Source organism: Pagrus major, chromosome 23, assembly GCF_040436345.1.
Source record: "Pagrus major chromosome 23, Pma_NU_1.0".
Lineage (NCBI taxonomy): Eukaryota > Metazoa > Chordata > Actinopteri > Spariformes > Sparidae > Pagrus > Pagrus major.
The window spans coordinates 28,955,279-29,026,416 of NC_133237.1; the positions used below are offsets into that span (position 1 = coordinate 28,955,279).

The 71,138-nt window shown below is 44.2% G+C and overlaps 5 protein-coding genes across 7 annotated transcripts in view; 3 read left to right on the forward strand and 2 right to left on the reverse strand.

The window, feature by feature from the left end:
• scn4ab (sodium channel, voltage-gated, type IV, alpha, b) overlaps positions 1-4,606 on the forward strand; it is a 33,902-nt gene extending 29,296 nt beyond the window's left edge. For both annotated transcript variants that reach the window (XM_073495286.1, XM_073495287.1), the window contains exons 29-36: positions 60-113; positions 487-624; positions 744-848; positions 950-1,220; positions 1,408-2,029; positions 2,105-2,249; positions 3,505-3,582; positions 3,743-4,606. In XM_073495286.1, coding sequence (XP_073351387.1) covers positions 60-113; positions 487-624; positions 744-848; positions 950-1,220; positions 1,408-2,029; positions 2,105-2,249; positions 3,505-3,582; positions 3,743-4,111 — 1,782 coding nt within the window. In that variant the 3' untranslated portion in view covers positions 4,112-4,606. The remainder of the gene's footprint in view (positions 1-59; positions 114-486; positions 625-743; positions 849-949; positions 1,221-1,407; positions 2,030-2,104; positions 2,250-3,504; positions 3,583-3,742) is intronic.
• Positions 4,607-19,435: 14,829 nt separating this feature from the next.
• gh1 (growth hormone 1) lies at positions 19,436-23,027 on the forward strand. Its single transcript, XM_073494048.1, has 6 exons — positions 19,436-19,507; positions 20,153-20,286; positions 20,988-21,101; positions 22,277-22,420; positions 22,506-22,652; positions 22,732-23,027. The coding sequence occupies exons 1-6, from the start codon at positions 19,498-19,500 to the stop codon at positions 22,792-22,794; spliced, it is 612 nt and encodes a 203-aa protein (XP_073350149.1). The 5' UTR covers positions 19,436-19,497; the 3' UTR covers positions 22,795-23,027.
• Positions 23,028-23,989: 962 nt separating this feature from the next.
• Positions 23,990-44,127, forward strand: cdc27 (cell division cycle 27). Of its 2 annotated transcripts, none has more exons than XM_073494437.1 (20): positions 23,990-24,153; positions 29,522-29,597; positions 29,709-29,856; positions 31,548-31,673; positions 31,784-31,881; positions 32,007-32,152; positions 32,295-32,515; positions 32,680-32,779; positions 34,014-34,123; positions 34,200-34,299; positions 34,398-34,578; positions 34,841-35,013; positions 36,179-36,331; positions 40,217-40,297; positions 40,493-40,620; positions 40,954-41,071; positions 41,264-41,392; positions 42,125-42,199; positions 42,287-42,416; positions 43,737-44,127. In XM_073494437.1, the coding sequence occupies exons 1-20, from the start codon at positions 24,127-24,129 to the stop codon at positions 43,826-43,828; spliced, it is 2,412 nt and encodes an 803-aa protein (XP_073350538.1). In that variant the 5' UTR covers positions 23,990-24,126; the 3' UTR covers positions 43,829-44,127. The 2 variants fall into 2 exon arrangements, with proteins under 2 accessions (XP_073350538.1, XP_073350537.1); XM_073494436.1 differs by having other exon boundaries at positions 24,027-24,153; positions 42,287-42,425; positions 43,737-43,984.
• Positions 44,128-47,907: 3,780 nt separating this feature from the next.
• maptb (microtubule-associated protein tau b) lies at positions 47,908-56,489 on the reverse strand. The gene is made up of 10 exons (XM_073494900.1): positions 56,461-56,489; positions 55,895-55,966; positions 51,712-51,743; positions 51,470-51,527; positions 51,296-51,375; positions 51,041-51,190; positions 50,281-50,362; positions 49,969-50,078; positions 49,722-49,889; positions 47,908-49,308 (listed from the first exon to the last, which is right to left on the reverse strand). The coding sequence occupies exons 2-10, from the start codon at positions 55,959-55,961 to the stop codon at positions 49,276-49,278; spliced, it is 780 nt and encodes a 259-aa protein (XP_073351001.1). The 5' UTR covers positions 55,962-55,966; positions 56,461-56,489; the 3' UTR covers positions 47,908-49,275.
• Positions 56,490-59,790: 3,301 nt separating this feature from the next.
• crhr1 (corticotropin releasing hormone receptor 1) overlaps positions 59,791-71,138 on the reverse strand; it is an 18,434-nt gene continuing 7,086 nt past the window's right edge. The window contains exons 2-10 of the mRNA XM_073495087.1: positions 68,542-68,648; positions 65,713-65,833; positions 64,976-65,129; positions 64,803-64,863; positions 64,577-64,649; positions 63,824-63,909; positions 63,426-63,564; positions 60,051-60,092; positions 59,791-59,931 (exon numbers count right to left, since the gene is read on the reverse strand). Coding sequence (XP_073351188.1) covers positions 59,791-59,931; positions 60,051-60,092; positions 63,426-63,564; positions 63,824-63,909; positions 64,577-64,649; positions 64,803-64,863; positions 64,976-65,129; positions 65,713-65,833; positions 68,542-68,648 — 924 coding nt within the window. The remainder of the gene's footprint in view (positions 59,932-60,050; positions 60,093-63,425; positions 63,565-63,823; positions 63,910-64,576; positions 64,650-64,802; positions 64,864-64,975; positions 65,130-65,712; positions 65,834-68,541; positions 68,649-71,138) is intronic.

A 71,138-nucleotide genomic window follows, 5' to 3' on the forward strand; every position in this document is an offset into this window, starting at 1 on the left:
TGCAGACGACTCGACTGTTTATTCAGAATACTGGTGTTAATGAGTTTCGTCTCTTTCAGGCCACATTTAAAGGCTGGATGGACATCATGTATGCAGCAGTGGACTCCAGAGATGTCAGTACAGTCATCAATATTTTTATCATGACTGGTACTAATACTGATACTGGTTATAATACTAGTACTGGTACTACTAACATTACAGATACTGATAGTGGTGCACACCAGATGCTAGTACGACTGTAGTGGTACAATCATATCATCGTTCAGCCATTTCATCATGAAAAGATGAGACGTGCTGTTAAACTAGTGACGCTGACAGAAAGCCAACAAGTCAAACACGTTTTATTTCAAAAATACATGCAAGGAAACTTAAGAGGGGCAAGTTTGTAATTTTGGTCCCAAATAAAATGGACTTGACTCTGGTTACCATGGTTACTGTGTGTGTGTGTTTGTGTGTGTGTCTGTGTGTGTGTGTGTGTGTGTGTAGGTGGAGTCCCAGCCGATGTATGAAGCCAATCTGTACATGTACCTTTATTTTGTCTGCTTCATCATCTTCGGCTCCTTCTTCACCCTCAACCTCTTCATCGGAGTCATCATCGACAACTTCAACCAGCAGAAAGCAAAGATATGTTTCTACTCAGTGACAGACAGGAGGACGCCTCTGTTCAGATTTTATCAGATGAAACTGAGATGAGAATGATTCTGTGTCTGTCTATCAGTGAGTTAATGGTGTTTTGTCTTTACATGGGAGGAACAGACATTTTCATGACGGAGGAGCAGAAGAAATATTACAATGCCATGAAGAAACTGGGCTCCAAGAAACCTCAGAAACCTGTTCCACGACCTGAGGTCAGCTCACTTCCTGTCTGCCGTTATTAAAACCTGTGAACCAGACGACAGGACGTACAGGTGTGAAGAGTTTAAACAGTTTCTTCTCTCTGTCTGACCAGAACAAGTTCCAGGGTCTGGTCTTTGACCTGGTCACACAGCAGTTCTTCGATATCTTCATCATGGTGCTGATCTGCCTCAACATGGTGACCATGATGGTGGAGACAGACGAGCAGAGTGCAGAGAAAGAAATGATCCTGTACTGGGTCAACCTCACCTTCATCGTCGTCTTCACCACAGAGTGCTCTCTGAAGGTCATCGCACTGCGGCAGCATTATTTCGCCGTCGGCTGGAACATCTTTGACTTCGTGGTCGTCATTCTGTCCATCGTAGGTGAGTCAGCAAAGTGTCTGGTTATGTCATCGTCTCATCTGGTGATGTCATCGTCTCGTCAGTCTTTCTCATGTGTCTGAATGTCTTACATGTCTTAAACTTTAGGAGTGATTTTTCGTCAACGACAACAACAATAACTTTGTTTATCACAGGAGAAGAAATGTGTTTCTGTGTCTCGTCCCTGCAGGCCTCCTCCTTGCTGACATCATAGAGAAGTATTTTGTCTCGCCCACACTCTTCCGTGTGATCCGATTGGCTCGTATCGGCCGAGTACTCCGCCTTATTCGTGGAGCCAAAGGGATCCGGACGCTGCTATTTGCCCTGATGATGTCACTTCCTGCCCTCTTCAACATCGGCCTGCTCCTCTTCCTCATCATGTTCATCTTCTCCATCTTTGGCATGTCGAATTTTGCCTACGTGAAGAAGGAGGGCATGATCGATGACATGTTTAACTTCGAGACGTTTGGGAACAGCATGATCTGTCTGTTTATGATCACCACGTCGGCCGGCTGGGACGGTCTGCTGAGTCCCATCATGAACACGCCGCCAGACTGCGAACCCAATGTGGAGAACCCGGGGACAATGGTCAGAGGGAACTGTGGCAGCCCGGGGATCGGCATTGTCTTCTTCACCACCTACATCATCATGTCCTTCCTGGTGGTGGTCAACATGTACATCGCCATCATCCTGGAGAACTTCAACGTGGCCACGGAGGAGAGCGCCGACCCGCTGTGTGAGGACGACTTTGAGATGTTTTATGAAACCTGGGAGAAGTTCGACCCCGACGCATCACAATTTATACAGTACAGGTGAGTCTGACCTGAAGAACATGATCACATTTCATTGTGTTATTGATCCTAATCTGACTCTAATGTGTTTCACAGTAAACTGTCAGATTTCTGCAACACTCTGAAGGATCCTCTGAGGATCTCCAAACCAAACACCATCAAACTGATCCACATGGATCTGCCTCTGGTCCCTGGAGACAAGATCCACTGTCTGGACATCCTGCTGGCCCTCACTGCACAGGTAACACCACCTGCTGTCAGCTTGTCTGTTCTCATGTGTTTCACCAACATGACATTCAGCAGGCTCACATATCGTGTCCAGACTTACAGCTGAGCCTCTCGGACCTCATTTATGAACCCAAGAGGAAGTCGGCCATTTGGAATTTCTTTAGTTCTGGTGTATTCTTTGCCTTTCACAGGTCATACTTCACAAAACCCCTCCTCAAAGGTTCATCTGATCCATCTCAAACTTGGTCAGCTTGTAAAAGATCTTAAAGGAATAGTTCACTCTAGAAGGAAATTCAGTCATTATGGACTCACCCTCATGCTGATGAGAAGTCCGGTGTAGTTTCTTATTCCTCAAAGTGCAGCTGGAGACCCGCGGGGTTCCCTCCTGCAGCAATAATCCATGTAACGGGCATCAATGGTGCCCGAGACAAAAAGGTCCATAACACTACACAAAAACTTTGTACTATTCCTCCATACTGCTCGTCCGCTGCAATCCAAGTGTCCTGAAGTGGCGACATCCAGAGTTTACTGGAAACGACGTCATTTAGTACATTTTACAGCCTAAACAGTCACTATGCTGTATCTGCCTGGAGGCACGCGAGTCTCCCTCACAGCGTTTGCACTACGGAAGCCGCGAGACTCGCGATAGATACACACCGGTATTTACTTCCTGCTGTGACTTTCAAAGTTTCAAATCACCGGTGCAGCAGATCCCTCTTGTGTTTGTGTGTCGCTCGGTCGCTCACAGCAGGAAGTAAATACCGGTGTGTATCTATCACGAGTCTCGTTGATCTTGTCGAGGAAACTCTGGATGTTGCCACTTCAGGACACAGTGGACGAGCAGTATGGAGGAATATTACAAAGTTTTTGTGCAGTTTTATGGACCTTTTTGTCTCGGGCACCATTGACGCCCGTTATATGGATTATTGGTGCAGGAGGGAACCCCGCGGGTCTCCAGCTGCACTTTGAGGAATAAGAAACTACACCGGACTCTCATCAGCATGAGGGTGAGTCCATAATGACTGAATTTCCTTCTAGAGTGAACTATTCCTTTAATGACAACAGGTTGTCAAAGTGTTTAATGTCAAACAGTGTGGTGAGGAGGTCAGAAAACACAAGGTGGTTTATAACTCAAACATACATTACCCAATCTGAGTGTCAGCCCGAAGACAACTACAGGCTAATAACAGCGCCACCTACTGAAAACTGGATGTAAGGCTTGTGTGACCATCATCATTTGATTTACATGATACATTATATGTGTGCAGGTGTTGGGTGATTCAGGTGAGATGGATGCTCTCAAAGCCAGCATGGAGGAGAAGTTCATGGCCAACAACCCATCGAAGGTTTTTCTCCATTCTTTTCTTTTCTTTTCTGTAGTGCTACGTTGTAGTGTGAATACAAAAATAAAGTTTCTACTCCGACCTGTCTGTCACAGGTGGAGGTCATTCATTGAGCCTGATGTTGTTTATCATCCATCAACACATCCATCATTGTTCCCTGCAGGTGTCGTATGAACCAATCAGCAGCACCCTGCGGAGGAAACAAGAAGAGGTGGCGGCGACAGTGATCCAGAAAGCGTACAGGAAGCACCTCCTGCAGCGGACGGTCAAACTGGCGTCTTACAAATACCGAGAGAAGACGGACGGACGGCGAGACAATGCGCCCCCGCCGGAGACAGAAGGACTGCTCTGTAAACGGATTAGTCAGCTGTATGGACACGATGGGGACACAGACCAACCTGTCTCAGGTGTCTCAGGTGAGGACGGCCCTGCCCGGGTGGAGCTGCAGACTGAGTTTCTCCTCCACGCTGCTCCACCCTTCAACGCCTGCGACTTCCTGCGAGATGAGAACCTGAGGGAGTCTAGCGTGTGATGACAGCTGATGATGAACTCACCTGTGGCGTTACCTGTCGGAGGATCAGTGACTTCTGTAAAGACTCAGCAGAGCGTCAGATTGCAGCAGAGACAACTTCCAGTTCGTCAGACTGACGACCTGAACGCTGCAGAAACTCTTGAACTGCTCTTCTTCTTCTTCTTCTTCTGGCTTTTTATTACTGCGTGTGTCTTCTGGGAGTTTTAATCTTGGAACAGAGCTCAGTGTTTGCAGGTGAACCAGGTGATTTAAATACTCACACTGTCTGTAAATCCACCACTATAGCTGTTGTTGACAGAAATAGAATAACATAGAAAAGACGTTTTTAATTATACAGGTACTCAATCATCATCCAGGTGATTCCTACCTGTCCACAGGTGTGTATGAGTCACACTGACTGTGTTCTTTAACATGTCCAGGAGTCACCTGCTCCGAGATGACCAATCACGTGGCATTATTCACCTGCTCAAACCATCATTAAACTCTTTAATCAAAGCTCGGGTTTGTTATTGACTTCTAGAAGCATTTTCTGTTAAATTTGTAGAAAATCTCAGAACATCGTGACAGAAGTCAAAAAATCAAATTATCTGACAAAAACAATCAAATAGTTGATTCACAAGTTGGTGCACAAAGCACCCAGCCCCTGAACCCAACAAGAGGAGGGAGGAGGGTGGAGGTGGAGGCCCCGCCCACAGCTCTAAATGTTAATGGATGTTTCATGAACTGTCTCGTCTACTCTGTAATACCTCTCGTGTCGTTTCAGATCCTGTCCTGCAGTAACCTCCCATCATTCCCATCAGCTGACCTCCCCCGCCTGCCTGCACACCTGTTCCTCTCCTCCATCAACTCCACCTGCAGCATACCGTCTCATTCACCCTTCGCTCTCTGTCTAAACTTTCCCTCAGCCTGCTTCCTTCTGTCGCCTGCGTCTGGCTTCTAGGACCACAAACAAACAAACAAACAAACAAACAAACAAAGTAACTAACTTGATTTTTAACATCTCGTCTCTGAGACGTCGATCTGTTCAAACCTGTCAGCACAGACACGAACGAGCAGACAGCCAATGAGAGAGCAGCATTTGAACAGATGAGACGTGATTTAAAGATCTGATGTTCAGACTGAATTAAACATGTCCTGTGTTTATGAGCAGATATGATGTCACTATGATATCACTTGAAATGTCATCATCAATCAGCTGCTGAGGTGAACCAGCCAATAGCAGCTTAGAATGGAGCGGTTAACAGCCAATCAGAACTGAAGCTAAAACCCATCACACTGACTGAGTTTTCAGGTCCTGAACCGTCTTGTCAAAGCTTCAACAGCCGACCAATCAGAATGAGCCGTTAGCAGAGTGGAGGTGAGGTCATCTGTTCTTTAATCTTCTGATTCTCTTTAGAACCAATCAGATGATTGTTTACAGAATGTGAAGAACCCCCCCATCACATCACACACACTATTTCATTTTTGTTATTCATGATGTTTTTTCAGTCACAGATTTTTAATCAATTACCTGATGGAGGCCAGTGAGACGTCATATATTAGTGTGAACGAGCAGTGACTCTGTTTCTCTGGCAACACCTGAGGGTCCGACTAACAGCTGGAACAGTCATACAGTCAGGTTCTTATGTAATGGAAACGTTCACTGCTCCAGGAAATAGGACGGACCTTCAGCAGGAGATAAACTAGTCCTCTCAGCTGTTAGCCAGAAAGCTAACATTAAGCTAACAAGATTCAGAGTCGGTAACAGTGTGTACGGCTGATCAACAGGAAGTGTAATCTGACATGTGACCGTCCTCGGATCAATATGATGATCAGAACAGGTGATCGTACAGGTGTCCTGTCAGCTCAGACTGAAGCGGAGCTGAACAGCCAATAAGATGTGAGATGAGTGGTCATGCTCAGAGGAACGGTGCAGGCTACTTCCTGCAGCTGGTGTGTGAAAGCGCCATCCTGTGGTCTTCAGAGGAGCTGACGGAGGAGACGCACTGATGGAGGCGACTCATCAGACAGGTTCAGCCACTCAGGTGTCTGTGTGTCAGCAGCTAATTGACACCTTGCAGCCAATCAGAATCGAGTATTCACCCAGATCACACCTCCGTCATCTATAATGTGTGTTTGATGCTTTCCGTCAGGTGGAGGTGTGGCTGCACCAATCATCATTCAGCTGTAGGGGGAATGTGTTTGTTTGAACCAATCACAGTCCTCTGGGGCGGGGCCACTCCCAGGACGCAGCGTTGGTGCTCGTGTCACGAGAAGAAGTGCTTAATTAATAAAACTGATCATTATTGATTGAATTGATCAGCAGCTCTTCTTCCCGGAGTAGATCTCTGATCACTCTCTCTCTCTCTCATGTCATGTTGTCATGATGTATTGATCCTGTCATGATGTATTGATCCTGTTATTTTGGTATATCAGTGCTGTTGATGAGTTTATTGATCTGTGCTTTCATCTTGTTGCTGTTGTTTTTTCACTCAGAGAAATGAAATTTGTCAAACTCAGGCGCTTCGTGTGATTGGTGGAAGGATGGTTGTCAGAGTCAGCAGTCTGCTGATTGCTCAGTTTAAAGTGTTGGAGGATGATGATTGGCAGATGTGACCTGCAGTGAACACAAAATGATTAAAGTTACAAACTCTCCTGAAAATGTATCTGCTGTTGTTCTTTAGGCTCACCTGACCTGCACACCTGTAGACCTGTTCCCCTGTTCACCTTTAGTTCCACTTCCTGCCTGGCTCCGAGGCAACGCTGCAGCAGCTGTTGTCAGATCTTAACGGCCAAAGTTCAAAGAGAAAGACAAGAAGAGCAACAGCTGCCAGCAGAGCTGACATTACTGAGGATTACAGCACACACACACACACACACACACACACACACACACACACACACACACACACAGTGAGTTTCTTGTTTCAAACAGCTCGACTGTGAATCAGTTTTCAGCTGCAGACGTCTTGTTTCTGTTTAACACAAAGTGAAAGCTGGACTCGTTGTGAGGTTCTACGGATCATCAGAACAAACTCCACCGAAACCTTCTGTTGTGTGAAGAGTTTCTGAACCATCTACAGCAGAACGAGGTGGAAACATTACAGTTTTTCTCAATTGCTAAAACACTAAAACCCATTGGCTGAACAAAGTTCGCAGTTGCCTGAACTCATTTAGCTAATTGTAATTGTCTGTTGTCAATACCTTAAGCCATTTCACATGGTAAAACACAATTTGCAGATCTCACTTAGACTTTTCAGCAGAACTCTAAACATATTCTCATTCTCAAAACACATTCTGCACTCTAATGCACATGTCATCCATACTGGTAAACACAAGTGGCAACAATCAAATACAAATAGAGAACACATGTCATTGATTAAACACAACCACTCAAAATTGATTTCACTTGTTTCAAATCATGTGACACAACCAATATAAGCCAGTTCAGAGAGCACACAGGTTGTTGAAGGTGGGATGGAGAAAGTCTAAGAATGGATGGAAGAAACAATGTGAGAGGACGAGTGCGTATGCGAGGTGGGCGACGAGGAGGAAGAGGAGGAGGGCAAGAAACATGATTGGACGGCAGGCCATTGTTGATGTCCCTGGTCAACGAGGTGGCAGTGTCACAATCTGTGCTGCTATCAGCAACCGTGGTGTTCTACATCACCATGTTACACTCGGGCCATATAACACCCAGCACCTTCTACGATTTCTTGCCAATCTAAGAGATATTTTATTTGAGCAGCAGGTTCAAGAGCAGCAGGGTCAAGAGCTAAATGAGAATCCCATTCCCACCTATGTGATAGTGTGGGACAATGTCAGTTTCCACCGAGCTGCTCAGGTAAGGGAATGGTTTAACATCAATGGGCAGTTTATGAACTTGTACCTCCCTCCATACTCGCCTTTCCTGAGCCCGATTGAGGAGTTTTTCTCCTCTTGGAGATAGAAAATATATGATAGACAACCCTACACCAGAGTAAATCTGCTGCAAGCCATGGATTTAACCTGTGGTGATATAGGTGAGGAACCATGTCAGGGCTGAATACGGCATACAAGAGGCTTCGATGATGTCGACGAAGTGCTCTGGCCTGACCCAGCCCAAAGACAAGAAGAAGCACACTGATCACATGTTTACTCCTTTGATTTATTGTAGTATTGTATACTGTAGTACAGTGCATTGTAGGCTGTATACTGTACAATAAACAAATTGTCTGGCCCTGAACATTGTGCTTTCCATTTGTTTACAGTACTGACTGCTCAATAGATTTTGACTGGTTGCAGGTTCATATCAACAAAGAACAAGAATTACAGTATCACAGAAACAAAGGACAAGTTTGTGAGATGCAGGGTACACTACTGTAAAAATAGGGTTACAAGGAGGAGGAAGAACAAAAAAAAATGCAAAGAGCAAAGCAGAGTATCATTTCTGATCAATTTTGAGCTACTATGATAGAACATGTTTTCATTCATCAAAAGACAATGATGGAAAAATATGAAATTTGTTTTGAGATTAAAAATGTACTTCTCCCTGAGAACTATTTATTTATTTATTTAATGTTTATTTAACAGGGACAATACAGACAACATTGCCACAGAAAATGGGAAAATGTGATGCATAGAAGACGTCTAGCTTCAGCTAATGTGCAGTCTTTGTCCCTGGTCAGGCTTTAGAATAGAATAAAATATACTGAATACAATAAATGCAATGATACAAATCCAGTGGATAATACAGTGAGTAGGTACCATGAATAAATAAACACAGTTGCAGTTATAAATTTCAGATTAGAACAAAAAAGTTAAATTTAGCATTAAACATTAGTAAAGTGCTGTATTGACAATGAGTTGAGAGAAGTTAATGTTCATATTTCTGCTGCTGCTTAAGCCAATGTTTAACTTTCACACTAAACCTCTTTAGTTCTGTTTGGGATTTAATTTCTGATGGTAAAGAATTGTGTACCTCGCACTGAGAGAGATGATTGGCCAAATGTTGTCCTGCATCTTCGAATTTTACAGTTTTGCTTGGTTATGCTCCTTGTCATTGTCTTACAGTTGTCTGTCTTTTTAAAGATCTGAGACATCGCTTGTGGGGCCAGTCCATTTACGCACTTAAAAACAACTTTCAGAAAAGAGAATTTTATAAAATTGGAAAAAGTCAACAAATTTTTAAAGCCTGTTTATAGAGTGAGAATAGAGGTCTAGTAGCTGAGTCAGTGGCCTGGCCCCAGGCAGTGATGCAATAGGACAAATATGAAAGAACCATGACATGCAGATATAAATGAGATGCCGTAAAAGAGAGACATGACCTGATAAGTCTAAAGCAGTTCAGACTAGTTTTTACAGTTTTAGATAGCTTCTTTATATGTGCGTCAAACTTAAGTTGAGGATCTAGAGTTATACCTAAATATTTAAACTCATTTACCACCTCAATTTCTTTACTATCAATAGTGAAGTCAAATTTCTCTAGGACTTTTTTTCTTATTGAGAAGCACATTGATGCTGTTTTTTTGTGATTAAGTGTTAAGTGATTCCTTTGTAGCCATTCTGAAACAGTAACCATCTTTCTGCTTAAGATCTCTGAAGCTTGACAGGGATTCTTTGCTGAAACATAAAACACTGTGTCATCAGCATACATCTGACATTCAGTGTCTGTACAAATGGTAGGCAAATCATTTATGTATAAGCAAAAAAGAATAGGACCTAAAACTGATCCCTGTGGCAGACCGGTCTTACTGTTCAGAGGAGATGTTTTCACATTCTGTAGGCGAACACACTGTTGTCGATATTCCAAATATGAGCTAAGCCAACTAACAGCAAGAGCAGAAAAATTAAATTCATGTCTTAATTTACTGACAAGTATCTCATGACTTACAGTGTCAAAGGCTTTCTTCAAGTCCAAAAACACTACTCCAACCGCATTTCCATTGTCAAGGGAACATTTTATTCTCTCAATGAAGTGGCACAGTGCCATCTCAGTTGAACATTTTTTGCGGAATCCAAATTGCTTAGAATGATAAAACTGATTGTTTTCAAGAAAGGTCATTAATTGATTAGCGATAACCTTTTCAAGTACTTTTGACATTGCTGGGAGAATTGATATCGGTCTATAATTACTGGCATCAGTTAATGCACCAGATTTATAAATTGGGGTAATAATAGCCATTTTAAAACTTTGGGGACATTTCCCTTCTTTAATGGACAAATTTATCAGATGAAGTAATGGGCTTATCAAAATGGCACTATGTTTTTAAAAAAATAAAACATCGATTCCAAATGTATATTTTGCCTTTGAGTTGTGTAATTGCATTATGATTTTTTGAATTTTGGTGTGGTCAGTTTGTTCGATGTTAAAGTAGGAAGACTGACCATTAGTTATGTTTTTTAAGTTTTGTAATTGTTGAAAATCTAAGTTAAGTTCATCTGTGTTGAGAGTTTTTTGGAAGTTTGATGTAAGTTCATCTACAGATTGTATGAAGTATGTATTCAATTCATTAGCTATTTCCTTGATGTTAGTGGAAATCATTCCTTTATTTCTGCATGGTGCTTTGGCTTACGGTTTAAGAGTGTATTACAGTTTTTGCCTAATGCTTAAACACTAAAAGTGGTTGCTATGCCCAAAGCATCACAACCTCTAACTTAGGTGACCATGTCCTAAACAAAAGCACCAACCCTGCAAACACAATATATGATTTGCACTGTGTTTGAAATTCTCCAACACACTTCTTGCAAAACACTACACACTGTTTTTTACATAAGACACATTGTTCAAAAAGGAAATCACATACAATCATTGGGAAAACACATCTATTTAAAATACAAAACACAACTACAATTGGAAAAGCACACAGATTCACACATGTGTGAGTCTGTGTGCTTTTCCAATTTTGGTCTACAATTAGATTTTAAATGTTTTCACGTGCACACGAAAACATTTAAAATCTAATTGTAGACCCGTCAGTCTAAGCCACAGCACTACACATACATACACATACACATACACACACATACACCTGATGTGAGCTCAGCTCCTTTGTGCCAACTTTGGAAACATGGAGGCAGAAAGAGGAAGAGGGAGAGTAAGAGCAGCAGCAGGACGAAGAAGAGGACGAAGAAGGGGAGCAGGCAACAGAGGGAGACAAATATCTGATGACATGAGGGCCACTTTGGTGAACCATGTAATAAATCATGGCCTTACAATGAGGGGGGCTGGGCAGAGAGTCCAGCAAAACCTAAGTCGCTACTCAGTTGCCTCAATTATAAGAACTTCCAGACTGGAAAACAGGCATGTTTGAAGTTTCCACACTAAACTGTACCAAAGAAATTACAGTATTGCACATTGTTCAAACGCACAGTACAATACATTGCTCCAAATTTAACATCAGGTGAAGATGATCTGAAACGTCTGAGAGGAATTTGGATGGTGATCAGATCCAATAATCAATGACAACAATTATTGATTTGTATGGACTTGTACTTCAGCTGCGTGTAGTTCATATCAGTGGAGTTTTATTTTGATGTTTCTTCATCAGCAGAGGAACATGTTGACTACAAACTGATGTGCAGCTGTCGCCCCCTGCTGGACCTCTGTTGACATTTCATCCACACAGGAACATTATAAAGTGTTTGACACGGCTGAGTGACCTTCAGCTTCAAACAGATCAATCAGACAACATGTCAAATGAAACCGATTAACTGTACCAAGGATTTTTAAATAGCATTTTCAGCTAAAAGACTGTTTTTTTGTAAAGTCAGGTGAAGTTAATTTTTATTTATACAGTCTAAAATCAGTTTTCTCAACGAAAAACTCATCAACAAAAAAAGGAATCCTGTGGAGATTCAACAGAGGACGGACAGACAGGAAGTAGAAGTGGACAGAAGTAGATCAACAACAAAAATCTCAAAATCTACACATTCTGCTGTCCTGATCCGTGTGGACACATTTCATTCACTGACGTGTCATCAAACAGCAAGAAGAAGAATTTCAGCATCATGCAGGAATCATCAGAAAACATCAGAAAACAAGAGATTGTCCAAGACAAGAAAATAAAGACATGAAAGCTGAATGTTTGAGATTCTCTTAAACACATCTGATTGGTTCTTACTGCTGGAGGCAGCGTCACCTTCACAGCGTCATTATCACCATGGCAACCAGTTGATGGAGGTCTGTTCAAATGAATGAGTTTGTTTCTGCTTTAAACACACACACACACACACACAGTCATTTTATACAGGTCATATAATCCTGCAGCACTGACAGTGTATCTCATTAATAAACTGGAATGGGACTCAGTAGAGTGCATACCTCCACTCAGGCCCAACAGACCACCTTAATTCAATCAGCTCTGCTTCATATTAAACTCTGAAGTCATGAAACACAACCAACAACAAACCATCAAAACAACCAACAACTGGGCGTCCATTAGCTCAGCTGGTACAGAGGCTCTGTCCTCGCTGCAGCGTGTCATCTCTCTGAAGCTGTCATTAATAAAGCTATACAAATACCAAAAAAATAACAAAAAAAACAAACAAACAACAAACCATCAAAACAACCAACCAATCAACCAGTTAACCAGTTGTTTGTGGTGACGACTGCAATGAGATGAACCTGTTGTTGTTTGCGTTGACGACTGCAATGAGATGAACCTGTTGTTGTTTGCGTTGACGACTGCAATGAGATGAACCTGTTGTTGTTTGCGTTGACGACGGTAATGAGATGAACCTGTTGTTGTTTGCGTTGACGACGGTAATGAGATGAACCTGTTGTTGTTTGCGTTGACGACTGCAATGAGATGAACCTGTTGTTGTTTGCGTTGACGACAGTAATGAGATGAACCTGTTGTTGTTTGCGTTAACAATGGTAATGAGATGAACCTGTTGTTGTTTGCGTTGACGACGGTAATTAGATGAACCTGTTGTTGTTTGCGTTGACGACAGTAATGAGATGAACCTGTTGTTGTTTGCGTTGACGACGGTAATGAGATGAACCTGTTGTTGTTTGCGTTGACGACGTTAATGAGATGAACCTGTTGTTGTTTGTGGTGACGACTGCAATGAGATGAACCTGTTGTTGTTTGCGTTGACGACGGTAATGAGATGAACCTGTTGTTGTTTGCGTTGACGACGGTAATGAGATGAACCTGTTGTTGTTTGCGTTGATGACGGTAATGAGATGAACCTGTTGTTGTTTGCGTTGACGACAGTAATGAGATGAACCTGTTGTTGTTTGCGTTGACGACGGTAATGAGATGAACCTGTTGTTGTTTGCGTTAACGATGGTAATTAGATTAACCTGTTGTTGTTTGCGTTAATGACGTTAATGAGATGAACCTGTTGTTGTTTGCGTTGACGACGGTAATTAGATGAACCTGTTGTTGTTTGCGTTAACGACGTTAATGAGATGAACCTGTTGTTGTTTGCGTTGACGACGGTAATTAGATGAACCTGTTGTTGTTTGCGTTAACGACGTTAATGAGATGAACCTGTTGTTGTTTGCGTTGACGACGGTAATTAGATGAACCTGTTGTTGTTTGCGTTAACGACGTTAATGAGATGAACCTGTTGTTGTTTGCGTTGACGACGGTAATTAGATGAACCTGTTGTTGTTTGCGTTAACGACGTTAATGAGATGAACCTGTTGTTGTCTCCGTCATGTATCTGGTGTCTCTGTGCTCGTCTCTCTGTCCTGCAGCGTTGAATAAAGTCAGGTTCCTGTGATGTCACGGCTGCAGTCTGACCTGAGATCAGTGACAGCTGTGAATAAATTCATCAAACACCTGTTCTCACAGCAGCAGCAGCAGCTTTCCTGCGAATCACCTGTAAATATTCAGAGTCACATGTCGTCACATCGCTTCATCTGATGGATTCTGTTCCATTGAACTTTATTCATATTTGTAATCAGTCTGTATTCAAACCTGCATCCACCAGCCTCCATCACTGATCACAACTAAACTGATCAGTGATGATGTCACAAACATTCCTGCTTGAATACTGAAAACATTTTATTGATCAGTCAGAAAGACAAAACAACACGTTCACCATGACAACACCTGTGTCTCCACGACAACAAGTAGTTACTGAGAAAGTTACTTTTACTGTTCTCTACTGTTCTCTGCTGTTCTTTACTGTTCTCTGCTGTTCTTTACTGTTCTCCGCTGTTCTTTACTGTCCTCTACTGTTCTTTACTGTTCTATGCTGTGCTTTACTGTTCTCTGCTGTTCTTTACTGTTCTCTGCTGTTCTCTACTGTCCTCTGCTGTTCTTTACTGTTCTCCGCTGTTCTTTACTGTCCTCTACTGTTCTTTACTGTTCTCTGCTGTTCTTTACTGTTCTCTACTGTTCTCTGCTGTTCTTTACTGTTCTCTGCTGTTCTTTACTGTTCTCCGCTGTTCTTTACTGTCCTCTACTGTTCTTTACTGTTCTATGCTGTGCTTTACTGTTCTCTGCTGTTCTTTACTGTTCTCTGCTGTTCTCTACTGTCCTCTGCTGTTCTTTACTGTTCTCCGCTGTTCTTTACTGTCCTCTACTGTTCTTTACTGTTCTCTGCTGTTCTTTACTGTTCTCTACTGTTCTCTGCTGTTCTTTACTGTTCTCTGCTGTTCTTTACTGTTCTTTACTGTTCTCTGCTGTTCTTTACTGTTCTTTACTGTTCTCTGCTGTTCTTTACTGTTCTCTACTGTTCTTTACTGTTCTCTGCTGTCCTTTACTGTTCTCTAGTGTTCATTACTGTTCTCCACTGTTCTCTACTGTTCTTTACTGTTCTCTGCTGTTCTCTACTGTTCTCTACTGTTCTTTACTGTCCTCTACTGTTCTTTACTGTTCTCTAGTGTTCATTACTGTTCTCTACTGTTCTCTGCTGTTCTTTACTGTTCTCTACTGTTCTTTACTGTTATCTACTGTTCTCTACTGTTCTTTACTGTTATCTACTGTTCTTTACTGTTCTCTACTGTTCTTTACTGTTCTTTACTGTTCTCTGCTGTTCTTTGCTGTTCTCTACTGTTCTCTGCTGTTCTTTGCTGTTCTCTACTGTTCTTTACTGTTCTCTACTGTTCTTTACTGTTATCTACTGTTCTCTACTGTTCTTTACTGTTCTCTACTGTTCTTTACTGTTATCTACTGTTCTCTACTGTTCTTTACTGTTCTCTACTGTTATTCACTGTTCTTCACTGTTCTCTGTTGTTCTCTACTGTTCTTTTATGTTCTCTACTGTTCTTTACTGTTCTCTACTGTTCATTACTGTTCTTTTCTGTTCTCTACTGTTCTCTACTGTTCTTTACTGTTCTCTACTGTTCATTACTGTTCTTTACTGTTCTCTACTGTTCATTAATGTTCTCTACTGTTCCTTACTGTTCTTTACCGTTCTTTACTGTTCATTACTGTTCTTTACTGTTCTCTACTGTTCTTTACTGTTCTCTAGTGTTCTCTACTGTTCTTTACTGTTCTCTACTGTTCTTTACTGTTCTCTACTGTTCTCTACTGTCCTCTACTGTTCTTTACTGTTCTCTACTGTTCTCTGCTGTTCTTTACTGTTCTCTGCTGTTCTTTACTGTTCTCTGCTGTTCTTTACTGTTCTTTACTGTTCTCTGCTGTTCTTTACTGTTCTCTACTGTTCTTTACTGTTCTCTGCTGTCCTTTACTGTTCTCAAGTGTTCATTACTGTTCTCCACTGTTCTCTACTGTTCTCTGCTGTTCTCTACTGTTCTCTACTGTTCTTTACTGTCCTCTACTGTTCTTTACTGTTCTCTAGTGTTCATTACTGTTCTCTACTGTTCTCTGCTGTTCTTTACTGTTCATTACTGTTCTCCACTGTTCTCTACTGTTCTTTACTGTTCTCTGCTGTTCTTTACTGTTCTCTACTGTTCTTTACTGTTCTCTAGTGTTCTCTACTGTTCTTTACTGTTCTCTACTGTTCTTTACTGTTCTCTACTGTTCTCTACTGTCCTCTACTGTTCTTTACTGTTCTCTAGTGTTCTCTGCTGTTCTTTACTGTTCTCTACTGTTCTTTACTGTTCTCTACTGTTCCTTACTGTCCTCTACTGTTCTTTACTGTTCTATGCTGTGCTTTACTGTTCTCTGCTGTTCTTTACTGTTCTCTGCTGTTCTCTACTGTCCTCTGCTGTTCTTTACTGTTCTCCGCTGTTCTTTACTGTCCTCTACTGTTCTTTACTGTTCTCTGCTGTTCTTTACTGTTCTCTACTGTTCTCTGCTGTTCTTTACTGTTCTCTGCTGTTCTTTACTGTTCTCTGCTGTTCTTTACTGTTCTTTACTGTTCTCTGCTGTTCTTTACTGTTCTTTACTGTTCTCTGCTGTTCTTTACTGTTCTCTACTGTTCTTTACTGTTCTCTGCTGTCCTTTACTGTTCTCTAGTGTTCATTACTGTTCTCCACTGTTCTCTACTGTTCTTTACTGTTCTCTGCTGTTCTCTACTGTTCTCTACTGTTCTTTACTGTCCTCTACTGTTCTTTACTGTTCTCTAGTGTTCATTACTGTTCTCTACTGTTCTCTGCTGTTCTTTACTGTTCTCTACTGTTCTTTACTGTTATCTACTGTTCTCTACTGTTCTTTACTGTTATCTACTGTTATCTACTGTTCTTTACTGTTCTCTACTGTTCTTTACTGTTCTTTACTGTTCTCTGCTGTTCTTTGCTGTTCTCTACTGTTCTCTGCTGTTCTTTGCTGTTCTCTACTGTTCTTTACTGTTCTCTACTGTTCTTTACTGTTATCTACTGTTCTCTACTGTTCTTTACTGTTCTCTACTGTTCTCTACTGTTCTTTACTGTTCTCTACTGTTATTCACTGTTCTTCACTGTTCTCTGTTGTTCTCTACTGTTCTTTTATGTTCTCTACTGTTCTTTACTGTTCTCTACTGTTCATTACTGTTCTTTTCTGTTCTCTACTGTTCTCTACTGTTCTTTACTGTTCTCTACTGTTCATTACTGTTCTTTACTGTTCTCTACTGTTCATTAATGTTCTCTACTGTTCCTTACTGTTCTTTACCGTTCTTTACTGTTCATTACTGTTCTCCACTGTTCTCTACTGTTCTTTACTGTTCTCTGCTGTTCTTTACTGTTCTCTACTGTTCTTTACTGTTCTCTAGTGTTCTCTACTGTTCTTTACTGTTCTCTACTGTTCTTTACTGTTCTCTACTGTTCTCTACTGTCCTCTACTGTTCTTTACTGTTCTCTACTGTTCTCTGCTGTTCTTTACTGTTCTCTGCTGTTCTTTACTGTTCTCTGCTGTTCTTTACTGTTCTCTGCTGTTCTTTACTGTTCTTTACTGTTCTCTGCTGTTCTTTACTGTTCTCTACTGTTCTTTACTGTTCTCTGCTGTCCTTTACTGTTCTCAAGTGTTCATTACTGTTCTCCACTGTTCTCTACTGTTCTTTACTGTTCTCTGCTGTTCTCTACTGTTCTCTACTGTTCTTTACTGTCCTCTACTGTTCTTTACTGTTCTCTAGTGTTCATTACTGTTCTCTACTGTTCTCTGCTGTTCTTTACTGTTCATTACTGTTCTCCACTGTTCTCTACTGTTCTTTACTGTTCTCTGCTGTTCTTTACTGTTCTCTACTGTTCTTTACTGTTCTCTAGTGTTCTCTACTGTTCTTTACTGTTCTCTACTGTTCTTTACTGTTCTCTACTGTTCTCTACTGTCCTCTACTGTTCTTTACTGTTCTCTAGTGTTCTCTGCTGTTCTTTACTGTTCTCTACTGTTCTTTACTGTTCTCTACTGTTCCTTACTGTTCTTTACTGTTCTTTACTGTTCTCTACTGTTCTCTGCTGTTCTTTACTGTTCCTTACTGTTCTCTACTGTTCTCTACTGTTCCTTACTGTTCTCTGCTGTTCTCTACTGTTCTTTACTGTTCCTTACTGTTCTCTGCTGTTCTCTACTGTTCTTTACTGTTCTCTACTGTTCCTTACTGTTCTCTACTGTTCTCTACTGTTCATTACTGTTCTTTACTGTTCTCTACTGTTCATTAATGTTCTCTACTGTTCTTTACTGTTCTCTACTGTTCCTTACTGTTCTCTACTGTTCTCTACTGTTCATTACTGTTCTTTACTGTTCATTAATTTTCTCTACTGTTCCTTACTGTTCTCTACTGTTCTTTACTGTTCTCTGCTGTTCTGTGCTGTTCTCTACTGTTCTCTACTGTTCATTACTGTTCTTTACTGTTCTCTACTGTTCATTAATGTTCTCTACTGTTCTTTACTGTTATCTACTGTTCTCTACTGTTCTCTGCTGTTCTCTACTGTTCATTAATGTTCTCTACTGTTCCTTACTGTTCTCTACTGTTCTTTACTGTTCTCTGCTGTTCTCTGCTGTTCTTTATTGTTCTCTACTGTTCTCTACTGTTCTTTACTGTTCTCTGCTGTTCTTTACTGTTCTCTACTGTTCTCTGCTGTTCTCTACTGTTCCTTACTGTTCTCTGCTGTTCTCTACTGTTCATTAATGTTCTCTACTGTTCCTTACTGTTCTTTACTGTTCTCTACTGTTCTCTGCTGTTCTCTACTGTTCATTAATGTTCTCTACTGTTCCTTACTGTTCTCTACTGTTCTTTACTGTTCTCTGCTGTTCTCTGCTGTTCTTTACTGTTCTCTACTGTTCTCTGCTGTTCTCTACTGTTCCTTACTGTTCTCTGCTGTTCTCTGCTGTTCTCTACTGTTCATTTATGTTCTCTACTGTTCCTTACTGTTCTCTACTGTTCTTTACTGTTCTCTACTGTTCTTTACTGTTCTTTACTGTTCTCTGCTGTTCTCTGCTGTTCATTAATGTTCTCTACTGTTCCTTACTGTTCCTTACTGTTCTCTGCTGTTCATTACTGTTATCTACTGTTCTCTACTGTTCCTTACTGTTCTCTACTGTTCTTTACTGTTCTCTACTGTTCTTTACTGTTCTCTACTGTTCTCTGCTGTTCTCTGCTGTTCTCTACTGTCTGATAATCTTCAGCGTGTGTTCTTTTCCCTGTTGTAGTGCGTTGGACAGTGAAGTCCATGACTGTGAACAGATGAATGACTTCATATGATTGTGATGAGAGTTTTCTATCTGACTGAAGTCTCAACATGTTTTTTATTTATTTATTTATAAAAACAAAAGCTTTAGTTATTGATCAAAACAAAAATCAGTTTCACCTTAAAAATTAGTTCAGCCGTCAACATGCAGTGATTTTATGATCTATAAACATTATTATTAAGGTATTAATGTTAAACACACACACACAGAGACACGTACACACACACGCACAACTTGTTTACTGGTTTCATGTTTCTGTTGATGAATTTATTCATCAAGTTTTCTGCTATAAAACCACAAAAGTCTGAGCAGGAAACATCAGAACGACTGAACTCAGATCAGATCCAGTCACCAGAACTTGAACCTGAAGCTGAACCAGAACCAGAACCAGAACCAGAACCAGACATGGACAGAGGTAAGACATCAAGATCAGCATTTCAGACTCCTTCACATCTGACTGACCTGTCTGTCTCTCTCTCTCTCTGTCTGACCTGTCTGTCTCTCTGACGTGTCTGTCTCTCTCTCTCTCTCTCTGTCTGACCTGTCTGTCTCTCTGACCTGTCTGTCTGTCTCTCTCTCTGTCTGACCTGTCTGTCTCTCTGACCTGTCTGTCTGTCAGTGGTGCTCATGCTGTCGGTGCTGTCTCTGACCTGTCTGTCTCTCTGACCTGTCTGTCTCTCAGTGGTGCTCATGCTGTCAGTGTTGTCTCTGACCTGTCTGTCTCTCTGACCTGTCTGTCTGTCAGTGGTGCTCATGCTGTCGGTGCTGTCTCTGACCTGTCTTTCTCTCTGACCTGTCTGTCTCTCAGTGGTGCTCATGCTGTCGGTGTTGTCTCTGACCTGTCTGTCTCTCTGACCTGTCTGTCTCTCAGTGGTGCTCATGCTGTCGGTGCTGTCTCTGACCTGTCTGTCTCTCTGACCTGTCTGTCTCTCAGTGGTGCTCATGCTGTCGGTGCTGTCTCTGACCTGTCTGTCTCTCTGACCTGTCTGTCTCTCAGTGGTGCTCATGCTGTCGGTGCTGTCTCTGACCTGTCTGTCTCTCTGACCTGTCTGTCTCTCAGTGGTGCTCATGCTGTCGGTGCTGTCTCTGGGCGTCTCCTCTCAGCCGATCACAGATGGCCAGCGTCTGTTCTCCATCGCTGTCAGCAGAGTTCAACACCTCCACCTGCTCGCTCAGAGACTCTTCTCTGACTTTGTGAGTCTACGGCAGCTCGAAGGGACAAAACTCACAAACATATGAGATTTCATTAAAGCTGGGGTTGGTCAGGAAGCAGCAGAAAGTCTGTCTGAATCTCATGCACACTGTCTGACTACAGCAACTCTCTCGTAGTTTTACAGCGTCTCTCTGTGTTAGCAGCTAGTTCGCTACGTCCAACGAGCTCTCTGAGCTTCACAGTCGAATAGTTCCAGAAATAAACAAGTCTGAACACCACGGTCTTACAGGTTACACCCCGCCTTTCCGAAACCCAGCTGTTCCGAAAAGACTTCCATTCTTCGTAATGGCCGGGTGTCCCATGTTTTCTAAAGACCCCGCTATTCCGAAAAGGCTATTGGGGAACCCCTGACCCTGACCCTGACCCTGACCCTATTGGGAAGTAATTGGAACTTGAAAGTCGGATTCGGAACAGCGGTGTTTCGGAGTGGAAGGCCGTCCCCGGTCATAAACACAAGCTGAACGGCATGATGGTCCGTCAGTCTGAGGAGGCTGTTAACAGTCACTGCTTGGTGCTAATGTTAGCTGCTAACAGAGCTAATGGAAGCTGTTGCTGTGGTTCTGCTGTTAGCTTTGTGCTAACTGAGTTAGCTGCTGAACGACTGTGTGACCAACTCCAGCTTTAACCATCACTGTTTGCAGTGTTGTGTTTACAGCGTTGTGTGTCTGTGTGTGTGTGTTAGGAGAGCTCTCTGCAGACGGAGGAGCAGCTAAAGCTCAACAAAATCTTCCCTGATTTCTGCAACTCTGATTACATCATCAGCCCCATCGACAAGCATGAGACGCAGCGCAGCTCAGTGAGTACACACAGTACTACATGATACTGCACACAGTACTACATGATGCTGCACACAGTACTACATGATACTACACACGCACTACATGATACTACACACGCACTACATGATACTACACAGTACTACATGATACTGCACACAGTACTACATGATGCTGCACACAGTACTACATGATACTACACACGCACTACATGATACTACACACGCACTACATGATACTACACAGTACTACATGATACTACACACAGTACTACATGGTACTACACAGTACTACATGATACTACACATAGTACTACATGATACTACACACGCACTACATGATACTGCATACAGTACTACATGATACTACACACAGTACTACATGATACTACACACAGTACTACATGATACTGCACACAGTACTACATGATGCTGCACACAGTACTACATGATACTACACACAGTACTACATGGTACTACACAGTACTACATGATACTACACACGCACTACATGATACTGCATACAGTACTACATGATACTACACACAGTTCTACATGATACTGCACACAGTACTACATGATGCTGCACACAGTACTACATGATACTACACACAGTACTACATGATACTACACACGGTACTACATGATACTGCACACAGTACTACATGATACTACACACAGTACTACATGATACTGCACACAGTACTACATGATACTACACACAGTACTACATGATACTGCACACAGTACTACATGATACTGCACACAGTACTACATGATACTACACACAGTACTACATGATACTACACAGTACTACATGATACTACACAGTACTACATGATACTACACACAGTACTACATGATACTACACACAGTACTACATGATACTACACACAGTACTACATGATACTACACAGTACTACATGATACTACACACAGTACTACATGATACTACACACAGTACTACATGATACTACACAGTACTACATGATACTACACACAGTACTACATGATACTACACACAGTACTACATGATACTACACGTACTTCAACTCGCTTCAGGACAGACATTTCAGACATTTTGTTTATTTTCCTCCTCAATGTTCTCGTTGTTCTCTCAGAACCTCATTAACAAAAAAGATAGAACAAGAAGCGTCTCTGCTTCTGTCTCTTATTGATTGATTGATTGGTTCTAGGTGTTGAAGCTGCTGTCTATCTCCTATCGATTGGTCGAGTCTTGGGAGTTCCCCAGTCGTTCTCTGTCTGGCGGTTCTGCTCCGAGGAACCAGATTTCACCCAAACTGTCTGAGCTGAAGATGGGAATCCATCTCCTGATCAGGGTGAGAACACACACACCAATCATCTGCTACACATGGATCTGATGTATGTGTGAGTACCTGTGTGAGTAAACACCTGGTCCTGCAGGCCAATGAGGACGGAGCAGAGATCTTCCCTGATAGCTCCGCCCTCCAGCTGGCTCCTTATGGAAACTATTACCAAAGTCTGGGCGCCGACGAGTCGCTGAGACGAACCTACGAACTACTCGCCTGTTTCAAAAAAGACATGCACAAGGTGAGGAGGAAGAGGGGTGATGAGATAATGAAGATGTAGTGATGATGTCATGATGATGTCATGATATTTGTGTTTACAGGTGGAGACCTACCTGACGGTGGCGAAATGTAGACTCTCTCCAGAGGCCAACTGCACCCTGTAGCCCCCCCCCTTCTGTGAAACTATGGCCCCTGTTGATGATGTAATCCTGTGTGTTCTGTAGCTCCGCCTCCACGATCTCTGACTCTGATAAGTAGCGTTAACACTAGCATTAGCATTAGCTCCTGTTCAGAGGTGGATGATGTAATTGAAGGTGGTCTGGTGTCATGATGATGAAAGCTTTGAACAGGAAGTGATGTCATACTGTGAAATAAAGTCTGTGCTGTTTGCATCCAGATTCTTGTGCAGACGTTTCTTCTTTGTGTGTTCCCGTCGATTTCTCTTTGTCTTCAGTGACAAACCATCATTATTTCTGTCAGCAGAGTCGACTGTCACACTGGACCTGATGGTAACTTATCTATAACCTATAATCATATATATACACAGTGCATTCAGAAAGTATTCACACCATTTTGTTATGTTGCAGCCATTTAATTAAATAATTTATAATAATATAATAATCAATACACCATGATGACAAAACGGAATCAGAGTGAAGTATTCAGAACCTTCACTCAGTACAGAATCGGGTCTTCTTGGGTATGGCGTGAAAAGCTTTGAACAGCTGGATTTTCTGCCATTCTTCTCTGGAGACTGAATCAAGCTTTCTGAATACTTTCTAAATACACTGTGTGTGTGTATATATGTGTATATACATATACATATATATATATATATATATATATGTATATATATATATATATATATATATATATATATATATATATATATATATATATATATATACAGTAAACAGTAAAAAAAAAAAAAAATCCAGGATGTCGTCTTCAGGTGACCTGTTTAGTTTAAAACTCAATTAATATTAATTTTCTTGTGAAAACTCAGATCTGACCTGACACACTGAACAAAATGACACTGACAGCTGCTGATTGATATTTGACTTTATAAAAATAAAATGTATTATAAAATGTTTTAAACAAATACTCTGTCTCTTAGGTGTATTCATATTCTAAAGTCCCTTCATGTTTGTATGATCACATTTATTTGAGCTCATTGATCCGTTTAACCCTCCAGTCTGACTGGTCGGCGGCTTGATGACAGCTTTACAGCCGCGTCACCAGCAGGGGGCGCAGCAGCCGCGTCACCAGCAGGGGGCGCAGCCGCCGCTTCGGCTCGGTCAGTTTCACGGTCGTTCATTTCCGCCCCGACCTTGTTCCCTCTTCGGTCTTCTTCGGCTGTGTTCGGCTGGTAACGGTCGGTGTGTTCGGTTCAAATCTTCGGCCGCAGCTCCTCCTGGAGACTGAAGTAAAGAAAGAGCCGAGAGAAAAGAAGGAAAACAGACGACAAGAAGCGACAGACGGAGTCTCGAGGCGGAATGACGGTGCTGCAGGAACCTGTCCAGGTAAAAACACATCCTCAGTTCGTTGTCATGAGCGGGGAGCCGAGTATTTATGAAGCCCGTGTTGCCTTTTCCGTCCCGGCCTCAGCGGCTGTTCCAGTCCGCGGTGTGAGCTCTTCCCCCGCCAAAGGCCCCACAGCCCGCTGCTAGCAGCACGGGACGCTTCGTCGCCGCTATTGACGTTAAAAAGCCCATTATTACAGTGTGGTTTGGTCTGTCGGCCGTCGTTTGTTTTAGGAGTCTAACACAATGCTAGTTCGCTAACGTCTGCTTGGTTACTGTTCAAATAGGTCATGCCAGACTCCCTTTAATAACCTGTCAGATTGAGGTTTCCATTGGTGTCGGGTAATAAATCAACTCTGTGGAAGAATTATTTTCACATTTTGTGACTGACGTGGTTCCGCGCGTCGCTTCGGCATAGATCAAATCATCCATAACATAAGTCTAATTTAGGTAATTCAACATTAATTTCGCATGTAGGTCTCATGGTCCTCCGCTTGGGCGGCAGTAGAAGCGCTAACACTTATCAAAGTTTATATTCTACCGAAACCAATTATGTCTGCTTTAATGCACATATGCGGAATTGATCAATGGCCAGTTTTGTTTGGATACAGGTCCGTTAAAAGTTGAGTATTTCTACTGATAAGTAGGACGATTCTAATCAGCTAGATTACAAATGGAGTTTTGTATTATTAGCGTTGCTAATGCTCAACTGTGAGTTCTGTTAGCCGGCTAACACCGTGGCTAACGTTTATTCGAGCGGTTTCAGTCAGCAGAAAATCACCTCTGAAGTTCCCAAGTGAACATAAACGTGTTTGGTGAAGTCTGTTCAGTTTGTATTTAACGTCTGACTCCAGATCAGCCGCTGCAGTGAGGCTAAAGTTATCCAACAACTGGCTGCTAGCTTGTTGTTGCTAACGCTAACTAACGTCAGCTAGCTGCCGGTCAACATGAACAGTATCAGTCAGCTGGTTAGCTTCCATGTCAGCCAGAGTCAACAACATTAAACAGAGTAAAAACAGACTGTAGTTACAGTTCAGTGGGTATTTATCTCCTGATCACAGGCTAACAACGTTAGAATACAAAAATAAACTGTTAATATTGCAGTGGTGTGTTGACATGTAGTGATGTGATTCATCACGTTTCATACGAACAATCACAGTGAAGATCAACGCAGGTTGTTCTCTGCTGATGTCTCGTTGTCCATCTAGACACTTCACCAGGTTACCTGTGTGATCTACAGTGAAGCGCAGGGATCTACAGTGAAGCGCAGGGATCTACAGTGATCTACAGTGAAGCACAGTGATCTACAGTGATGCACAGAGATCTACAGTGATGTACAGTGATCTATAGTGATGCACAGTGACGTACAGTGAAGCACAGTGATCTACAGTGATGCACAGAGATCTATAGTGATGCACAGTGACGTACAGTGATCTACAGTGATGAACAGAGATCTACAGTGATGCACAGTGATCTACAGAGATGCACAGTGATCTGCAGTGATGCACAGTGACAGTGATCTAGAATGACGCACAGTGATCTACAGTGATGCACAGCGATCTACAGTGATGCACAGTGATGCACAGTGATCTACAGTGATTTACAGTGATCTACAGTGATGCACAGTGATGCACAGTGTTCTACAGTGACGCACAGAGATCTACAGTGATTTACAGTGATCTACAGTAGTCTACAGTGATCTACAGTAGTCTACAGTGATCTACAGTGATGCACAGCGATCTACAGTGATGCACAGTGATGTACAGAGATTTAAAGTGATCTACAGTGATGCACAGTGTTCTACAGTGACGCACAGAGATCTACAGTGATTTACAGTGATCTTCAGTGATGCACAGTGATCTACAGTAGTCTACAGTGATCTGCAGTGATGCAGTGATCTATAGTGGTCTGCAGTGATGCACAGTGATCTACAGAGCTCTACAGTGATGCACAGTGATCTACAGTGATCTACAGAGATCTACAATGATGTACAGTGATCTACAGTGATGCACAGTGATCTACAGTGATGCACAGAGATCTACAGTGATCCAGTGATCTACAGAGATCTACAATGATGTACAGTGATCTACAGTGACGTACAGTGATCTACAGTGACGTACAATGATGCAGAGATCTACAGCGATTTACAGTGATGCACAGTGACGCACAGAGATCTACAGTAGTCTACAGTGATCTGCAGTGATAGTGATCTACAGTGATCTACAGTGATCTACAGAGATCTACAGTGACATACAGTGATCTACATTGATCTACAGTGATGCACATTGATCTACAATGACGAACAGTGATGTACATTGATCTACAGAGATCTACATTGATCTACAGTGACGTACAGAGATCTACAGTGACGTACAGTGATCTGCAGTGATGCACAGAGATCTACATTGATCTACAGTGACGTACAGTGACGCACAGTGATGCACAGTGACGTACAGTGATGTACAGTGATGTACAGTGATGTACAGTGATGTACAGTGATCTGCAGTGACGTACAGTGATGTACAGTGATGTACAGTGATGTACAGTGACGTACAGTGATGTACAGTGATGTACAGTGATGTACAGTGATGTACAGTGATGCACAGTGACGTACAGTGATGTACAGTGATGTACATTGATCTACAGAGATCTACATTGATCTACAGTGACGTACAGAGGTCTACAGTGATCTACAGTAACTGATGTCCAGCTGCACAAACTAGATGTTCTGTCTGAAGTTATGCTGCAGCGTCGTCACTAAACTCTAGATTTGGACAAGGTACTTTGATTCTGAAGCTGTCGTTGAGTTTCACTGCAGAGATGTGAGGGTCATCTTTACTTCTCTGACCTAAAGTCCAAACTAACCAAAATATTATTGCAGAAGATGAAAGTTTTATTCCGGTGTTCTCTCCTGAACAATTGATCAGGAGATAGCTAACGTTGTTTACCAAACAACAAGAAGAAGGTAAAGTAAGATACAGCATTATTATGATCAGCTGATAACTACCAAAACCTAAAATATGAAGAGTGACGTGACGTCGAGTACAGAAACTTTAACAACATGAGAAGGTCATGAGATGGCACTCAGACGAAATTATAACCTTACAACAAACACATAATGATAACACACACTGACAGGCTGTTACAGAGCAGCAGGTGTTGATGAGAACAACAGTGTCTAATGTTCTCCTCTAACACAGTGTAGTGTTATGCTTACATTAGTTATTGACCTGTCACAGGTCGCGTCAGCATCGACTTCTGAACCCTGAACCATCGTAACATTGTGATTTAAGGGCTCCATCAGAGAGCACAGAATGGTTGTGTGTCCCTTCCGAGTGGAAATGTTTTGCTGCTCACTGCGCTGACGTTACGTCTCCATGACCCGTTTATTACTTTCTTATTTAACAGCTCAAATAGATCAACACACAACCCTCAGTTAAATACCTGGTGTTTCTTCACATTGGTCACTGTTGGTGTTTCTTTCAGTCATGTCATTGTTGTTCATGTTGTTTTAGTGTAGCGCCTCTGTGAAGCGAGCCGGCTAACTTTGTTTGGAGCTTCTGAGGACGAACACAGCTCAGTTACAGTGTGGAGACAAACTTGTTTCTAAACCACCACTGGGTAGTGCTGGGCGGTATGACCAAAAATGTATATCACGGTATTTTTCAAAATTCTAACGGTTTCACGGTATATGACATTATTTTTTTTTTCATGCATAATGAGGTGTTCACAGCATTTTCTACTGGCTGAGAGAGGAATTACTGCAGTAGATTGACTTAAGATGGTATATTTTACTGTCATGATGAGTGAATATTGTAGAATAATTCCACACTAGTAGTAATACAGGTTTGCATGGCCCCAGGAAATTATGCTGTTTACAAAGAAGAGCCACTCATGATTCTAATGAAGTGAGGAATCAGAATGCAAAGACAGTTAGAGCCAAAATACAAACTTTTACTGTGCAAATTTCACAAACATCTTTCATAAAACCAATACAAAAAGTAGTGCAACTTGCAATAATTATACTGTTGCTTCAAGTTCAAGCCCAGGTACATTACACAGTATTCAAGTAAATCTAAAAAGGAAATATAAAACAAGTGTGACTTAGTGAAGAGGCTGCAGCTGCAAAGGAGGTGTTTCCCGGTGTCCTCCTGTTAATCTACACATGTACCTGCTGACTGTTTATGATCATATGATGCTGTTATAATGTGCTGTGATTGGGATCCTGACCCACCAAACATCCTGGAAAATGACAAAGTTACGTTTTTCTCCTAATTACATAATTACATAATCGCCATCAGTAAACGGGACACTGTCTGACTCTATCACTCGCGGGGAGGGAGGCTGTTTATGGGGGAAAGTTCACTGAAGTCTCGGTCGGGAGGGCTGACCATCGTGGTGATTTTTTTTTACCGCGACAAAACAGTTGGTGAGTTAAAGTTTTTTGCTGGGGACAGACGCTGTTTTTTCGGGCAGAAATAGTCGGTCGGATAGACACTTCTCCACGAATAACTGCGGTATTTCTTTCCTTATATAAGTTGCCAAAGACACGAACAGTTAGCTTTGTGGGACATTTATCTATATTTTGTTGAGTGAAGGACCTGTACAGTTATCAGACAGTGAACACCATTAGACTGACACACCCTCGCTCTGCGCCGCCGGCTTATCCGTTCACACTGGTTCGGTTCGCCAATACAGCGCCTCTGATACTACCTCTGATACTACCTCTGATACTACCTCTGATACTACCTCCAGAGCCGCATCAGAGGCGCAGCGAAATTTCACCCCTTGCCGCACCTGAGACGTTCACACAAAGGAGGATGCGGAGAATTGGCGCAGGATCCCCGCATACAAACGGCAGTGTGAATGAGGCTAATGTCTATCCTATCCATCGTCACTGTAACGTAACACCAGAGCACTACTGTTTACCCTCACCACGCCTCGCAGTCGCACCATGCGTGTTTAGAAGCGCAACATTGAAAAGGGTCCGGTCTGAAACAGTGTCGCGCAGCGTAGCGTTCCGAACGTTGTGTAATCAAATACACCGGTATGGCGGTACATTAAAAATTCATATCATAACGAAAATACACACCGGTATTCGGTGTGAACCGGTATACCGCCCAGCACTACCACAGGGACATATGTTGGTTTACTCTGCAGGGTGAGATGGTTTACTCATTGAGAGACGTTTTGCTCTGCGGGGTGAAACCATGTTGAGCTAATGAGCAACCGCTCCCGTACGGCAACACAGAAGGGACAACCCCTTACTCCAAAGTAAAGTCTGAGTCAGTCATCAGGATGGTTCAGGTGTGAGGGCTGATTCTAAACCTCTGCCTGTCTGTCTCCCTGCCTGTCTGTCTCTCTTCAGGCTGCAGTGTGGCAGGCTCTGAACCACTACGCCTACCTGGATGCTGTTTTCCTAGCTGAGAGACTCTACGCTGAAGGTAACACCTGTCTGTCTGTCTACCTGTCTGTCTCTCAGTGAGGTCAGAGGAGGCCCTCTACCTGTTGGCAACATGTTGACCTGTCTGTCTCTCTACCTGTCTGTCTCTCAGTGAGGTCAGAGGAGGCCCTCTACCTGTTGGCAACATGTTATTACCGCTCGGGGAAGCCATATAAAGCGTACCGGCTGCTGAAGGCTCACAGCTGCTCCACACCACAGGTTCGATTCCTGCTGGCAAAGTGCTGTGTGGAACTCAGCAAGTAAGCGCGCGCACACATGCACACACACGCTCTGACATGATAACCACATTATAGGGATCATTGGCAGAAACACGTGTATATCAGGGTCTTAAGAAGTCGTATTACATTTTATATCTTGTTTTCAATATGTATTATATAATATGTATTTATTAGGGGTGCAACGGATCAAAAAACTCACGGTTCGGATCGTTTCTCGGATCAGAGTCACGGATCGGATCATTTTTCGGATCAGCAAAAAAAAAAAAAAAAAGACAAGACAAAAATACATAATAACAAAAATAGCATAACATAACGGATAGGGTGCGCGACGGGATGTCGTAACGTGGCTCAAGCACTTTCAGCATGTGATGGCTTTAGCCCGGTCGGATTGTGCAGCAAGGGGCTGCTTAAATGCTGCGGTGATAAGCAGTTGATGAGCAGCCTTCGTTTTCACTCCTGTCAGTGAAACACCAGGGTGATGTCGCTTCAAGTGCGTGGCCATGCTTGATGTGTTTCCACTGTCATATGGCTTTCTGGTGCCACAGTGCCTACACACCGTCACAATTTTATCCACTAACCTCTTTCCTTCATCATTATATTTGACAGGGAAGCCAAAATGCTCCCATACAGGGGATTTAAATGACGCGGGGCGTTCAAGCTCCTCCGTTCCTCCGCTCGCCATGACCACGCTGCACTTAACAAGTGTGTGGATTGAACATGCGCACAACTTTTTTTTTTTCATAACTCAATCCGCGGATCACGTGTGTGCCGAACCGAAGATATTGATCCGAACGGATCACGGATCAATGATGATCCGTTGCACCACTAGTATTTATCCAAATAGGTAAAGTTTGCCTGAATGCAGCCATTACGTGACCACGAGTTGTTACCTGACATTTCCCCTCTTAACTCCTCATATGGTTTAATTTAAATAGATGTCTGAGGCTCTTAGAGGTCAGATTAGACTAAAGTTTGAGAAAAATCATACAAATTTGTGTAGCAGAACTTTTTTTCTTATTTTCTGACCCATTAATAATCTCAGCACCCCTCAGATTTATCTTGTAAACCTCTAGGTTGGGAACCACTGGATGAAACTACCTAATAGTATATAAAGTAAATTACAGCTACAATGGAATTGATACAATATTAATAATCTAATGATAAATGATCTAATATTATATTAGTCACAAGGCCAATTTTCTACAGAAGGAGTTTTACTGAAGTAGGATTCTGACCTGAGGACTTTTACATTGTTGTTTTGCTACTTTGACTTGAGTTAAAGATTTGAATACTTCTTCCACCTCTGGGTATTAGTGAGGGAGTTCCTACATGGAAGCTCACCAAAGTTTAATATATTTCATTCTTAGCTTTCTCAGTTGTTTTGTTTATTGGTCAAATATTGTTTTCCAGTGGTTCTTTGTGATAAACCTTCATCGGATTAGTCTCAGTTTGTTGTGCTTTGTTCCCACCTCGCCTATTTGAATAATGTTTATCACAAACTCTGACTGTTTAGTTGTGCTGTCTTACAATCAATATATAGTAAATGTAAATTAAAGTGTGTTGCTGATGTAACCGGTCAGAACTCGAAGTGGTGATGAGGTCTTAAAATGTGTGGAAGGGACTTAAAACGTATTAAACTTAACTTCAGGATTCCTGCATTTACCCTGTATGGGCACATTGGTGTAGCTGCTGTCTACCTGTCTGTCTCTCAGGCTCGCTGAGGGAGAACAGGTTCTGATTGGTGGAGTGCTGAACAAACAGAAGAGTCAAGATGACATCATCACAGAGTTTGGAGAGTCCGCCTCCTTCACACTGTCGTTACTGGGACACATTTACTGGTAAGAACGAGTCCCCCCAGGCTGTTACCTGTGTTACACACACTGATGACTGACCTGTCTCTCTCCCTGTCTCTCTGCTTGTCTCTCTGTCTGTCTGTCTGTCTGAGCAGCAAGACGGATCGTGTTGCTAAAGGTGCCGAGTGTTTCCAAAAAAGTTTAACTCTCAACCCGTTCCTCTGGTCGCCTTTCCAGAACCTCTGTCACCTAGGTAACACACACACACACACATACACATACACACACACACACACACACACACACACACACACATATGTACACACACATATACACACAGTAGATCTATATGTGTTTGTACTCTGGTCTGTGTTCCAGGAGAGAAACCAGATCCAGATCAGGTCTTCAGATTGTCCTCTCTACAAAACTCATATATAGCCCCGCCCCCTCCATCTGTTAGCCCCGCCCAGAACTCCTCCCACCGTCTAGACACCGCCCTCATGGAGACGCCACAGGACACGCTGGTACCTAATCCACACGCATCTCTCCTACTGATAATGGGATCACCGATGGTTTCAGTCTGATAATCAGATTATTAGTCAGACTAATGAAGTGGTTCTGATCAGATTATTAATCTGATTACTAAAACATTTTTTTGTTTTTTAGGAGTTAAATCGTTTGAATCTAGAATCTTCTAACGGAAAGCTGACATCTGATTTGTCGGTTTCCTACATCGACTCCTCCCTCATCTCGCCAGAGACTGGCTCCTTATTGGGTAACACGGTTTCAATGGCATCAGCTGCATCCCTATTGGCTAAACAGAACAAGCCCAAGAGTGGGCGGAGTTTACTTGGAGGGCCTGCTGCACTCAGCCCGCTGACGCCCAGGTAATGACACTTCTGTTTCTGTGTGATGTCATCATCACAGGTCAGAGTTCATCTCTGAAAGTGACTGAACCTGTTAGTCTAACACTGACCTTTAGCGTGTGTGTGTGTGTGTGTGTGTGTGTGTGTGTGTGTGTGTGTGTGTGTGTGTGTGTGTGTGTGTGTAGTTTTGGCATCCTGCCCCTGGAGCCCAGTCCTGGAGACCCCACGTATCTACAGAACTATTCAGCCACAATGGAGACACAAACTACAGCGCCCAGCAAGAAGGTACACACACGTTACACAGATATGACAGACACACACAGATTTCTAAATCAGATGTAGACTTTTATTGTGAAGTTCCATGACACTGTATATCCTGTGGGCCTTTTTTTTTTGGGGGGGGGGGGGGGTCTGAAATGAACACCGGTCAGTCTCCCGCCGGGCGCCAGGTGCAGGTAGATTTTCAGTCCGGTGAGTAAATCTGACAGCTCTCCGCCACACGGAGGGTAAATGTTTGACTGAAATAGACTTGTAATTAAAAACTACACTGAGAGTCTCGAACACATCCTCTGTGACTCAGTTTGAGACACGCACACACACACACTCTGACGGTGTGTCAGAGATGTCAACCAAACACTTTGGTCCAACAGTCTGAGACCAGCAGGCAAAATTCTCTTCTAATAACTATTAAACTATTTAATCAGTTTAACAGTTTGAGTGAAAAATGTCCCTGAATGTCAGAAAATCTCAGTATTTGTTTTGTCCTCCTTCATGCACGCGAGCTGCATGGACTCCACAAGTTATTTAAAACCTGCTGACTCATGTTATCCAGCAGATCTGACAGTGTTCACAAAGAGTTCTTGAGGTGAGACAACCTAAGCACAAAGTTCTTGTCTTCACCACTGAGCTGTTTAACGCTGCAGTGTGTGCCGGTCAGCTGGTCTGCTGATCGCTGCTTCTGGGTGACGTATTAAAAAGTGTCAGACACGTTTCTCTCAGAGCTAATTATTCAGTCATTAAATTAAAGAAACACTTTCAACTGCTGCCTTTACTGACGATAAACTCCAGATATCTCTAGTGTACGTGTGCTGTTAAAGGTCCGGGTGCTACACCGCCCTCTCACTTCAGCTCAGTGTTTTTCATTCTGTCAACATCACGTTAGAAAATCAATTTTTTGATGAGAATCGATTCGATTGGAAGAATCAAGATTATCATGTGAATCGATTTTTTAAAATTTTTTCTTTTACTCCTATCAACAACGTTTGTTCGCTGATTGGATGAACCACTTTTTACGCTCATTAAATATTTATGACTGGCCCTTTGCATCCTGGGAAATTAATCACACACAGTATCACTTCATACACGGTGTTAGAGCTCCAGCAGGGGGCGCTGTCCTGTCTCTGAATGTCTTATTTGACTGTCAACATTTACTGCGCTGTTGACTTGACCTAAACCTGTCTCTCTGCTCACCCGTCTCTCTCTCTCACTCTCTCTCTCCCCTCACCTGTCTTTCTCTCAGTCTGTCTCCAGGATCAGTCAGTCAAAGTCTGTCTTCAGTCAGAGCGGTAACAGCAGAGATGTTCTCCCCATCCCCTTCAACCAATCACAGACCTCAGCCCCTCACACCAGGTAAGTCAGACAGACAGTTTATGTTCATTAGGTGTCTCTGACAACCTGTCTCTCTGATGACCTGTCTGTCTCTCAGTGGCTCCCCTCAGGTCCTCAGTCCCAGTATGTCTGGTCCTCCAAATGTTCAGCCCAGAAGGAGCTCCAGACTGTTTACTAGTGCCAGCTCTACTGCCAAGGTACTGGACCACTACAGTACCACTGCAGTACTACAGTACTGCTGTACTAGTACTTGTACTGCAGTACACACTGCTAACGTCTGCGTCTGTATCTGCAGGAGAACAGTAAGAAGTTAAAGATGAAGTTTCCTACAAAGATCCCCAACAGGAAAACTAAGTGTAAATCAGCAAAGACGTCAAACAGCAGCAACCTGAACGAGAGTCTGGACATCCTGAGACTGGATCCCAGTCTGAGTCTCCCCGACACCAAGATCCCCCAGTACCAGAGGGCTGCTGCAGGTACACATACTGCAGTTATGATGAAATTATTGTCCTACAGACCAGTTGTACTGCTGAGTCCTGAACCTGATCCCTGTCTGGTCTCTACAGTCAGGACAGGAGGTTATTTCAATTGATGTGCAATTTGACCAGTGGCACAAGTGTAAATGTGTGTGTGTGTGTGTGTGTGTGTGTGTGTGTGTGTGTGTGTGTGTGTGTGTGTGTGTGTGTGTGTGTGTGTGTGTGTGTGTGTGTGTGTGTGTGTGTGTGTGTGTGTGCGCAGACAGCGTGATGGCTTTGCTACGGGAACTGGGACGTGGTTACCAGGCACTGTGCTCGTACAACTGCAGAGAGGCCATCAACATCCTCACCTCCCTCCCCCCCCAGCACTACAACACCGGCTGGGTCCTCACACACATTGGCAGGGCCTACTTTGAGCTGGCCGAGTACACACAGGTAACACTCAGCTGTAACACAGGTAACACTCAACTGACACACATGTAACACTCAGCTGTAACACAGGTATAACGCACCTGACACACAGGTAACACTCAGCTGTAACACAGGTAACACTCAGCTGACACACATGTAACACTCAGCTGTAACACAGGTATAACACACCTGACACACATGTAACACTCAGCTGTAACAGGTATAACACACCTGACACACAGGTAACACTCAGCTGTAACACAGGTATAACACACCTGACACACAGGTAACACTCAGCTGTAACACAGGTATAACACACCTGACACACAGGTAACACTCAGCTGTAACACAGGTATAACATACCTGACACACAGGTAACACTCAGCTGTAACACAGGTATAACACACCTGAAACACTCAGCTGTAACACAGGTAACACTCAGCTGACACACATGTAACACTCAGCTGTAACACAGGTATAACACTCAGCTGACACACAGGTAACACTCAGCTGTAACACAGGTATAACACACCTGACACACATGTAACACTCAGCTGTAACAGGTATAACACACCTGACACACAGGTAACACTCAGCTGTAACACAGGTATAACACACCTGACACACAGGTAACACTCAGCTGTAACACAGGTATAACACACCTGACACACAGGTAACACTCAGCTGTAACACAGGTATAACATACCTGACACACAGGTAACACTCAGCTGTAACACAGGTAACACTCAGCTGACACACATGTAACACTCAGCTGTAACAGACAGGTATAACACACCTGACACACATGTAACACTCAGCTGTAACACAGGTATAACATACCTGACACACAGGTAACACTCAGCTGTAACACAGGTATAACACACCTGAAACACTCAGCTGTAACACAGGTAACACTCAGCTGACACACATGTAACACTCAGCTGTAACACAGGTATAACACTCAGCTGACACACAGGTAACACTCAGCTGACACACATGTAACACTCAGCTGTAACACAGGTATAACACACCTGACACACATGTAACACTCAGCTGTAACACAGGTATAACACACCTGACACACAGGTAACACTCAGCTGTAACACAGGTATAACACACCTGACACACAGGTAACACTCAGCTGTAACACAGGTAACACTCATGATGTCGTGATGATGTTTGTTTGTAGGCGGAGCGTCTGTTCAGTGAGGTTCGCAGGATCGAGTCGTACAGAGTTGAAGGGATGGAGATTTATTCGACCACGCTGTGGCACCTCCAGAAGGACGTTGCCCTGTCCGCCCTGTCCAAAGACCTGACCGACATGGACAAGAACTGTCCTGAGGTAAGAGCTACACCTGTCCACAGCCTCACCTGTCTGTCTGTCTCTCTGATCACCCGTCTGTCTCTCTTTGATTACCTCTCTATCTCTGATCACCTGTTTGTCTCTCAATTCAATTTCAATTCAACAGGCTTTATTGGCATGACTGTGTTTTACAATATTGCCAAAGCGTTAGGACTACAGAAAAAGAATACATAGATAATTAATAGTTAAGAATAATAATAATAATAAAAAGAAAGGTGCGTGCGTGCGTGAGCGTGCGTGTGTATCATATAAAGGTAATAATTACAGAACAATAGTCAGCTAGTTAACAATATATCAGTGTGCAGGTAAGAACCCAGTGAGGAGCAGCTGGCTCATGTGGAGGAGATCATGTCAGGTGTTGTGCAGCTCTTCTCTTCTTCTGTGGCAGCACTCACATATTTTGCTGCATCTACAGCAGTGGCACTTTTTTCTCCCAGTAGATGATGTAGTTTTTCTTGGTCTGAGAGTTTGTGGAAGTTTGGGGTTCTGTGTGTAATGTTGGTGTAGAGCTGGTTCTGATGTCTGTCTCTCTCTCTGATCACCTGTCTGTCTCTCAATTTCAATTCAATTCAATTCAATTCAACAGGCTTTATTGGCATGAATGTGTTATACAATATTGCCAAAGCAAAGGATTACAGAAAAAAATACATTGATGATGATGATGATGATAATAATTAAAATAAATAAATAAATAAATAAAAATAAAACGAAGAAAGGAAAGTGTGTGTGTGTGTGTGTGTGTGTGTGTGTGTTGATGTTGGTGATATATATGATATATACAATAAATAAATAAATAATTAAGAAAGAAACAGTTAAGTGTCTCAGGTTCCACTGGCTGTCCTCAGGTCATGACATGACGTGATGAATTTCGCTGCAGTGTTCTCACTTTTGGGCATTTCTCCAAGTAAGTATGGGAGTTTCTCTGTGTCTGTTAAGTTTTTGAATTCAGGGTGTACTTTTATTATTTTGGGAACATGTTGGTTTCTCAGAGGCTGGTATTTGGGACATGAGGTGAGGAAGTGTAGCTCTGACTCGACCTCTTGTCTGTCACAGTGGGAGCAGAGTCTCTCCTCCTCTGGCAGCCAGCTCTGTCTGAACCGACCCTCCTCTGCAGCTCGGCTGGTCACTGAGTCTGAACATCGTCAAGGCTTTTCTTCATTTAGGATCTTTTACTGTGCTCAGATCATTTGCTAATGTAAAGTTTCTTTTTAGGGTCAGATAACATTTTAATTTAGTCTGTGTTTTAGTTGTTTCCTTCCAGTATGTGATAGAGATTTCTTGTTGTTGGTTGATAATTTGGTCTGGTCTGATTGGCTCGGTGTTGTGGTCCTGAGGCTGTCCGGGCGTGTTGGGTTGTCTGGACAGAGCCTCTGGACCAGCTGGCTGAGGAGACTCTTCTCTGGCTTCAGCTCCCGGCAGGTTTGGGCTCTGTGATGTCTGGGGGTCACTAGTTTTTAGGTGATTGTAAAATGTAATTGCTCTTTTTTGTATTTTCAATACGAGGGGGTATTGGCCGAGTTCTGCTCTACACGCATTGTTTGGTGTCTTTCTCTGGACCTGCATGATGTTCTTACAGAACTCTCTCTCTCTGATCACCTGTCTGTCTCTCTCTCCGATCACCTGTCTCTCTCTCTCTGATCACCTGTCTGTCTGTCTCTCTCTGATCACCTGTCTCTCTCTCTCTGATCACCTGTCTGTCTCTCTCTCCGATCACCTGTCTGTCTCTCTCTGATCACCTGTCTGTCAATTTAATTTCAATTTAAATAGCTTTATTGGCATGACAAGGCAGTGCTTATATTGCCAAAGCATATAACAATAAAATAATATTAATAAAAAATAAATAAAAAAACAAACAGATGAATAAGTGACAGTCAATGGCAGAACATAAACAATAACAATAAAATATACACAACTTAACAATTGAGACTGTCTCTCTCTCTGATCACCTGTCTGTCTCTCTCTCTCTGATCACCTGTCTGTCTCTCTCTCTGATCACCTGTCTGTCTCTCTCTCTGATCACCTGTCTGTCTCTCTCTCTGATCACCTGTCTGTCCCTCACTCTGATCACCTGTCTGTCTCTCTCTCTGATCACCTGTTTGTCCCTCACGCTGATCACCTGTCTGTCTCTCTCTCTGATCACCTGTCTGTCTCTCTCTGATCACCTGTCTGTCTGTCTCTGATCATCTGTCTGTCTGTCTCTCTCTGATCACCTGTCTGTCCCTCACTCTGATCACCTGTCTGTCTCTCTCTCTGATCACCTGTTTGTCCCTCACGCTGATCACCTGTCTGTCTCTCTCTCTGATCACCTGTCTGTCTCTCTCTGATCACCTGTCTGTCTCTCTCTGATCACCTGTCTGTCTCTCTCTGATCACCTGTCTGTCTCTCTCTCTCTGATCACCTGTCTGTCTCTCTCTCTCTGATCACCTGTTTGTCTCTCTCTCTGATCACCTGTCTGTCTCTCTCTCTCTGATCATCTGTCTGTCTGTCTCTCTCTGATCACCTGTCTGTCCCTCACTCTGATCACCTGTCTGTCTCTCTCTCTCTGATCACCTGTCTGTCTCTCTCTCTCTGATCACTTGTCTGTCTCTCTCTGATCACCTGTTTGTCTCTCTCTCTGATCACCTGTCTGTCCCTCACTCTGATCACCTGTCTGTCTCTCTCTCTCTGATCACCTGTCTGTCTCTCTCTCTCTGATCACTTGTCTGTCTCTCTCTGATCATCTGTCTGTCTGTCTCTCTCTGATCACCTGTCTGTCCCTCACTCTGATCACCTGTCTGTCTCTCTCTCTGATCACCTGTTTGTCCCTCACGCTGATCACCTGTCTGTCTCTCTCTCTGATCACCTGTCTGTCTCTCTCTGATCACCTGTCTGTCTCTCTCTGATCACCTGTCTGTCTCTCTCTGATCACCTGTCTGTCTCTCTCTCTCTGATCACCTGTCTGTCTCTCTCTCTCTGATCACCTGTTTGTCTCTCTCTCTGATCACCTGTCTGTCTCTCTCTCTCTGATCATCTGTCTGTCTGTCTCTCTCTGATCACCTGTCTGTCCCTCACTCTGATCACCTGTCTGTCTCTCTCTCTCTGATCACCTGTCTGTCTCTCTCTCTCTGATCACTTGTCTGTCTCTCTCTGATCACCTGTTTGTCTCTCTCTCTGATCACCTGTCTGTCCCTCACTCTGATCACCTGTCTGTCTCTCTCTCTGATCACCTGTTTGTCCCTCACGCTGATCACCTGTCTGTCTCTCTCTCTGATCACCTGTCTGTCTCTCTCTGATCACCTGTCTGTCTCTCTCTGATCACCTGTCTGTCTCTCTCTCTCTGATCACCTGTCTGTCTCTCTCTCTCTGATCACCTGTCCGTCTCTCTCTCTGATCACCTGTTTGTCTCTCTCTCTCTGATCATCTGTCTGTCTGTCTCTCTCTGATCACCTGTCTGTCCCTCACTCTGATCACCTGTCTGTCTCTCTCTCTCTGATCACCTGTCTGTCTCTCTCTCTCTGATCACTTGTCTGTCTCTCTCTGATCACCTGTCTGTCTGTCTCTCTCTGATCACCTGTCTGTCTCTCTCTCTGATCACCTGTTTGTCTCTCTCTCTGATCACCTGTCTGTCTCTCTCTCTCTGATCACCTGTCTGTCTCTCTCTCTCTGATCACTTGTCTGTCTCTCTCTGATCATCTGTCTGTCTGTCTCTCTCTGATCACCTGTCTGTCCCTCACTCTGATCACCTGTCTGTCTCTCTCTCTGATCACCTGTCCGTCTCTCTCTCTCTGATCATCTGTCTGTCTGTCTCTCTCTGATCACCTGTCTGTCCCTCACTCTGATCACCTGTCTGCCTCTCTCTCTGATCACCTGTCTGTCTCTCTGCAGGCCTGGTGCGTGGCAGGAAACTGTTTCAGTCTTCAGAGGGAGCACGACATCGCCATCAAGTTCTTTCAGAGAGCCATCCAGGTGAGCTGCTGTTACATGGTTACTGTTACCAAGGTCTCTTCACTCTGTCATCACCTGTCTCACCTGTTTAGGAATGTCTCTGTCTCCACCTGTTATTCTCTCTCTCTCTCTCTCTCTCTCTCTGTGATCTCTCTCTCTCTGTGATCTGTCTCTCTCTGTACCTGTATCTCTCTATATGACCTGTCTGTCTCTCAGGTGGACCCGAGCTTTGCGTACGCTTACACTCTGTTGGGTCATGAGTTTGTTCTGACTGAGGAGTTGGACCGAGCTCTGGCCTGCTTCCGAAACGCCATCAGAGTCAACAACAGACACTACAACGCATGGTACGGTAACCATGGTAACAACAGAGGTTACATACTGTGCACCATATGTGCATAAGTAAGATATACAGTCATGGAAAAAATTATTAGACCACCCTTGTTTTCTTCAATTTCAAACAAAGAAAAAAACAAGGGTGGTCTAATAATTTTTTCCATGACTGTATATGTAGATCTATCTATAGATAGATAGATATAGATCTATAACCAACAGTGTGCATGTGATGTCTGTTGAGACAGGAACATTTTTACGTCTGTGTTCATCAGCTGTTCAACATTTAAGAACTGTTGAAATTTTCAAAGTAAAATGTGTGTGTGTGTGTGTGTGTGTGTGTGTAGGTATGGTCTGGGGATGATTTACTACAAACAGGAGAAGTTCAACTTGGCAGAAATCCACTTTAAGAAAGCTCTGAGCATCAACCCTCAGAGCTCTGTGCTGCTCTGTCACATCGGAGTGGTAAGTTAGCATGTAGCATCCATCAGGAAGCGCTGATCAATGGACCATAGAGAGATAACAATCAATCGTCGGACTGTTACCAATCTATCACTGACTCCCATTCCTTCTGTATGTAGCATCAATCCTTTCTATAGTGATTTATAATGATTTGTGTGTTTGTGTGTGTGTGTGTGTGTGTGTGTGTGTGTGTAGGTGCAGCATGCGTTGAAGAAGTCTGACGCAGCTTTAGAGACTCTGAACAGAGCGATCGGGATCGACCCAAAAAACCCACTCTGCAAGTTCCACCGAGCGTCCATATTGTTCGCCAACGACAAGTACAAGGTAATCAATACTGACCTGTAGTGATCGATATTCATACTGTTCATTAATGACAAGTACAAGGTAATCAATACTGACCTGTAGTGATCGATATTCATACTGTTCATTAATGACAAGTACAAGGTAATCAATACTGACCTGTAGTGATCGATATTGTATCAGTTGTAACAGAAGAAAACAGACTTGTTGTGAAAGAAGCTTCTTTTGGTGGATAAATTCCATTAACATTCAGAAGGTCTAGACGAGCCGCACCAATACATTATTTTTATTTATTATTATTTTACGCGCGCCTCCAACGCGCGCATGTTGATAACGCATCATCACTTTGTGTGGCGTAATTTAGCATGTTGACCCAGGTCTTATGTTAGATCTAAGCTGAGCTGAGGTGATAAAACCCAGTTCTACTGCAGAGTCAACTGACCCGGCTGTAAATGCAGAGTTACACATTCACATTGCACATAAAACCTGATTTTAGCGGGTTTAAGTGGATTTTGACCAGTGAAAAGAGGAATAACTCAACTAACCCTCTGTCTGTCTGTCTGTCTGTCTGTCTGTCTCTCACTACACTGACCTGTCTGTCTCTCACTACACTGACCTGTCTGTCTCTCACTACACTGGCCTGTCTGTCTCTCACTACACTGGCCTGTCTGTCTCTCACTACACTGGCCTGTCTGTCTCTCACTACACTGACCTGTCTGTCTCTCACTACACTGACCTGTCTGTCTCTCTGTGCAGGCGGCTCTTCAGGAGTTGGAGGAGTTGAAGCAGATCGTTCCCAAAGAGTCTCTGGTTTACTTCCTCATAGGAAAGGTAATAGATATCAGCTGACCTCTGACCCTTTAACCCTGACATGGACGTTGGAACCTGTCTGTCTGACTGCCTGTCTCCGTCCCTCAGGTGTATAAGAAGCTGGGTCAGACTCACCTGGCTCTGATGAACTTCAGCTGGGCCATGGATCTGGATCCTAAAGGAGCAAACAACCAGATCAAAGAAGCCATCGACAAGAGATACCTGCCAGAGGATGAAGGTGAGACAGGTACAGATCAATCCGTCTGATCAGTGAGACAGGTACAGATCTATCCGTCTCGTCAGTGAGACTGGTACCTTGTGTATCATATTTGATTCTTACTCTGTTTTTACATGTTGAGCAACAAAAGGAATCTGAACTCTTGAAACAGTCGACATTGTAAGAAATGCTGTGTTTACATGGAGGAGGAGGAGCTGTGTCTCTGAGCTGCCAGCTGTGTCTCTGAGCTGCCAGCTGTGTCTCTGAGCTGCCAGCTGTGTCTCTGAGCTGCCAGCTGTGTCTCTGAGCTGCCAGCTGTGTCTCTGAGCTGCCAGCTGTGTCTCTGAGCTGCCAGCTGTGTCTCTGAGCTGCCAGCTGTGTCTCTGAGCTGCCAGCTGTGTCTCTGAGCTGCCAGCTGTGTCTCTGAGCTGCCAGCTGTGTCTCTGAGTTGCCAGCTGTGTCTCTTGTCAAGAGAGAGCAGACAGGCAGAATGTCTTCAGGGAGGGCTGCGGCTCCATCAAACCCAACTTGAACGACTTGGTTTTGATAAGCTGCCGTTTGCCACCAGGCTGCTCGTTGAGGGCAGTCTGTCCTTCAGACATTCAGCCTGTCCACTCTCCGACACTCCGGGAGTGAAGAAGCGCACTGTGGTGCGCTCAGGTTATGGCGTAGTTACGGCATCAATTCAACACCGAAGCACAAAATTAAGCTTTATCTACATTGTTAGCTGCAGCAGCAGTTCAGGTAATGAGAGCTGAACAATGTGGTGCTGGTGACGGAGGCAGCAACACGTCTATCAGTTTTTTAATGATCATTATCAACAGAAACACTGAAGCTGTGCATCTTTACAGACTCCAGCCTCCTCTGACACAAACAGCATCAGTCAGTGTATTTTAACCAATCAGAGACCATGACACCACACATGTCACAATTGGCGCCACACATGACGCCACACATGACGCCACAATTGACGCTACACACGACGCTCACATGAAGCCACACATGACACCACACATGATGCCACAATTGGTGCCACACATGATGTCACAATTGGCGCCACACATGATGTCACAATTGGTGCCACACATGATGTCACAATTGGCGCCACACATGATGTCACAATTGATGCTACACATGACGCTACACACGACGCCACACATGACACCACACATGACACCACACATGATGCCACACATGATGTCACAATTGACGCCACACATGACGCTACACATGAAGCCACACATGACGCCACACAGCAAAACTTTGTATCAGTGAGAATAAAACTGTCTCTCTCCACCTGTCTGTCTCTCTCCACCTGTCTGTCTCTCTCCACCTGTCTAGCGGCCGAGGTGTACGACAGTCAGGACAGCAGCATCATGACGGACGCCGATGACACGCAGCTCCACACAGCTGAGAGCGATGACGTCCTTTAACCCCGCCCCTTCATTTAAACCCCGCCCCCGCTCAAGCCAAGCCCCTGCTGCTCTGATTGGCCGGAGGAGTACTGTTGCTAGGCAACATTCTGACAGACGGACCTTCAGTTTTGCTCCGCTCCCGGTCATCCTTCCTGTCGTCTGATTGGCTGAAACAGACTGCTGCTGCCCTGAAGCCCCGCCCCCTGTCTTTCCTCTTCCTCGTATGTCATCGAGCTCGTCCTCTGACATCACAGCTGTTTTTTATGTTCTTTTTATCATCGTTATGGAAATAAATCAATAAAAACATGTAAACTCTGCCAACTGCTGTCTGTCTTCTTCCTGTTACCAGCAGCCAATCAGAGCAGCTCTGCACTGATTGGAGCAGGTGAATGAAGGTATGTTCGCAGACCCCAGGGCATGATGGGAAACACACGGTTTAATCAGTAATATGACACATTTTGTTTATCAGAGAAATTCAGTTTGAGTTTGTTCACAGAGAAATGTGACTTATAATAATAATAATAATAATATATAAGGATAATATTAATAATCAATAGTAATAATGAAACTTCCGAACTTCACTAATTACACGTTAAGTTCCTATTTATAAAGTGGAGACGACATCATGAACATTTCATGTAGGTGGCATTACATCCCGGTGTCAGTGGGCGGCGTTACATCCCGGTGTCAGTGGGTGGCGTTACATCCCGGTGTCAGTGGGTGGCGCTACATCCCGGTGTCAGTGGGTGGCGTTACATCCCGGTGTCAGTGGGTGGCGTTACATCCCGGTGTCAGTGGGTGGCGTTACATCCCGGTGTCAGTGGGTGGCGCTACATCCCGGTGTCAGTGGGTGGCGTTACATCCCGGTGTCAGTGGGTGGCGTTACATCCCGGTGTCAGTGGGTGCCGCTACATCCCGGTGTCAGTGGGTGGCGTTACATCCCGGTGTCAGTGGGTGGCGCTACATCCCGGTGTCAGTGGGTGGCGCTACATCCCGGTGTCAGTGGGTGGCGTTACATCCCGGTGTCAGTGGGTGCCGCTACATCCCGGTGTCAGTGGGTGGCGTTACATCCAGGTGTCAGTGGGTGGCGCTACATCCCGGTGTCAGTGGGGTGTCAGTGGGCGGCGTTACATCCCGGTGTCAGTGGGCGGCGTTACATCCTGCTTAGTTTGAACGTAATATCTAAGGACAGAGTTTTCGCTCTTAACATCTGAATGTTTGCACCGACTTGAACAGTTTGATCATAGGCAGGAGTTATAATCTGACTCCGCCCTCTCAGGAGCTGTGAAGTCTGTAAAATAGCAGTTGTCATGGCGATCATTTTGAGTGAATTTTAATGTTATAGTGTTGACAAGTAAATAAATCTTCGAGTTAGATGACTGTCTAATTAACAACTACCTACTGATTTATTACAGTTAGCATGTGTAGCATCATGGTTTATTGTCACAATTTGTTCAGCTCCATAACAAACCGGCTGAATCACTGTTGTAGTTGACAGTTTCAACTTGGGGGACAGACCAATCAGCCAGATGTGGGACAATGTCGGACATGTCACTGATGTACGGATGTAGTCTAAAATTTAGATATATTGTCTAGCTAACTTTAAAAAATAAACATTTCTATTCTGCCTGGTAGCTCATAACATCTATGCTTTACCTTCTCATTGATTTAGTAGCACACAATAGACTAAACAGGTTACAGGTAAGACCTTTATTAACACGTGAAGGACTTTACAATTATATTTCAAGCAGCCCTGTTTATATTTTCAGATTTGAACAAATGGTATGGTTGTACAATCCAAACACAATACCTTCAGTTATTCAGACTTTTCTAACAACCCTATACTGAAGTAGAACCATATACTTAACCATAGCAGGAGGCATTATTCAAAATATCTTGTGGTTTCTCCTCCTAACACAAATGCAACTCCTGCATTTCATCAACAATTAGGCACAAATAGATCAAATACAATCAGATGAATACAAATGAAAGCGTTCAGGAGGAAACAGGAAGTGAAAGGCTGCATTCTCAGCACCACAGACAGCAGCTGGCTGAAACTCAAGAATAACAACAGTCTAACAACAGACACTTTATTCTTATTTTAATTAACTCAATCCTACCTGAGATGTTCTTGACTTGACTTGAGTGCATCGCTGTAGAATCCCTTACAGCTGGATACAAAGTTGCTCTTGACTTGAATCTCATATCATATAATCAAGTCATACCACTTTTGAAGGTAGCTGAGTGCGACCTGGTAGAAGTTGGAAGGATCACATTTGATTGCTGCCGTCTTTTGGGCTGGAAGCTGTCGGAGGATATCACTGGTCTCTGCTCCTAAGAAGGAATCCACCTGTGGTTGTTGGAGCTTTGTTGAAGAGTGCACATCATCTCATACAACTCACAAACAGTCACGTCCTCTCGCTCCAACTGCAGCACAACATCATGGAAGATCTTCAGCACATTATTGAGGAAAGACAGGTAGACCTGTAGGTCAAGGGGTCGCCCATCACCGTCCTGATCTTTTTTAAATAAGTGCCACAGTTATTTTGGGCACCTATCCTCCCCCAGTGACAAAAAATAGCTCTTGATATCTGCCCGGTTGTCATGTAGTCTCTCTCCAGCTGGACATAAGCTTTGCCATCTTGTGTCCACGTGTCTCAGTACAGCCTGATAGTCTTCCACAAATGTGAACACATTTCAGTTCTGTACATTTTGAGGATGCTGAAAAGTGACTGAATATTTTGTTCACTGTGAACTCTGTGTCAGTGTCCAACCTGTCTCCAGCATGTTCTGCACAGCTGTGCACTATGTGGGCCTGACAGTTTGCCTTTATGATGCATTTGTAAGGGAAATTCTTCTTGTTGAGGTTGAGAGTTGCTAATTCTCTGAAGAATTTTAGACTCAGTGTGATGAATCAGATCTCTTTAACACCTGCAGCATGGACAGAAGACCTGAGTGTCTCTGCAGTCTTCAGATGTTTCTGACTTAAACACAACAGAATACAGAGATCACAAACTTTATGACAGTCATTAATCATTTCTTCCCAAAACAATGACCCTCTGATGTTTGTGTTGATCATGTCTTTCAGGACGGTCACCCTCTGATGTTTGTGTTGATCATGTCTTTCAGGACGGTGACCCTCTGATGTTTTATTGGACAGTAAGTGTCATCCTGTCTACCTTCCTGTGACACCTCAGGTGAAGAGAACTGCCCCTCATGTGACTTTCTGACCTTCACACCTTAAAGAGGAACCTCCTCCTCTCACATCCTGACATGTTCTCTACAGTACATTGATTACTGAATTCAAAACTATTTAACTTCTCACACATTGTTGTCTGCTCTTAGTTTCTGGAAAACAGAATTGTTTTTTCCATAATTTACATGATCAGCAGTGTCCAGTCATCTTTCCACTTGTTTATAATGTGGCGGTGTATGTAAGCAGATGACTCATCGCTGTCCTTGTTTTTCAAACCCAGCTCAGGTGTCCAGTATCTAACAGGCAGTGGGAACAGTCTCTCCTTTCTTCACAGCCATTGGATCAATGACAAGTTTTAGAGGAAGCATCTGTCCTGCAGTGGTTTCAAACTAGAGCCAATTAAATTGCAGATATCATCTTGTGACGTCAGGTCACCTTAGTCTCAGCGTCACAGTGGTTATTAGCTGTAGTTGAAGGTTGGAGGATAGTTTTCGTCATCATGATGCTTCGTCCTGTTTCACAGAACGTTATCTTCTGTTGTTTGTTGATTAACGATAGTTAACAGAATTATATATTTTCAGGTGTTTGCTTGCTCACTGATCGGCCACAGGAAGTGAAAATGTCATTTTCTGTGACAATGTTTTGGTTAGTTTGGACGTTACGTCTCTGTGGTGCAACCAAACGACGTCGCACTCTGAAGACAGAAATGACACTGAGCTCTTATCAAACATGTGGCCGCACTGAAAATACTCACAATAACTTCCTGTTTTTGTTTTGTTTGATCCTGTAAAGGGCCAAAAATACACACTTCAAAATGGCTGACTTCCTGTTGGGTTTAGACAAGGATGTGATGATGTAGTTACACAGTTTTGGTTTCCGATTCAAGCCAGAGAAACTTTATTGGTACAAAGCACTTTAACAGCCAACAAGCAGAGAGAAACAGTGGAGTTTGGCACCTGGTATCAAACTGCATTCTGGGTAGTGTTAATGATGGGGTGGGAGGTCATTAGGGGGGCCTACAACAAGTTAGCATTCAGAAACACAGAACAGATGAAGATGATTGGCTGAGAGGGATGACATCAGAGAGACAGAGACTTTACACAATTGGAGAGATTTCATAAAGGAAGCTAACGAGCTAATCCAGGCTACTTAGCAGTTAGCCTGGATTAGCATGTTTTCCAGGAGACACCTGGAACAACCTCCTGGATTCCCCTAACTTTATTCAAGGACCTTGTAACCTCCTCAAGGACCTCCTGAACATCTCACTGACCATGAGAACTTCTGTCTGATCAGTCGATATAATTAATTATCACAATATAAATGAGTCGTCAATACTTTTCAAATTGCTCCGGTGGATCAACACACAGGAAGTCATTTTAAATAAATCAATAACTCCTCAGCTGATTCATTTTCATTATTTCATTCACAAAGTCAGAAATCCTTTCTTTTTAGCAGCTATTTGTTTCAGGTTCTTCTGATTGTTTTCTTGTTTCGTCGTCTAACGATGTGACATCACTGACAAACGTTTAGCCAACAAGCTGAAGCTCTGTCATGTGATTGGTTTGAATTAGCATGCTGTCATGTAATGTAACTTCAACATTACAATACAACTTTTAATTTTCTTTTGAATCCTGCAGCCCAACCTGGAACTTCCTCTGGTTCAGAGCACCTCCTCAAGGACCCAAAAACCTTTTCAAGTAGTCCTGGAACCAACTCAAGGCCCTTGAAATGTCAGATTTCACCTCTGTACAGGAGCTCCAGGAAGTGCTCAACCTAGCTTAGCACAAAGACTGGAATCTGAGGGAAACTACTAGCCTAGCTTAGCATGATGACTGGAAGCAAAGGGAAACTGTTAGCCTAGCTTAGCATAATGACTGGAAGCAGAGGGAAACTGTTAGCTTAGCTTAGCATAATGACTGGAAGCAGAGGGAAACTGTTAGCCTAAATAAGAGACACAGTGAGCTTTGTTCCGTTAGAAGAGCAAAAATCCACCTCCACAAGTGAGATTCCAGTGTTTGTGCTAAGCTAGGCGCTAAGCTAGGTGTTGCTTCATAAATTGACCAGTCCCCTGACCGACTCCGCTGTGATTGGCTGATAATCTGGATGAGGGTCAGTTTGAGGCGTCACTTTAATAAAATCGCTCCAATCATGTTCATGTGACATCAGACGACGGTCAGGAGGAAAAAGGCAGGTGAAGATTTTTTTCTTTCTTCCATCAGTTTCCTTGTTAAGAGGAGGGGGCGGGGCTAGTAGGCACAGCGTCGTCCAGTCACAGGCCCTGTTTGGCGAGGGAGGCAGACACCTGATGGAAAGAGGAAGTTGACAATGCGGGTGATTATATTTATACAGATGAACAAGATTCCAGATGCAAAGACTATTGACTATTAAGACTATTGTGAACCGCTCACCTGCGGCCGAAACACTTTCTATCTTCCAGGTTTACTTTCTGGTCACGTGACCAACTGAACACCTGAAACAGCGACGAGCTGCAGTTCAAACTCACGACCCCTCCGGCTGTCAGCTGCAGTGCCGACAGGCCGGCAGAGGTCGGTGTGTTTACCAGGAAACTACAGCTCATAAACTGCCGTATCAGACCCGCGACCAGAAATGCTGTGAGTTAACAGTCATGAAGGCAGCCAATCAGAGGTGGGGGAGGGGTCCATGATAACGCAGGTATTACACCTTGACTTTGACTTCTGAACAAGTAAATCTTACCTGATCAGCCAGGTTGTTGAGGGGTGGAGCTTCAGCAGCATTGAGGCTTCCGGGGGAGGAAGTGTTGCTATGGTGATGAGGGGAGGAGTCAGGCTGGATGACGATTTCAGCACCGTGGTCGGTTCGAGCTCTGGCGTTCTCCCTGAAGCTCAGCTTCTGACTTTCAATCTGTACACACAAATCAGTTATATACAAACATACATGTACACATGTTTATATGTGTTGTTAGCATGTTGTTAGCATGTACCCTCTTCCTCCCTCCTCCTGGAACATGAGTGACGTTCTCCAGAGAACCGACTTTTGACTGAACAGATTTAAAATCCACCTTCTCTGATTTAATCTCCAGTTTCCCTCCACCTGAAACACACACACACACACACACACACACACACCAGTACATTATTATAAAAATTATTATGATAACAGTCATACGGCGCTCTATACAGCTGATACAGGAAAGTACAATGTGTGTGTGTGTGTGTGTGTGTGTGTGTGTGTGTGTGTGTGTGTGTGTGTGTGTGTGTGTGTGTGTGTGTGTGTGTGTGTGTGTGTGTGTGACCTGGTTTGTGGTGGATGTTCTCTTTGGAGCCACATTTTGATGTCACATTAGTGAGATCCAACTTCTTATGAACAATCTGAACCTGCAGACAGACAGACAGGTGGAGAGACAGACAGGTTAGTGTTATGAGGATCACACAGAAACATGTCGGCAGTTAAACGGTTGTTTCCTGTCTGCCCCGCCTGAGCTCTACAGGGACAGGTGTGTGTGTGTTACCTGACTGACAGGTGTGTGTGTGTTACCTGACTGACAGGTGTGTGTGTGTTACCTGTCTGACAGGTGTGTGTGTGTTACCTGTCTGACAGGTGTGTGTGTGTTACCTGACTGACAGGTGTGTGTGTGTTACCTGTCTGACAGGTGTGTGTGTGTTACCTGACTGACAGGTGTGTGTGTGTTACCTGACTGACAGGTGTGTGTGTGTTACCTGACTGACAGGTGTGTGTGTGTTACCTGTCTGACAGGTGTGTGTGTGTTACCTGTCTGACAGGTGTGTGTGTGTTACCTGTCTGACAGGTGTGTGTGTGTTACCTGACTGACAGGTGTGTGTGTGTTACCTGACTGACAGGTGTGTGTGTGTTACCTGTCTGACAGGTGTGTGTGTGTTACCTGTCTGACAGGTGTGTGTGTGTTACCTGACTGACAGGTGTGTGTGTGTTACCTGACTGACAGGTGTGTGTGTGTTACCTGACTGACAGGTGTGTGTGTGTTACCTGTCTGACAGGTGTGTGTGTGTTACCTGACTGACAGGTGTGTGTGTTACCTTTCCTCCTCCAGGTACGTGTTTGAGGTTCTCAGTGGATCCGACCTTTGACCTCACATTGCTGAGGTCAGGCATGGGGTGGGAGGGTGGGGGGGGCGTCCGTCCACGGGCAGAGCCGGGAGACCTGGGGGGGGTCCGGACCACCGCCACCTGCAGCACCACGTCACCAGAACCAGTTTAACCAGTAACAGCTATCACCAACAGAACCATCCGACAGACAGACAGGTAAACAGATAGTGAGACAGGTGTTCTGACCTTCTTGACGTCTCTGTTGGGAGTGGACGATCGACTGGCAGGAGACCGACTTCCTGGACTGTTGACTCCGTCCACTGACTCTGACAGACAGACAGACAGGTGGACAGACAGACAGGTTTAGTGGGTCAGACTAGTAGAACTGGTGTTATTGGTTGAACTAGTGCAGAGTCAGACCTGTACTCTTGGCTGAGATCATCTTAGCTGCTCTGGCGCCTCCTGCTGTCTTGGAGGCCTGAAACACAAACATGTTGTTGTTGTTGTTGTTGTTGTTGTTGCATCGTCCACTCAGTGTCCACTTTATTAGTAACACATCTCAAGTCAATAAATAGAAATCACTGTAACTGATCACTAATAATCAATCACCAGCTCTGAAACATCCTGAATATTTCATAAGAGATTTATTGATTATTATTTACCTTCATGGATTCTTCAGTCGCTTCCTTCACAGCTGCAAGAAGCAAACAGAGCAGGAAGTGATGTCATCAATAACAACATTCACATCTTACAACGATGTGATCAATCAATATGAATCTGATCCATCATCAATAATGATCAATACTGAGGATGCAGGGCAGCAAACAGGAAGTACAAGCAGAGGTCAAAGGTCAGGGAGACATGTTTCCATGACAACCAGAGGTCATCAGGAAGTGTCCCGTCTATGTCACTTTCAAAATAAGAGATGGAAACATGACACAGAGGAGGAGGAGGAGGAGGAAGAGGAGGAGGAGGAGGATGGGGAGAAATAAAGAAAGGTGGTGCAGACAGACGTGAGGAAAAGGAGGAGAATAAAAGAGGAGGAGGTGAGAGAGGAGGAGGTGCAGAACGACAGACCTTTGTTTAGAGGAGGAGGAGCGTTTGATTTCCTCACTTGGGCAGCCTGTTTGGCTGGAGGAGCGCTTGTTTTTCTGGGTGGAGCAGCCTGTTTTGGAGAGGAGGAGCTTGTTCTCGTCACTGAGGCAGCTCCTGTGAGAGGAGCTTTGGTTGTGGAGGGAGGAGCTGCAGCAGAAATCAAGCGTCCCTCCTCTTTAAGGACTCCGTTAGTTAGAGGAGCGTTTGTTTCATCAGCAGGGACCTCCTGCTCTTCATAGGAAGGAGGAGCAGGAGGTGTGTTTGTTTTCTCCTCCTCAGCAGGAGGCTCTGAGCTGGTGGGAGGCTGGAGCTCTGTGGACTCCTCCTGCTCCTCCTCAGCTAACATCACACCTCTGCCTGAACTCTCCCTCATCACCTGCTCCTCCTCCTCCATCACCTGCTCCTCCTCCTCCATCACCTCCTCTTCCTCTCCGGCAGTCTTTGTCTTCTCCTCAGCATCAGGAGGAGGTGTGATGGAGGAGCAGAGAGTCTCTGCTGGAGCCTCCTTCATCTCTCCAGCTCCTCCTTCTAGTTGCTCCTCCTTTTTCTTCTCCTCTGTCACATCTTCTTCCTCTTCACCCATCATTTCTTTCTGCTCCTCTTCCTCTTCTCCTCTGACATCCTCCTCTTTCTCACCACCTCTCTGCTCCTGTTGTAAAGGAAGAGATGTGATGGAGGAGCAGGGAGTCTCTAGCTTCTCCCTCTCTTTCTCTTCATCTCCTAGCTGCACCTTGTCCTCCTCCTCCTCTTCCTCATGAGTCTTCATCGTGGATCTCTCCTCTTCCTCATCCCTCCTCTCTGGCTGCTCCTCAGAGCTGCTCCTCATCAGTTCACCTCCATCTGCTTGCTCCTTTTTCACCTCCTCCTTCTCCTCAGAAGCTCTGTTTCCATTTGGGAGGTCTGAGGGGAGGAGGAGATGGGAGGAAGAGAGGAGGAAAGAAAGGAGGAGAGAGGAAGACGAGGAAGAGATGAAGACAAACACTGAGGACAAACACATCACTATGGTAACGAGAATGTTTCTTTGTTACAGTGGTTGCTAACGGTTACAGGAGATGACAGAGAGTCAGAAGAGGAGGAGGAGGGGGGGGTATTCATCATTCAATAAAACACAGTGTCTGATTGATAATCTGTCAGATATCTGATCTGTGATCAGTTTAAATTCAGACTATAGACTTCAGCTCTATAGAGTACAGCTCTATAGACTTCAGCTCTATAGACTTCAGCTCTATAGAGTACAGCTCTATAGACTTCAGCTCTATAGAGTACAGCTCTATAGACTTCAGCTCTATAGACTTCAGCTCTATAGACTTCAGCTCTATAGAGTACAGCTCTATAGAGACCAGCTGACAAACAGTCATCAGCTGTGGCCGTGGTTCTGATGCAGCCCTGTCCGGTGTCTCTCTATTACTCTCTGTTACTCTAGTACTCTCTGTTACTATCTGTTACTATCTGATACTCTGTTACTCTCTGTTACTCTAGTACTCTGTTTCTCTCTGTTACTCTGATACTCTGTTACTCTCTGTTACTCTGATACTTTGTTACTCTGATACTCTTACTCTTACTCTTTGTTACTCTGTTACTCTCTGTTACTCTGATACTCTGTTACTCTCTGTTACTCTGTTACTATGTTACTCTCGTACTCCCTGTTACTCTGGTACTCTAGTACTCTCTGTTACTCTAGTTCTCTCTGTTAATCTGGTACTATCTTTTACTCTGTTACTATCTGTTACTCTGATACTCTCTGTTACTCTGATACTCTGTTACTCTCTGATACTCTGTTACTCTGATACTCTGTTACACTCTGATACTGTGTTACTCTCTGTTACTCTGATACTCTGTTACTCTAGTACTCTCTGATACTCTGGTACTCTCTGTTACTCTGGTTCTCTCTGTTACTCTGGTACTATCTTTTACTCTGTTACTATGTGTTACTCTGTTACTCTCTGTTACTCTGGTACTCTCTGTTACTATGTGTTACTTTGTTACTCTGTTATTGTAGTACTCTGTTACTCTGTTACTCTCTGTTACTCTGTTACTATCTGTTACTCTGTTACTCTCTGTTACTATCTGTTACTCTCTGTTACTCTGGTACTCTCTGTTACTCTGGTACTCCCTGTTACTCTGTTACTATCTGTTACTCTGTTACTATGTCTTACTATGTGTTACTCTGTTACTCTCTGTTACTCTAGTACTCTGTTACTCTGTTACTATCTGTTACTATGTGTTACTCTGTTACTCTCTGTTACTCTAGTACTCTAGTACTCTGTTACTATCTGTTACTCTGTTACTCTCTGTTACTCTAGTACTCTAGTACTCTGTTACTATCTGTTACTCTGGTACTCTCTGTTACTTACTGTTACTCTGTTACTATCTGTTACTATCTGTTACTCTTTTACTCTCTGTTACTCTGTTACTCTCTGTTACACTAGTACTCTCTGTTACTCTGTTAGTCTCTGTTACTCTGTTACTCTCTGTTACTCTGGTACTCTCTGTTACTCTGTGTTACTCTGATACTCTGTTACTCTCTGTTACTCTGATACTCTGTTACTCTCTGATACTCTCTGTTACTCTGTTAATCTCCGTTACTCTTTACTCTCTGTTACTCTGATACTCTGATACTCTGTTACTCTGTTACTCTCTGTTACTCTGTTACTCTCTGTTACTCTGATACTCTGTTACTCTCTGTTACTCTGCTACTCTCTGTTATTCTGTTACTCTCTGTTACTCTGATACTCTGTTATGCTGTTATTCTCTGTTACTCTGTTACTCTGATACTCTGTTACTCTCTGTTACTCTCTGTTACTCTGATACTCTGTTACTCTCTGTTACTCTGCTACTCTGTTACTCTCTGTTATTCTGTTACTCTCTGTTACTCTGATACTCTGTTATTCTGTTACTCTCTGTTACTCTGCTACTCTGTTACTCTCTGTTATTCTGTTACTCTGCTACTCTGTTACTCTCTGTTATTCTGTTACTCTCTGTTACTCTGATACTCTGTTATTCTGTTACTCTCTGTTACTCTGATACTCTGTTACTCTCTGTTACTCTGCTACTCTGTTACTCTCTGTTATTCTGTTACTCTCTGTTACTCTGATACTCTGTTATTCTGTTACTCTCTGTTACTCTGTTATTCTGTTACTCTCTGTTATTCTGTTACTCTCTGTTACTCTGCTACTCTGTTACTCTGCTACTCTGTTACTCTCTGTTATTCTGTTACTCTCTGTTACTCTGATACTCTGTTATTCTGTTACTCTCTGTTACTCTGCTACTCTGTTACTCTCTGTTATTCTGTTACTCTGCTACTCTGTTACTCTCTGTTATTCTGTTACTCTCTGTTACTCTGATACTCTGTTATTCTGTTACTCTCTGTTACTCTGTTACTCTGCTACTCTGTTACTCTCTGTTATTCTGTTACTCTCTGTTACTCTGATACTCTGTTATTCTGTTACTCTCTGTTACTCTCTGTTACTCTGATACTCTGTTACTCTCTGTTATTCTGTTACTCTCTGTTACTCTGTTACTCTGCTACTCTGTTACTCTCTGTTATTCTGTTACTCTCTGTTACTCTGATACTCTGTTATTCTGTTACTCTCTGTTACTCTGATACTCTGTTACTCTCTGTTATTCTGTTACTCTCTGTTACTCTGTTACTCTGATACTCTGTTACTCTCTGATACTTTCTGCCTGTTTCAGCCCTGAGTTTTGTCTGCAGGTGAAGTCAATGATAAACTCAGACTGGTCGACACCAACCTCCCATCATGCTCTGCTCTTTAGGGGCGGGGTCACCTCCGAAAGGGGTGGAGTGTCCATCCATCATTACTCCTAAAGATGAGGAGAGGAGAGGAGAGGAGAGGAGGAAACAGGAGGAGTCAGTGAGCATGCTCAGTAACAGTCAGTCCTCCATGATGGTGAAGATGAAGATGATGATCAAGATGATGATGATGATGATGCAGTAAATACAGTTTCATCTCCACCTGTCAATCACCCGTCCCGACACACAAGCACGCGCGCGTCCTCGTGTGTTTGAGGTGAAGCTACGTTAGCATTTGCCTGCGGGCTAACATGCGGCAGCAGAGCGGCGCGCAGAATATTGAAGCAGGCGGTGACAGGCGGTAAACGAGCGGAAAATACCGCGTCTGCCGCTCTTGTCGCTTCTGCCGCAGCCTGCAGACGGCGGGGCGGCAGAGACACATGGAGGAGAGACAGAGAGAGAGACAGGTGGAGGACAAAGAGACAGGTGGAGGACAGAGAGACAGGTGCAGGACAGAGAGAACGACAGGTGACAGAGACATAGACAGGTGTAGATGTTGTCTTACCTCCTGGCTGCTGTCCGTCTGTCTGCTGCTCCACCCTGCTGCACTACCACCTGCTTCCGCTCTCAGGAGGAGGGGGGGCTGCTGGTGCATGCTGGGAGAGGAAGCTGCTGTTGCCATGGTAACCTGCTGCATCACTGCTTGAGAGATGAAGACCGGAAACAGATCCTGAAGTAACTCAGTACATTTACTCAAGTACTGTACTCGAGTACTCTCTGAGGTACACAGATGCTGTAAAAACTGATCAATAAACTGATCAATAAACTGATCAATAAACTGATCAATAAACTGATCAATAAACTGATCAATAAACTGATCAATAAACTGATCAATAAACTGATCAATAAACTGATCCAGATGAACAAAGTGTATTAATTCAGTATCAGTAAGTTCAGACTGAAGTACTGCACATGTAAAAATACTTCTCTGCTACATAATGAGTACTTTTACTTCTGATAATTAGAGTAACTGAGTACTTTTACTGATGCTGCTGCAGAAGAAAACTACATTTTTACATGTGAGAACATCACAGTACTGCAATATGTACTGATGTAAAGTATCCGAGTATTTCAGACATTACAAAGCAAAAGGAGGAGGAGCAGGAGCAGGACAAGGAGGAGGAGGACGAGGAGGAAGAGGAGGAGGAGCAGGAGGATGAGGAGGAGGAGGAAGAGGAGGAGGAGCAGGACAAGGAGGAGGAGGAGGAAGAGGAGCAGGAGGAGGACAAGGAGGAGGAGGAGGAGGACAAGGAGGAGGAGGACGAGGAGCAGGAGGACGAGGAGGAGGACAAGGAGGAGGAGGACGAGGAGGAAGAGGAGGAGGAGCAGGACAAGGAGGAGGAGGAGGAAGAGGAGCAGGAGGAGGACAAGGAGGAGGAGGACGAGGAGCAGGAGGAGGAGGAGGAAGAGGAGCAGGAGCAGGAGGATGAGCAGGAGGAGGAGGAGCAGGAGGACGAGGAGGAGGAAGAGGAGAAGGAGGAGGAGGAGCAGGAGAAGGAGCAGGAGGACGAGGAAGAGGGACAGAAGGACGAGGAGCAGGAGGAGGAGCAGGAGTAGGACAAGGACGAGGACAAGGAGGAGGAGGAGGAGCAGGACAAGGAGGAGCAGGAGGACGAGGAGGAGGAGGAAGAGGAGGAGCAGGAGGAGGACAAGGAGGAGGAGGAGGAAGAGGAGGAGCAGGAGGAGGAGGAGGAAGAGGAGGAGGAGGAGGAGAAGGAAGAACAGGAGGGGCAGGAGGAAGAGGAGGAACAGGAGGACGAGGAGGACAAGAAGGAGGAGGAGGAAGAGGAGGAGCAGGAGGAGGAGGAGGAGCAGGAGAAGGAGGAAGAGGATGAGGAGGAGGAGCAGGAGGACGAGGAGCAGGATGAGGAGCAGGAGAACAAGAAGGAGGAGCAGGAGGAGGACAAGGACGAGGACAAGGAGGAGGAGAAGGAAGAGGAGGAGGAGCAGGAGGAGGAGGAGCAAGAGGAGGTGCAGGAGGACGAGGAAGAGGAGTAGGAGGAGGAGGAGCAGGAGCAGGAGGACGAGGAAGAGGAGCAGATGGATGAGGAGCAGGAGGAGGACAAGGAGGAGGAGCAGGAGGAGGACAAGGATGAGGACAAGGAGGAGGAGCAGGAGGAGGACAAGGAGGAGGAGGAGCAGGAGGAAGAGGAGCAGGAGGAGGAGGAGCAGGAGGAGGACAAGGAGGAGGAGGAGCAGGAGGAGGACGAGGAGCAGGAGGAGGACAAGGACGAGGAGCAGGAGGAGGATCCCTCTACAGGACGGACAGACAGGAAGTAGATGACAGTTTCCTGTCAGACTGTGAGGAAAGACAAACATCATTGATCGTATTGATGAATTGATTTATTAGACATCAGGGTCACATCATGTACAATAAACTCCACCCGGCCCAGTGAGACTGGTGCATAAAACGAGCGCTCCTCGTCTCACTGAGTCTTCTCCCATTATAAATTTATTTAATGTGATTTATCATAAATTCAATATTTACAAAATCTTATCACCTGCTTCAGCTTTTAATACACACACACACACACACACACACACACACACACACACACACACACACCCTGAGTGTTTCCCTCCAGGTACAAACTACTCTATGGTTACTATGGTTACTGTTGGTCGGGTCCACGAGAGCAGAACCAGGCTGAAACAAAGATTTACAGTTTAAATTACTGATCAATAAAAAGTGAATCTGCTGCTGGACAGCGACCTTTCATCAAAGTGCAAATATTAAACGATTTATATTTTTATATTAAACATATTAAATCACAAAAACATTTTAAAGTCGTCAACAACGTCTGTCGCTCCCGATCAGTTCATCAGAACTCACTGTGGTTCTGTTTCAGATGAAGATGATGAATTTGAATCAAACTGCTTCGTTTTGTAACAATTTGACTGATTTTAGATGTTTAACTCCCCGAGATCTGATATGACGACAACAACAACAACAACAATTCAGTCATGTTGAACTGTTTCAGGAGCAACAGATATTGATCAGATATTGATCAGAGGACCTGTTCAGTGTGTTGGAGCGCCCCCTGGTGGCAGCCCAACTCTGGTGTGTTCATGTTGCGTTCAGGAGCTTCAGCTGTAACTACGGAGCTTCTGATTGGTGGACAGTTTTAACTTTTATATTGTGGATCAGTTGAAGGAAAAACATTTGTTTTCTTCTCACATTGTTAACAGGAAGTGGACTGATCGTGTGTGTGTGTGTGTGTGTGTGTGTGTGTGAGTGTGAGTGTGAGTGTGTGTGTGAGTGTGAGTGTGAGTGTGTGTGTGTGTGTGAGTGTGAGTGTGTGTGAGTGTGAGTGTGTGTGTGTGTGTGTGAGTGTGTGTGTGTGTGTGTGTGTGAGTGTGTGTGTGTGTGTGAGTGTGAGTGTGTGTGTGTGTGTGTGAGTGTGTGTGTGTGAGTGTGTGTGTGTGTGAGTGTGTGTGAGTGTGTGTGTGTGTGTGTGTGTGTGTGTGCATGTGTGCTGTTAGCTCTGTTAAAAGAGAGAAAGCTGGTTATCAATATTACAATAGAGACAAATATAGCTGATCAATAACACTAATCAATAAATAAACTTGATTACAGATCATGAACACAGTCCAGCTGCCTGACATCACGACTGCCTGTGACTTTGTGGAAGCAGCTGATTGGTCGAGTCCAGTGATTGGTCATCACAAGAAGAGGGGCAGGGCCAGGCAGAGTCTCCCTCTGATTGGCTCCACAAATCTGTGCCCAGCACTGTGATTGGCTAGTCTGATCTGATCCATTGGTTGTTGTTACCAGGTCCTGACTCTGATTGGCTGACTGGACTGACATCACAGCCTGTGATTGGATGAGAGTGTGTCAGAGGTTGGAGGACTGTTTGATGCTGTGGAAGGACACTCTGCTCGGTGACGTCGGCAGTGAAGTGGCGCGCACCGCCCGGCTGCGGAACGAGCTGCGGTCCTGCCAACGAATCCAACGCTTCCTGACTGCCGACCGCACCTGCACACAGACAGACAGGTAGAGACGCTAACGTATGACATCAGCATATAAAATATAAAGGTTCCGGGTGTGGAAGTCTGAGGAACCTGTTCAAGATCCCAGAACAGGAGATCATTTACCTCACTGTTGAGGAAACAGTAGAACACCGAGACGAAGAAGCCCTGCAGAGACACAGAGGACCAGAGTTAGCTGCTTACTGTGCTAACAGGCTGCTAACTGTGTTACCAGGCTGTTAACTGTGCTAACAGGCTGCTTACTGTGCTAACAGGCTGCTTACTGTGCTAACAGGCTGCTAACTGTGTTACCAGGCTGTTAACTGTGCTAACAGGCTGCTTACTGTGCTAACAGGCTGCTAACAGTGTTACCAGGCTGCTAACAGTGTTAAGATAGATAACTTTATTAATCAAGAGGGGAAATTAGGTTATCACAGCAGCAGGTACATTCAAGTACAAATACAATCAAAATACAAGGGCAGATATAGAAACAATAAAGTACTATATACAATAAAATGCTGAAGTACTTATAAAATAAAATAAAATACTGAGGTAAATAAAATATAAGGTGCAGTTTTATTTACAGTAATAGTAATTTAAGATTATTTGTGCGTTGTAAAGTCTGATGGCAGCAGGTTGAATGATTTCCTGTGCCGTTCCTTTAGGCAGCAGGTTGAATGAGTCTGTTGCTTGTCCAGAGTTTTGTGGAGGGGGTGAGAGACATTGTCCATGATAGCCTGCAGTTCTGCCAGCATCCTGTCCTCCACCACCTCCTCCGGGGTGACGAGCTCAGAGCCAACAACAGACTCTGTCTTCTTGATGAGTTTGTTCAGTCTGTTGGCGTCCTTCGCTTTGATGCCTGCACCCCAGGACACCACAGCCAAGAAGATGGTGCTCGCAACAACAGACTGATGGAACATCTGGAGCATCCAGTTGCAGACATTAAGGACCTGAGCCTCCTCAGGAAGTAAAGCCGGCTCAGGCCCTTCTTGTAAACTGCCTCCGTGTTTGTAGACCACTCCAGTTTATTGTCCAGCACCACACCCAGGTCTTTGTTTGAGTCCACAATGTCAACATCTTTCACACCAATGCAGACTGGAGAGAGCGAGGGCTGGTTCCTCCTGAAGTCCACCACCATCTCTTTCGTCTTCACCACGTTCAGCTGCAGGTGGTTCTCCCCACACAACTTAACAAAACTGTCGACCAGGTCCCTGAACTCACCCTCCCTCCTGCCCTCTACACGCCCCACAATGGCCATGTCATCAGAGAATTCATCAGATGACACGACTCAGTGCGGTACTTAAAGTCTGCAGTGTAGCTGGTGAAGAGGAAGGGAGACAGCACAGTTCTGTAATCTCACAAACTGCGGTCTGCCTGTCAGATAGTCATCGACCCATCTTTAAAATTTGCATACAGCAGATCTATTGTCTTATTTTCCCGTGTAGTGCATTTTACAAACTGGCGAAACGTTGGGAGTGTTGATGGGAGATGTGGTTGGAGTCACCTGTGATGGTGATGAAGGCTCTGGGGTATTTCGTCTGAAGTCCCGCGTTCACCGCGTGGATGACATCACACGCTGCTTCTATGTTCCCAGATGGTGGAATGTAAACAGTGATGGTGATGATGACACTAGTAGAATCCCATGGAATATAATATGGAGGAAGTCCGATGGCGATGACCTCGATGTCCGAGCTGCAGACGCACTTTCACAGAGATGTGACCGGGGTGACACCACCTGTTGTTAACGAGCACAGCGAGCCCTCCTCCTTTTTTCTTGCCACTTGCGGTGGTGTCTCTGTCGGCTCGGGCCGTTTGGAAGCCGGGGATGGTGGCGTTGGAGTCCAGTATCTGCTCGTGTAGCCACGTTTCCGTGAAACACATAATACTGGACACTCTGAACTCCCTCTGAGTCCTGGCGAGCGCTTCTAGTTCGTCCATGTTATTAGCCAGGGACCTTACATTTCCCATAATAACTGCAGGGATGCAGGGTTTAACCTTCCTACTCTTCCTTCTCCGTTGAACACCCGCCTTGCAGCCTTTCGTCTCCTCCTTAGCTCCTCCGGTATTGTGGCTCTCTCCCCGGCTAAGAGGGTTAGGGGCCTTGGGGCAATCAGCTGGTCGCAGTTGTAAACAATGCCGGCTGTATTGCAGGCATGGCTTTCAGTCATCAGGAGAGACCCAAGTACGAAAAAAGTTAAAAGAAGGTATCCAAACCGATGAAAAGAATCTTGATGTGTGGATAATGTATAAATCCACAGCGCAGTGTCCAGTTATGAAAGAAAAACGAGCTAAAAACACAATAAAAACTCAATAAAAACTAGGAAGTACCGAGAGCTGCTACGATGTACAAATCTACTTGCCATTACAACCTAATGATTCAGACTCCCTGTAGCCCTTATTTAACTGCTTGAGTGATCTAAAAACCTGGCTGGATCTGAACTTCCTCTGTCTTAATGAAAACAAAACAGAAGTTGTTGTCTTGGTCATCCTGATCGGCTGGATGGCTGTGCTGGCACTTTTGGCCCTCTTTGGTCCTACGTTCGACCATTTACTAGAAATTTGGGCGTGATTATTGACAGTGCTTTCAAGCTTGACAAGCAAATCAGTTCTGTTGTCAAAACCAGCTTTTTCCAGCTCAGACTATTAGCCAGAGTTAAGCCGTATCTGCCCCTTAAAGACTTTGAAACAGTCATACACGCATTTGTAACGACTCAACTTGATTACTGCAAATCTTTGTATGTGGGTCTGAATCAGTCCTCTTAATAGACTACAGCTGGTGCAAAATGCTGCTGCTCGGCTTTTAACTAAGACCAGAAAGCATGAGCACATCACTCCAGTTTTAGCTTCTCTCCACTGGCTTCCTGTCCGCTTCAGAATTGAATTGAATTTTAAGGTTTTATTGTTTGTTTTTAAGGTTTTAAATGGCTTGGCACCTCCATATCTATGTGAGCTTATCAACATTTACTCTCCAGTTAAAGCTCTGAGGTCGTCCTCTCTGATGGCTCTCAATGTCCCAAGAGCCAAACTGAAGAGTAAAGGTGACCGAGCATGTTCAGTGGCTGCTCCTAAATTGTGGAACTCTTTGCCTCTGCAAATTAAAACTGCTCGGACCACCGAAACATTCAAGACATTGCTAAAATCCTACCTTTTCTCACTGGCTTTTAATTCTAGTTAGACATGGACATCTTGCCTCCACATACTGTTGTTTTGTGTCCCCTGTTTGTTTGATGTATCTACTTGTATTGTAAATTCCTAAACCTGTAAAGCACTTTGGTCAACTTTGGTTGTTTTTAAATGTGCTATATAAATAAATTCAACCTTGACCTTGGCCACTAGCACTGTGCCATCTTGACAGGCTCCTAACTGTGTTACCATGCTGCTGACTAGGCTAACAGGCTTCTAACTGTGCTAACAGGCTTCTAATAGTGCTAACAGTGATAATAATGAATCTCAGTGCTGTCTGTTTGTGGATGTGATGGAGGTTAACCCTAACAGACGCACCTGAAAGGACTCCAGAATGGAGTTAAAGTAGATGAAGACAATCTGAGCAACTTTGTCTTCTCCTCCAGGATTCACAAAGAACAGCATGTAGGTGATTCCTAACAGAGGCAGTAGCACCAGAGTCGCCTTCACCGCCTTCCTGCAGGAACAACATCATCAGAGACGACACTCAACATGTGACTGACAGAGAAGACACAGGTGCGTCACAGCACAGAGGTGTGTCATGACGCTGTATCCTGTAAGGTCTTTGACAACGTCTCAGACAGGTTTTAGTTCAGATACGTTTCTCCACAAATCCTCCAACAGTTTCTGACTGTTGATGAAGTCTCTCTGTGTCCTCAGTCAGTGGTGACTTGGCGTGTTTACCTGTCTACTCACCTGTTTAAAGGTATTCGTACCTGTACTGGATGGTCTCTGAGGTGGTTGACGCCCTCAGCTTGGTCATCAGGATCCGAACGATGTTGAACAGGAAGACAAAATTAATCTGAAAAGAAGAAGAGATGAACTCACAGCAGTGTGTTTAAAGTCAGTTTGACTGTGTTAGATTTAAACCAACTAACCAACCAACCAACAACCAACTAACCAACCAACCAACCAACCAACAACCAACCAACCAACCAACCAACCAACCAACCAACCAACCAACCAACCAACCGACCGACCAACCTTCCAACAACCAACAACCAACCTTCCAATAACCAACAACCAACCTTCCAACAACCAACAACCAACCTTCCAACAACCAACAACCAACCTTCCAATAACCAACAACCAACCATTTGTATTTAAGGTGGATCGGGTGTCTTTAAGGTGGACGGGGTGTCTTTAAGGTGGACGGGCTGTATTTAAGGTGAACGGGGTGTATTTAAGGTGGACGAGCTGTATTTAAGGTGGACGGGGTGTATTTAAGGTGGACGGGCTGTATTTAAGGTGGACGAGGTGTCTTTAAGGTGGATGGGCTGTATTTAAGGTGGATAGGACGTCTTTAAGGTGGACGGGCTGTATTTAAGGTGGACGAGGTGTCTTTAAGGTGGATGGGCTATATTTAAGGTGGATAGGATGTCTTTAAGGTGGACGGGCTGTATTTAAGGTGGACGGGGTGTATTTAAGGTGGGCAGGCTGTATTTAACGTGGACTGAGCAGGTTCTTACCAGCAGGACCAGGATCATGGGCCCTTGGTAGATGTAGTCCGTGTAAACTCCGGCTCTCTTTCCAAACCAGCACCTGTCAATCAAAACACAACCATAAATCAGATTGCTCCTCCTTTCTGATTGGCTGTCAGGTGTCAGTTCAACCTCTGTTCAGAGCTACCTGCAGGTAACCATAGCAACAGGTGACCACCTGTAGAGACAATAACAGACTGATCATGTGACTCACTTCTCGTTGTCGTAGTAAAGTTTTCCAAAGGCCCACGCCACGATGATTGGGAACGGAATACCTGCGGACAGACAGACAGGAGGACAGACAGGTTACCTGACAGGTGGACTGACGGATGGACAGACAGGTGGACAGACAGGTAGACAGACAGGTGGACTGACAGGTGGACTGACCCCAGCCGATGCAGATGAACATCCACTTCCTGAGCTTGTCGGTTGAGTACGTGAGGACGACGGCCGTGTGAAGATAACAACCTTCACCAAACATCCAGAAGAAGTTCGTCACATGGAAATAATTATAACCTGCTGTGACCAACCTGCACCACACCTGAGGAGGAGGAGCAGAGGAGGAGGAGGAGAGGAGGAGGAGGACGAGAGGAGGAGGAGCAGAGGAGGAGGAGGAGGTGGAGGAGGAGGGGAGGAGGAGGAGGTGGAGAGGAGGAGGAGAAACAAAGAGTTTACTTCTCTCTGTGTTTTGTTGCCATGGTCACCAGTAAAAAACAAATAAGATGGTGTGACGTCAGCGTGATGTCACAGCTATATTTTAGTCTTAGGAGGTGGTCAATGCAGACCGTCTCCATGGTAACCAGTCAGTGAGTAGAGCAGGTGTTTCCACAGGTGACACCTCAACCTGCCAATCATCCAATCACAGGCCGACAGAAACCCGTGCAGTCTGAACGTGCAGCCTCAGTGTGACGTCAGTGTGGAGTGGGACGTAAACTGGGAGATGAAGAAGAAGTTCTGCATCAGAGTGATGGCGGTGGAGCACACCATCAGCTGGCGTCCGCGTTACATCTTGGTGTAAAGTTGCCCCGTTAACCCTGTTTGCTGTGTTTTTATTGGTCGGACTCTCCTCACTTCTGACCTCTGATTGGACCTGAAAGTGTCAGAGTTGCTCCAGATGTTGTTACCTGGTTGCTCTCAGTAACAGCTGGGTTCATGGTCAGCTGGACGATGAACCAGGTGGCGTTCCTGAGGATGAACGCTGAGATCAGATTCCAGTGGATGATGTTCCTCAGACAGCGAATACTCCTGCAACACACACACACACACACACACACACACACACACACACACACACACACACACACACACACACACACACACACACAGTTTACCTGTAATGGTGTGTCGTGTACATTACAACCAATGTCTCTGTTGTTGGTTCTGATTCTTTTCACGAGAGACGACAGTGCATCATATTTTCAGTGAAAACATTGTCAAAGCGCCGGCACCAGACTGAAGACAGGTTGTAGCGACATGTCTAAAAGCTGCTGTGTTGCATTTTTCACGTCAAACAATAAAAAATCTCAATAGTTCTGACTTTTATTTTCTTCCCCAAAGAACAAAGGACAGTAAGAGAAGAGATCTGAGGCTTCAGGTCGTCCACAGAGAGGATGAAATGGTGTCCGTCTGTGTGTAACTACAGTTTTTACTATGAAAAATGAGGGCCAACCTCAAAACAGCTGTTTTTACAATGGAGTTTGGTTGAGCAGTGTGTCGGTGGACAGAGCTCCAGGAGAAACAGAACCCTAACCCTAAGCTAACGTCTGCTTCAGGCTTTTAATGTCATAACGTGTCCTGTTGAAGAAAACGTGTGAATTCTTTAATTATCTTCTTTCCTGTTGTTGCAGTGAAACATGGAGGAAATGTGTCTAAATGTGCATCGTGTGCTGCTGCTGTTCGTTTATGACCTGTGAATTTATTTATTTCTCTATTTGGACGAGCAACTTCATGCTCGATCTGTTTTCACTTCCTCGTCCTCAGCAGAAAAAGCTTGATGGCAGCTCTGAACGTGACTCTGCACTCACTGTCTCTTTGAAGTGTTTCTAAGATGACTTGTAATGATTTGTAAGAACGACCTCCACAGCAGCCTGCTCAAACTTTCTGACGTGTTTGAAAAGAAATCTGCAGACATGAAGCTGCTGATGGTCGATAGACTGAAAGTAAAACACCTGCTGAAACAGACACTGACTCGTCTGGACTTGGTGTCCTCTGACCCTCCTGTCTCACAGCATCAGGCAGGAGAGTTGTTGGGTTTACAGCTGTAACATAAAGATGATGTCACAGGGAGCTGATGATGATGTTAGTGAGGCGACAAACATCTTTATTGATAAAAACTACGACAAAAAACGAGTACAGATGAAGATAAACATGCAGGAAGCATTAACACAGAAGTTAGAAATAAAGTCACGTGAATCTGTTTTCAAGAATTTAGTGTTTGAAAAGAAATAAAACATTTAAAAACACAAAACACAAAAATAGAAACAAGTCTGTTGGACCGAAGCTTCGTTTCATCTCTAATCCTGCTGTGTGATCCTTAATCCTCCAACAATGACTGGACATGACCCAACACACACACACACACACACACACACACACACACACACACACACACTAACACTAACACACACACACTAACACACACACACTAACACACACACACACACACACTAACACTAACACACACACACACTAACACACACACTAACACTAACACACACGCACACACACACACACACACTAACACACACACACACTAACACTAACACACACACTAACACACCCACACACACTAACACTAACACTAACACACACACTAACACACACACAGACACACACTAACACTAACACACACACACACACACACACACACACTAACACACACACACACACACACACTAACACACACACACTAACACACACACACACACACTAACACTAACACACACACACACTAACACTAACACACACACACACACACACACTAACACACACACACACACACACACTAACACACACACACTAACACACACACACTAACACACACACACACACACTAACACTAACACACACACACACTAACACACACACTAACACACACGCACACACACACACACACACTAACACACACACTAACACTAACACACACACACTAACACTAACACACACGCACTAACACTAACACACACACACTAACACTAACACACACGCACTAACACACACACACACACACACACACACACACACTAACACACACACACTAATACACACACACACACACACTAACACGCACACACACACACACACACTAACACACACACTAACACTAACACACACACACTAACACTAACACACACGCACTAACACTAACACACACACACTAACACTAACACACACACACACACACACACACACACACTAACACACACACACTAATACACACACACACACACTAACACACACACACACACACTAACACACACACACTAATACACACACACACACACACACACACTAACACACACACACACACACCCACACACACTAACACTAACACTAACACACACACTAACACACACACAGACACACACTAACACACACTAACACACACACACACATACACACACACACTAACTCCACACTGTTGAGGATCAAGGGGTGAGACAGGATCCGGATGGTTCAGGTTCATCAGAGTCTCAATATTTTTCTTTCATCTTATTCAAATCCATTCAAATATCAGCTGAGCTCTGAGACGACAGTGCAGGTAAAGGTGTGTTTCACACTTTGAGAAATACACAGTGTGTTTTTGTCTCGTCGGAGTTTAGAGTCCGGAAAAGGCGAACAAACCGACTGTTAACTTCCTGAGTGTGAGACAAGTCAAGTTACTGCTGTCATTGTGTCCCCGAGCATCCAGCCTCCAATCATTGACCTGTTGAGCAGACAGACAGGCAGATTACCTGAGTCTCATGAAGAGTGTGAAGGCGAGCAGCAGAGCTCCCAGAGAGATGCAGTGACCCAGGTAGTTGATGATGACAGCAACCTGATAATGGACTTTACTCTTCCTCTAACACACATAAACACACAGGAAACACATAGAAACACACAGGAAACAACCAGAAACACACAGGAAACACATAGAAACATGGGAAACACACAGGAAACACACAAGAAACACATAGAAACACACAGGAAACACATAGAAACACACAGGAAACACACAAGAAACACACAGGAAACAGAAGCAGTTACTTTAGTTTGTCTGCACAACATTAAACTATTAAAGTAAACACAATGACACAAATTTGAAGCAAACAGTCATCATAACTTCAAAGTAAAAGCATGGTGCGGTCAAGAGATGTCTGAAACTTTTTATTTAAATCTCTGAGGAAACAGGAGTGAGGAGTGACATTCAAATAGGAGCAGTTCTGAGAGAAACTCAACAACATTTAAAGCTGTTTAAAAAGCTGCTGTCAGATTTCTACAACTAGTCCTCACACCTCTACGATTAGACCTCAGACCTCAACGATTAGTCCTCAGACCTCAAGGACTAGTCCTCACACCCCTAGTCTTGGACTGTCCTCTGGACTCCATTGAGGAGGTGGGTGAGAGGAAGATGTTAGCCAAGCTGACATCAATTATGGACAACCCCTCTCACCCCCTACACGAGACTGTGGGGGCCTTAAGCAGCTCCTTCAGCAACAGATTACTTCACCCACGGTGTAAAAAGGATGCTACCGCAGGTCATTCATTCCAACTGCTGTCAGTCTGTTCAACACCAATACCCTTAATGTAGCACCATAAGCACCTACTTATCTTGCACTACTTACCACTTCTACCTCTGCCATCTTGTGCAATTATCCTGTGCAATAATACCATTTTTATTATTTTTTATATTTTTTATATTTATATTTTCTTTTTCTTATTTAAATCCTTTTTAGTATGTTTAAGTCTACTTGTTTAATGTCCCTTGTAATTATTGTATGTCTGTCTACCTGCTCGTGTACTTATTGTATGTCTGTCTACCTGCTAATGTCACAAGTGAATTTCCCCGATGTGGGATGAATAAAAGTCTAAAGTCTCTACGACTAATCCTCACACCTCTACGCCTAGTCCCAAACCTCTACACCTAGTCCCAGACCTCTACGACTAGTCCCAGACCTCTACGATTAGTCCTCAGACCTATACGACTAGTCCTCACACCTCTAATACTAGTCCTCACACCTCTACCACTTGTCCCAGACCTCTACGACTTGTCCTCACACCTTTACGACTTGTCCTCACACCTCTAAGACTAGTCCTCACACCTCTAAGGCTAGTCCCAGACCTCTACCACTTGTCCCAGACCTCTACAACTAGTCCTCACACCCCTACGACTAGTCCCACACCTCCACAACTAGTCCCACACCTCTACGACTAGTCCTCACACCTCGACGACTAGTCCCACACCTCCACAACTAGTCCCACACCTCTACGACTAGTCCTCACACCTCGAAGACTAGTTCTCACACCTCTACGACTTGTCCCACACCTCTAAGACTAGTCCCAGACCTTTCCGACTAGTCCCACACCTCCACAACTAGTCCCACACCTCTACGACTAGTCCTCACACCTCCACGACTAGTCCCACACCTCCACGACTAGTCCCACACCTCTACGACTAGTCCTCACACCTCCACGACTAGTCCTCACACCTCTACGACTCGTCCCACACCTCTAAGACTAGTCCCAGACCTCTGCGACTAGACTTTAGACTTTTATTCATCCCACATCGGGGAAATTCACTTGTGACAGTAGCAGGTAGACAGACATACAATAAGTACAAGAGCAGGTAGACAGACATACAATAAGTACAAGAACATTAAAAAAGTAGACTTAAAAAATACTAAAAAAGATTTGAATAAGAGAAAGAAAAAATATAAAATATAAAATATGAAATATAAATATAAATATTGCACAAGATGGCGGAGGTAGAAGTGGTAGGTAGTGCAAGATAAGTAGGTGCTTATGGTGCTACAGTAAGGGTATTGGTGTTGAACAGTCTGACAGCAGTTGGAATGAATGACCTGCGGTAGCATCCTTTTTACACTGTGGGTGAAGCAGTCTGTTGCTGAAGGAGCTGCTTAAGGCCCCCACAGTCTCATGTAGGGGGTGAGAGGGGTTGTACATAATTAATGTCAGCTTGGCTAACATCCTCCTCTCACCCACCTTCTCAATGGAGTCCAGAGGACAGTCCAAGACTGAGCCAGCCCTTTTGACCAGCGTATTGAGTCTCTTCCTGTCCCTCTCTGAGCTTCCACAGCCCCAGCAGACCACAGCGTAGAAGATAGCCGATACTACCACAGAGTCAAAAAAAGTTTTTAACAGTGTCCTGCACACACCAAAGGACCTCAGTCTCCTCAACAGATGGAGATGACTTTGGCCCTTCTTGTACAGGACATCTGTGTTGTGTGTCCAGTCCAGTTTGTTGTTTATGTGAACACCCAGGTATTTGTACTCCTCCACAATCTCAATGTCCAAACCCTGGATGTTCACCGGTGCGGTTTGAGGAGCCTTC

Excerpts from the sequence above, each read along its gene's own strand:
- gh1 (XM_073494048.1), top strand. Across the intron at positions 21,102-22,276 it reads ATGAGACGCAGCGCAGCTCA|GTGTTGAAGCTGCTGTCTAT; the intron begins GTGAGTACACAC and ends GATTGGTTCTAG. Across the intron at positions 22,421-22,505 it reads GAATCCATCTCCTGATCAGG|GCCAATGAGGACGGAGCAGA; the intron begins GTGAGAACACAC and ends CTGGTCCTGCAG.
- cdc27 (XM_073494436.1), top strand. The coding sequence starts at position 24,127 with ATGACGGTGCTGCAGGAACCTGTCCAG. Across the intron at positions 35,014-36,178 it reads AGCTGGCCGAGTACACACAG|GCGGAGCGTCTGTTCAGTGA; the intron begins GTAACACTCAGC and ends GTTTGTTTGTAG. Across the intron at positions 40,621-40,953 it reads AACAGACACTACAACGCATG|GTATGGTCTGGGGATGATTT; the intron begins GTACGGTAACCA and ends GTGTGTGTGTAG.
- maptb (XM_073494900.1), bottom strand. The coding sequence starts at position 55,961 with ATGATGGATGGACACTCCACCCCTTTCGGAGGTGACCCCGCCCCTAAA. Across the intron at positions 50,079-50,280 it reads GAACATCCACCACAAACCAG|GTGGAGGGAAACTGGAGATT; the intron begins GTCACACACACA and ends TGTGTGTTTCAG. Across the intron at positions 49,890-49,968 it reads CAGGAGGAGGGAGGAAGAGG|ATTGAAAGTCAGAAGCTGAG; the intron begins GTACATGCTAAC and ends TTGTGTGTACAG.